This window comes from Cyprinodon tularosa, unplaced genomic scaffold (genome assembly GCF_016077235.1).
Source record: "Cyprinodon tularosa strain WSP-4 unplaced genomic scaffold, ASM1607723v1 ctg134, whole genome shotgun sequence".
Lineage (NCBI taxonomy): Eukaryota > Metazoa > Chordata > Actinopteri > Cyprinodontiformes > Cyprinodontidae > Cyprinodon > Cyprinodon tularosa.
In genome coordinates this window covers 1,656,130-1,718,832 of record NW_024038158.1, presented here as the reverse complement: position 1 = coordinate 1,718,832, position 62,703 = coordinate 1,656,130, and the positions used below count along the sequence as shown (strand labels likewise).

At 38.2% G+C, this 62,703-nt stretch overlaps 2 protein-coding genes, 1 long non-coding RNA gene and 1 other non-coding gene across 4 annotated transcripts; 1 reads left to right on the top strand and 3 right to left on the bottom strand.

Annotated features, from left to right (window-relative positions):
• Positions 1–46: 46 nt before the first annotated feature.
• LOC119778487 lies at positions 47–735 on the bottom strand. Its single transcript, XR_005280070.1, has 3 exons — positions 535–735; positions 210–417; positions 47–129 (listed from the first exon to the last, which is right to left on the bottom strand). It is a non-coding gene; the product is annotated as an uncharacterized LOC119778487 (long non-coding RNA).
• A 12,553-nt stretch (positions 736–13,288) lies between these two features.
• trnal-caa lies at positions 13,289–13,398 on the bottom strand. The gene is made up of 2 exons: positions 13,361–13,398; positions 13,289–13,334 (listed from the first exon to the last, which is right to left on the bottom strand). It is a non-coding gene; the product is annotated as a tRNA-Leu (tRNA).
• Positions 13,399–13,620: 222 nt separating this feature from the next.
• Positions 13,621–24,343, top strand: dhrs12 (dehydrogenase/reductase (SDR family) member 12). Its single transcript, XM_038277761.1, has 10 exons — positions 13,621–13,779; positions 15,523–15,656; positions 15,890–15,972; positions 20,032–20,124; positions 20,213–20,294; positions 20,369–20,430; positions 20,508–20,612; positions 20,707–20,797; positions 20,984–21,121; positions 24,178–24,343. Exons 1-10 carry the CDS (start codon positions 13,724–13,726, stop codon positions 24,288–24,290), a joined length of 957 nt encoding a protein of 318 aa, XP_038133689.1. The 5' UTR covers positions 13,621–13,723; the 3' UTR covers positions 24,291–24,343.
• Positions 24,344–27,563: 3,220 nt separating this feature from the next.
• wdfy2 (WD repeat and FYVE domain containing 2) lies at positions 27,564–59,558 on the bottom strand. The gene is made up of 12 exons (XM_038277760.1): positions 59,215–59,558; positions 51,552–51,619; positions 47,886–47,959; positions 45,784–45,838; positions 44,659–44,809; positions 42,711–42,823; positions 39,570–39,696; positions 39,339–39,444; positions 36,254–36,355; positions 31,053–31,183; positions 30,853–30,961; positions 27,564–28,170 (listed from the first exon to the last, which is right to left on the bottom strand). Exons 1-12 carry the CDS (start codon positions 59,349–59,351, stop codon positions 28,141–28,143), a joined length of 1,203 nt encoding a protein of 400 aa, XP_038133688.1. The 5' UTR covers positions 59,352–59,558; the 3' UTR covers positions 27,564–28,140.
• Positions 59,559–62,703: the final 3,145 nt, after the last annotated feature.

Here is a 62,703-nt window from a genome sequence, read left to right as displayed (position 1 = left end):
TTAAATTTAAAAATTTTTAATTTTTTAAATTATAAATGTTTTTTACCTGATCCGCCAGGATTTCCAGCTTCTTCTGGAGGAACTCTGGGATTGTCACCTCGGGATCCTCCTCCTGCTGCTCCGGAATGCCTGCAAAGACAAAGTTGTCTCTCATGCTTCGCGACTGAATGTCCTGAATGGATTCTTTCATCTTCTTATTTTCACCATACAGCTGGATCATCCCCTCGGTGAGCTTCATGACTTCCCCTCTCAGCGCTTTGTTCGTGGCGGTAATAGAGACTAGATGCCCCTGGCTGTATTCCTCCGACTCTCTCAGGGCTTGAACCTCTTTATGTAGGACTTCTAACAAGGCGAGACAGGCGTCCAGGCTGGTTACCTTTTGGTTGATGGATTTCTGGACGTCGCTGTAGCTCCTGTCTGGAGACACAGTAGAAGAAGCACTGGTTGAGCTAGAACAGGAGCGTTTGGTTGAAGGTGTGTTTGTGGATGTGGGGTTTCTAGGCTTCCCCATTACGATGTTGTTGAAACACTCACCCAGCTAGCTCTACAGGTTCGTCAAGGTCTCCTTGTCCAGCTTGTTTCCTCGTAAAATACGAGACAATTGTTAATGTTTAAACCTTACTTTGTTTAATTTTCAATTATTGGCTTGTACTTACCTCAGTGGATTTGATACAAACTACGTGTATGCCACCATTTTACTTACGCACAGCTCTCCTGAGATCTCAGCCGCTCTTTCCCCAACTGAATTACAAGCATATTTGGTTTAACACATTTGTTTCCATGTCTTATGATGCTAACATGACAAAATTATTTAAGAGTATCTAAATATGATATGCTTAAATGGATGAATAAGATGCACTATGATTATTTTATGTTCAGTGTATTCACATGATATACAAAGAACATTTCAATACTGTTATTCTAAACACAGAACTATGTTACCTTTTTGGAGGCCAAATTACTCACCCCTTTTTGATGGTGGAAACAGCTAGTTGATTGATGAGCAACAGGGCACTTTCCAAACACCATTCAAAGGATGAATGACTTTTACCCTATTTTCACGACTATAAGGCGCACTTAAACGTCTTTTTTTTCCCCTCAAAATGTGCGGTGCGCCCTTTGGTGCGGTGCGCCTTATGTGTGTTGTAACTGCGACTTTTGAGACCACCTCATTGAGGAGATGATGAAAGAGTGGCTGAATGTAAGGAGACCAGGTGTTTTTTTTCCACTCATCACCATCGCTGGTAATCTGTGACTCAATGCCTGCCCATCTCACAGCTGATGTGAAAAACATGGTGAAACAAATTAAGCTGTGCTCGCTGTTATTCAACCGCTCGACATTGGTGTGAACCGGACCCAGCAGGTGCAGCAGAAGCAGCGTGTTTACATGCAAAGTCAATGGTTGACGCGCGTATAGGCGCAGCAAAAGGTCCCGCAGCGCGTTTTGAGCAGCAGGCGCAGCGCGTCGGGAGCGTTTAAGCATCTGCCAACGCGCTGCTGCTGCTCGAGATGGAAAAATTGAAGTTTTGCTGCTGGACGCGCCGCATCAACCAATCAGAGAAGCTGATCTGGGAGCTGACAGCGAGACAGACACATCGCTCTGATGACATATGATATTAAGGCAAATGAAAAAGGCTGGATGGATGAGGAGATGATGAAAGCGTGGCTGAGGCAGGTGTATGTGAGGAGACCAGGTGGTTTTTTCCACGCATCACCATTGCTGTTAATCTGTGACTGCGTGCGTGCCCATCTCACAGCCGATGTGAAAAAAAAGGTGAATCAAATGAACGCTGTTATCCCGGGGGGTCTGACAAAGGATCTTCAACCACTCGACGTCGGTGTGAACCGGCCGTTCAAAGTAAGGCTGCGAGCGGCGTGGGAGCGATGGATGACAGACGGAGACCACAGTTTCACGATAAGTGGAAGGCAGCGCCGGGCAAATTACGCCACCGTTAGCGGATGGATTGTTGATGCTTGGACTAACGTGTCTGCTGGCGCTGTTGTTCAAGCTTTTGCAAAAGCCAGCATTATTTCTGAGGAGCCGCCCGGCACGGAAAGTGACTCTGACAGCGAAGAAGGGGAAATTGGCATTTCTGATTTAGCGCAGCTGTTTAATTCAGAAACAGAGGATGATGACTTTGAAGGGTTTGATTAATACTTTGTAATAAATACATGAATAAAGCACAATCATACTCAGTTTTGCTCCCGCTCTATTTTTCTACCTGAAAACTTACTTTAACAGCAGCCTCTGGGCCGGGTCTCCTCCGGGTCGGCTGGCAGGTGTTTTTTCATCTAAATAATCTAAATCTTGCAGCTATATTTGCTGTGATCAGTGGGAATAAAGTAGTTTTAATATGTTTTTAAGTGAGAAAGTCCACCTGAAAACTTAACAATTGCCGTCAGTTCATCCAGATTATTATCCTGCCTATACTATTTCTGTCGGAGGTGCTCAGACCCCCACATACCAGCGGTACACCGACAGTAGAAATCCCTTCAACAGCAGCCTCTGGGCCGAGTAGCCTCCGGGTTCACCGCAGTGGCTGGCAGGTGTTTTTCATCTAAATAATTTAAACTGCAGGCACCAGGATACCGGCAATAAAAGCAAACATATTCCGTCGGCAGGTTTCAAGATTTTAAGTTAATTTAGGAGTGATCACAGCCCTGTCATCTGCGATGTGTCTGTCTCACAGCCAGCTCCCAGGTTTGATTAATACTTTGTAATAAATACATGAATAAAGCACAGTCATACTCAGTTTTGCCCCCGCTGTATTTTTAAATACGCAGTAGAGCTATTTAAAGGTAGTAGAGGACATGTACCTGTATATAAAAAACGCGCCCTATAGTCCGGTGCGCCTTATGTGTGTGTTAAATATAGAAATGGCACACATAACTGAGACTGCGTCTTTTAGTACGGTGCGCCTTATGGTCGTGAAAATACGGGTAGTTTGGTTTGCAGGTCCTTTACGTCCCTTTTTAATAACACTTGATCTCAATCCTCTCGCAGATACTCTCCTCGAGCTCTATGAAGCTCATAACAGAGCAGAGCAGGACGGAAGGAATGGCGGAGGCTGTTGGCCTTGCTTTACGCAGGTTTATCCACTGCAGATGGAGACTGAGGAGGAGGTTTTGCAGGCAGATTTAAACTCTGCAGATGGAGACTTAGGTGGAGGTTTTGCAGGCAGGTTTAAACTCTGCAGATGGAGGCTGATGAGGAGGTTTTGCAGACACGTTCTCAGGTTTCTGTTATGTTTTTCTTTTCAGTATTCAGTCTTGCTTTTCTCCTTGTTTTATAGTCCTAGTAATTTAACATTGTGGTATTTCCAGTCTTCCAGGTTTCTCTTTTGTTGCTCTCTCCTGCCCTCTTATGTTCTCCTTCTTCCCTAGCTCTTTCCCTCTTGTTCTGAGCACACCTGCTCCCAGTTTCCTCATTAGCCCCTCTTTGTCTCAGTCTCCTTTAAAAGCCCTCTCTCTTCAGTTCCCCTTTGCTGGGTCCTCGTCAAACACTGCCAAACTTTGTCAAACTTCCTCCAACTCCGTCTCCCTGAGTCTTCCTCGTTGTGACAGTGATTCCCCTGATGTCTCCACGGTTTCTGGTTCGTTTTGACTAGTTTTTTATGTTTGATTCTTTTGGATTTTTGGACTCCTGATTTCATGCTTGTTTGGACTTCGTTTTCATTATTGTATTTTTGGATAACCTGCCTTTGTTTTCAGTTTCCCTTTTTAATTAAATCAATGAAATTCACCTCTGCCTTCCTGCCTCTGCTTTTGGGTCAACACTCTATAACCAAATCCTGACACAGGTTTAGACTCTGCAGATGGAGACTGAGGAGGAGGTTTTGCTGGGAGTTTTAAAAGCTGCAGATGGAGACTGAGGGGGAAGTTTTTTTGAAAGATTTAAACTCTGCAGATGGAGGCTGAGGTGGATGTCTTCCTGGCAGGTTTAAAATCTGCAGATGGGGATGGAGGTTTTGATGGCAGGTTAACTGCAGATGGAGACTGAGGTGGAAGTTTTGCAGGCAGGTTTAAACTCTGCAGATGGAGACTTAGGTGGAGGTTTTGCAGGCAGGTTTAAACTCTGCAGATGGAGACTGATGAGGAGGTTTTTCAGGCAGGTTTAAACTCTGCAGATGGAGACTGATGAGGAGGTTTTGGGGGGTAAACTTAAGGTTCGGAGATGGAGACTGAGGTTGAGGTCAACTCAGCAGTTTCTTTTTTACTTTAATCCATAACCGATTTTGATTGATCCAAAGAGGTTTGATTTAAGTGATCAAGCTTTAGGCTGAACTTTTAGAGAATTATATAAAAATGTGTTGGTTTCATTGTCAGTATTGTCAGTCAGGTTTTGAGTTTTTGTCTTGGAACTTTGTTTTTTTTTTTACTCATCCAAGATGTAAAGAGGAGGATATTTCCCACAGCCATAGGTGATGTTTTCATTAATCAGTCCATTTTGGCTGGCTAACGATGTAATAGAGGGCTTGTTCATCCTTTCCCAGAGCTTTTGCTTGATACCTCGCCCTAAGTTGAGACTGTAAGGTCGCCTTCGACCATTTTTGTACCTGTGAAAAGCAGACATTTATAAAATGACAACAGATCGGCATGGGTTTAACAATTTTAAAATCTTTAAAACTAAGTGTTGAGGTCCCAACTTCCAACATCAATATAAATTCACCTCAGCATGTCATCAACCACTTCATGGTAAATCTGCTGGTACTCCTCTACTGTGTAGGTGTGAATCATCAAGGGCTCATTGTCCTGCACAGCAGCAGTGGACGACTGGTTGAGGATTGGCATATGACAGACTGCTGGGAGGTCTGCAGGGTGGATGGTGGCCCCAGGCTTAGAGATCAGCCTTTCAACCTGAGTGGTGCATTGAGCAGGAGCTGAGGTCACAACAAGAGGTTGGTTGGGATGAGCTGCCATTGAACGCCTCCTCTTCTGGGGAGGCGTGGCAGAGTCAGGAGAACGATGGCGTTTTCTAGATACTTTAGGGGCCTGGAGAAGATAAGAAAGTTTGGAGTAGAACCTACTTGGAAGTTCATTTCACAAAAACCAAACAGCAAATATTTACTGTTATATAAAATTTATCAGTAGCAGTTTTTAGTGTGTGTTTAAAGATGAGAAAAAGATTTTACCTGCTCATCTTGGCAGCATGGACATTCTCTCTTAGTCCTGCCCGCTGAAGCTCTCACTGCTCTCTGATTACCATAAAGATTGACAGGAAGACCACATGATAAAACAGGCATTAGACTGAGGCTGTGATTATATTTAGACCAAAAGAGATTTTGTGATATTATTGCGATACACCTTGCGAGTCTGTCTCGCAAGGTGTTGCATAGATGCTATCCAGGGGGAAACAATCTAAGTTATTATTATGCACTCCATATACAAAGATAGAGCTCTAAGGTTAATACAAGAGGTTGAAACTCTTATTTTGAAATTAGGAATGAAGTGGTTTTTGAGTTGCCATGGTGCATTGATGGAGTCAGTTAATTAAAACTGGTCGGCTGACAACTCTATTGCATTATGAGGAAACAAGTCACAAAACTCTTAGATCATTCTTTTGGCAGCTCTACAGGCAAACAGTAGAAACAAGCAAGAAAAAAACTTTTAAGCAATGCAAGAATTTATTATGTAACACTATTGATTCAAATGGTGCTGAAGATGGCATCTAATTTTTGATTTAAAGCAATGATAAACTAAAGAGCTAACACCAAAGTTTGTTTTTCTTTACATTATCCTGACAACATTTAATATTTTCCTGCTCAAAATCTAAGATTATCAAGGTTAACTTGGATTATTTCTTTACAAAACCCAGATTACATAAAAATACCTTCAACATTACATCACATTAAAATCTATTTTCCTTTTTCCTTTCAATATTTAAAATCGCAAGACAAGTTTTCATTAGATGTTTTGGTGCTTCTACCATCTTTCTGTTTTCTTGGTTTTAGAGACAAGATGAAAACAGCAACAGGCTGGTGTAATCTCAATTACAAAAAAAATGCTGCACAGTTTGATAAAAATAAAATAAAAATAAAGCATGTTACTGACCACCTTTAAAATGTAATGAAATAATCTGCTTTTAAACACACCAACTATCAAAGTGAAGCAGCAAACACTTTAAAACTGTTTATTGGCATTTTAATTTGTAATAATTTTACTTATGTTATAAAAAATAAAAATAGTTACCGTATCTTCACGATCAAAAGGCGCACCGTACTAAAAGGCGCAGTCTCAGTTATGTGTGCCATTACTGTATTTAACACACACATAAGGCGCACCAGACTATAGGGCGCGGGTTTTATATACAGGTACATATCCTCTACTACGTTTAAATACCTCTACTGTGTATTTAAAACTAGAGCGGGAGCAAAACTAAGTACGTTTGTGCTTTATTCATGTATTTATTACAAAGTATTAATCAAACCCATCAAAGTCATCATCCTCTGTTTCTGAATTAAACAGCTGCGCTAAATCAGACATGCCAATTTCCCCTTCTTCGCTGTCAGAGTCACTTTCCGTGCCGCGCGGCTCCTTGGAAATAATGCCGGCTTTTGCGAAAGCTCGAACAACAATGCCAGCAGACACGTTAGCCCAAGCATCTACAATCCATCCGCAAACTGTGGCATAACTTGCCCGGTGCTGCCTTCCACTTTTCGTGAAACTGTGGTCTCCGTCGTTCATCCACCGCTCCCACGCCGCTCGCAGCCTTACTTTGAACGGCCGGTTCACACCGATGTCGAGCAGTTGAAGTTCCTTTGTCAGACCTCCCGGAATAACAGCGAGCACAGCGTTCATTTTGTCACCTTGTTTTTCACATCGGCTGTGAGATGGGCACGCATGGAGTCACAGATTAACAGCGATGGTGATGCGTGGAAAAAACCACCTGGTCTCCTTACATCAGACATGTTCACAAGTCATTTTTTGCAAGTCCAAGTCAAGTCTCAAGTCTAGAGTAGGCCTGTTGCAATATTAAATTAATCACACAATAAATTCTAATCACATGATTAATAAAAATTATGTAACGGCCCAGAGTAGAAATCTAAATCCTGTCCCGTCCCACTCCTGGTGAAATTACTCCCACTCCCATCCCGCTCCCATTCAGAATGACTCCCGCTCCTGCTTCACTCCCATTCTTTTTTTTTTTTTTTTTGAGCGCAGGTGTAAAACTCCGAGCGGAAGCACTGTTGGTTTTTGGGTCATGTAGATTTTTTGACTCGCATTATGGTGTACGCTTCAAGAAAAAAAACTACAAAATGGCGGCGCCGCGCCAGTACTGGATTTTTTTTCTTTCTATTTTATTTTATTTTTTGGCATCGATCCTATTTTTTTTTTGTAGTTATTATTGGTTTGCTCCCGCTTCCGTCTGCTCCCGTTAATGTTTAATCCTGTACCGTCCCAATCACGTGATCATTACTAATACTGACTCCCATCCCACGGGAATCCCATGGGAATCCCGTGACCCGTGGGATTCCCGAAAAAATGTCAGTCTCTAGTTTTCATCTCCTTGACTGAGACGGTATAGCTTAAAGGTCACTATTATATCTATGGAATGATCATTATCTTGAACTGGTAAGTGAAAAATACATGCTTATATGTCACGTAGCATTGCGTCAGTGACGTCAGTGCTACATGACTGACAGCCCCTCTGCCGTTTTTTTTTTTTTTTAACCTCTACTGTGTGCGGGTAAGGCGAGCGGCGATTGTTAGTAAAACAAAAAACACTTAAGAAATAAAATATTGTTCACAAGTCGGAAATCGCCAGTCTCGGTCGAGTCTGAAGTCCTTCAAATGCATGTCTAAGTCGAGTCAGAAGTCATTAAATATGTGACTTATGTGCGACTCGAGTACGAGTCACAAACTCGAGTCCCCACCTCTGCCTTACATACACCTCCCTCAGCCACTCTTTCTTCATCTCCTCATCCATCCAGCCCTTTTATTTGCCTTAATAACGACTCCAGCTGGAAAAGTCTCTTTAGGCAAAGTCTTTCACTTAAAAATCACCATAGGCGGCAGTTTCTGTCCTTTTGCGTGGCAGCCAAGCACAACAGTAAACGACGCCTTTTCATACCCCATTGTGTGTATCGCTACCGTGCTGTTCCCCTTCTTCTCCACCGTGTGATTCACCAGGATGTCGAAAGTGAGCTGCACCTCGTCCATGTTGGTGATGTGGCTTGGCTGGATGCGTTTGTCGGTGATGTGTTTGCTGCAGTAGGAGTGGAAGCTCGCCAGCTTTTCATTATAATCCGCCAGACGTTGCTGCGCTACTGTAGTCCTGGTCCAGATGGAAAAATGGCACCGTTTCATAAAACGAAAGCACCACGACGGACCTCCTTGAAAATGTTCAATTTTCCTTTCTTCCGCTAGCGTTACTGCTTTTAGTCGAACAGTGACCGTCGAAACGCTCGCCCCACTCGTTCTTTGCTCGATGATCCGCCGCTCGAGTCTTTCCTCCAAACCGGGCCACCTCGCCTTAAGTCCGCAGAAACTCAGCTGCGTCTTCTTCACCTGTCGGAGTTCGTTTTCCATCTTCCTCCACTTGCAAACCATCGATTCATTAATCTTGAATTCTCTCGCGGCTGCTCGATTTCCATGTTCCTCTGCGTAGCTGATAGCCTTCAGTTAGCCTTCCGCAGTAACGACACACATAAGGGGCCGCACTATAGGGCGAGCCACACATTTTGAGGGGAATAAAAGACGTTTATATGCGTCATAGTGTAATAGTGTAATAGTGTAAGCTGCTTATTTCAGCAGCATTACAAAAACAAATGCTAAAATTATGCTTCATATGAAAAAATTGCGACTATTTTACTTTTTAACAAGTTAACTTTACAATTCTCTATTTCTTTATCATGTAGCTCTTACTTTAGACATGTTTCTTTAATAGTATTTAGTTTAACCATCAGCAAACTTAAAAGTTTCTAGAACTTTCTCCAATAAATCACACAGAAAACAATGCAGAGTTTTAGAAAACTCAGTTCTCACATCTTTCATGTTCAAAGCTTCAAATTCAATGTTGGTCAGTTTCTTGGAGACTTTAAATCTTCTTAGAGATGAAGAAGTCGTCAAAAAAGGTGCATTCGCTGAGTGAGGTCTGAGAAAATGCCATAATTTTCCGTTGGTTGTTCTTTGTTTTTTAATGAAACCATAGCAACCATGGAATTCTGTGCATGTTTTAAATTGTGTGTTCCAGTATGTTAGCATATTTAGAAAAAAGGCTAATAGCCTGTTAGCACTGTTAGCACCTTAAACTCACTATGCAAGGAAGATCAATGCATAGTTTGACTTGGTCTAGAAACCCAAAAGGACACGTTACGTGGTGTTTGGTTCACATTAAGGAAATTCTGAAATTCTTGATTTGTCTTTAAACCTGCCAAATGCAGCCTTATATTTCCGATTAAGCTTCAGACTTCCAGCTTTTTAAAAGAAGTGTTGGGATCTGGAGATTCTCCACCTTCTCCAGCAGAGTGCGCTGTGGATCCTCCTGGGCTGGAGCCCTCCAACACAGCTGACGTTCATCAGCTCATCAGGAGACCGGCCTTTATAAGCAGCTGCCAGACCTTCCTTCGATGCCGCAGTGTTAGCCAAGTTTGGTTAGCGAACCTGAGCCTCTGAATTTACTAATCGTTATCTTCTTAGAGAAACCTAATTCTAATTGCCTCTGTCTTCTCGCTCCTAGGAAACCAGTCTCTCGAGAGAAGCTCTGGATGAGCTTAACCTGTGCCTGCCTGCCTGCCCTAGAGAGCCAAACCTGAAGACCTCACTCTGGAATCCACTAGCTGCTCTTTGGGAAAGAGCTAATCACTCAAACCAAGGTCTTTTCACTGGAGGTCAGAAGCTAGATGCTGCAGCTGCTCAAGCACTCTGCTGAACCAACAGTCTCTGGACCCAACCGGTTCCCTCTCTCTGAACTAGCCTGGACCTCTTCAAGGTATCCACTGAAATATCTGATAACCCATTTTACTCATCTGCAAACCAAGCTAACCAACTATCCGTCTCTGCAGACGCCAGAGAATCCTGCCCGGACCAGAACCTGAATCTTGTTTTTGTCTTTTGTGTGAAACTTCAATAAACTCTGTTAAATCTTCTTACCAAGTCTCCAGTGGTGTTCTGCATGTGGGTTTATCTCTAAACCGATCATGACAAGAAGCAGGTTTAAAGTTGTAGGGAAGTCATTAAAATTTCAAATCATTCTGGCTTAAACGTGTATATAAATGTACTCTTCATCAGACAATATTGTCCCAAAAGTTCGAAAATTTCTATTTAAGAAAAAAATCCTGTCTTAGAATCGGTGGTGTTTTTTTTTCCTTTTATTTTATGCATGCCAGTTAGTTATACATCAGCTTCTTCACCTAAATTCAACCAATCATTTATCAACAGACATCTGTCAATAAAGTTTTTTTGTACATGGCATCTTAATTCATAGCTAATATACGCAACGCACTGGTGTAACTTTCTGATGGACTGGTGTGGACATGTCCCCACCATATTTGAAATGGGTGGGGACAGTCCCCCACCAATAATTTGTACATTTGTGTTCGGCTCATTTATCTAGCCAACAAGAGTAACCTCAGGATGCGCCCGGCTGTGTTTGTTCTTAGAGTTTTCAGTCAGCTTTTCTGTCTCGCTATTCCGCTGCTCCTTAGTCCCGCCTACTGATATGACATCATTGGATCCTATGTCCATGGCTCCACATCTGTCGCTCTATGATAGAACATGATTGGCGGTCGCTATTCACCGCGTCATCACTACAGTAGCTACGTGATTGGAGGAGAGACGACACACAGTAGCACTCATTGACATTAACCAGACTTAGACTTCCTGTATTGTCATTGCACAAAGACACAGGAGGTGAATCTTGACAACGAAATGTTGATTATTTGGCTACCAGTGTAACAGAGCTAAAACCTTATTCCTGCGCAATAAATATGTTTCCTATAACTAAGAGCTAGATATATACAGGGTAAAATAAATATATATATATACATATATATTGCACTGAGTTATTACTTCAGATTTTACTTCGAATAAAAAGTAGAAGACGGGTTGGTTTAAAAAAAAGATGCCACCAAAAAAGTCGTCAGACATACGGAGCTTTTTCAACAAAAAAAACCAACTGAGTGCAAGTAGCCGTGAAAATTAGTATTGTAATGCGATACGTTTGACAAAAGCTGGTGTGGAGTCGGGCACCACTCGAGAGAATTTGGAAATGCGACAGTTGGAACAGCCGTTTCCCTATGACTTTAAACTTTGCAGGAAAAGGACGCCAGGGCGGCAGAAGCTTGGTTTGGTGTAGAAGGCTTACAGCCGTACATGTTTGAGCCCTTGCCTCGCAACGCTGCCAGTTCTGTTAGCTCTACGCCTGCTGTAGACACAGACGTCCATCTCACTGAACACTGGGACGCAACTCAATGGGAAAGGAAATGATTCTGATTTCTTATTTCAACCGTTGCATATATTAGCTGTGACATATGAAACAAGATGCTATGATCGAAGAAATTTGATTGACAGATGAACGTTGGCGTTATTTGATTGGCCGAATTTAGGTGTTCAGGCTGACATATAACTAACTGGCCTGCATAAGATAACGAAAAAAAAGCACAGATTTTTAGACAGGATTGTTTTTGGGACAATATTGTCTGATAAAGAGTACATTTATATACATGTTTAAGCCAGAATGATTTGACATATAAATATGACTTCCCTACGACTTTAATACCTTTTAGCTGTTTACCTTTTTATTGTATTTATACACTTTAACCAAAATACCTTTCCAACAATCCCAGCTGGGCTTCTTTTTAACAGATAGCTTAACTAGCTTCATTTTTAACTCCGTTTAGCTTAACGGCTCATGCATTGTATGGCAATTACACTTAGCTTATCTTCAGATTTGAACTTCCACTTAATGCTTTTTTAAATAGTAAGTAAACCCATATTTATCTCTGCCAACGGCATATCAACATTATAGGGAATTATAGGCTCATCTCCAAGCTGCCTCTGTTGTCAAAAATGTTTCAGTTGGCCCATGTGTGTTTCTTGCAATTTTCTTTGTATTTGATTCTTTAATTCAATGTACGTTGTTATACATTAAGCTTGTTAACCCATTTAAGGTTTTCTGTTTTTCATTGTTTTGTTACTCTATCTACAGCACTTTTTTTTTTAGCTTTGGTTGTTGTTAAAGTGCTTTATAAATAAAGTTAATAAGATTTTATTTTGTTTTTTAATTTTTTTAATGAAACAACATAACTATTGAAACAGTGAACATTATTACACATACAAGCATTTATAAATATTAGTGATAGGTTAATTAGGCAACTTGAAGTATTTAGACACATTGCCAAACTGTGTTGACGCTGTCTCACAGAATACTGACACCTGCTGGACATTTAAAGACACTACAGGCAGCTTATTTGAAAGATTAAACTGAATTGATTTGATGAGCTAGTACAATGGTGTAATTTAAGTTTTTGTAGGTTATATTGTATTATTTCATATTTGTGTTTAAATTGAAAATATTTTTGATATTTTTAGATACAGCCAATAAATAATGTAGACATATCTCCTTGAACCCCAGATGGCCGCTCACACTGATCCTGGTTCTGCTGGAGGTTTCTTCCTGTTAAAAGGGAGTTTTTCCTCTCCATTGTCGCTACAAGCATGCTTAGTGTGAGGGATTGCATTAGTCAATGAGTCGATGCAATCAACTGGATTTTCCTTAGAAAACGTTGAATCAATTTCACAGTATGATCTGGTGAACTGTAAAGTGCCTTGAGATGATGTGTTGTGAATTGGCGCTATAGAATTGAACTGAATTGAACATATATAATGTTTGAATTTAGGGGGAAATGTGAATAAGGATGCTTGTGGACTAGGATTTTAAATCATTTTTAAAACAGTAAGTACAGTAAAATGAGTAAATAAACTAAGGATCAATTTGAAAATTAACTTTTATTCAGATAAGTTGAGCGATAACTGAGAGGGAAAGTATGACACGAGAAAATAAAAATAAAAATGCAAAGGCTGAAACGTTCCTGTTCCTTTTAGTCTGCTCCAAAATTCTTGATTTCAATAATAAACCGCAAAAGATGCAATATTTTTTTAGCAGATGCATCATGTTGACAGATATGCTTTTAAACAGTTCAGTGCGTCAGTCAGAAACAACTCAGTGCTTTGCTCTATGGGCTCGGTGTTAATAAATATGTAGGTGATTAAATTAAATTTGAGTTTCTTTATTCGTCTTCGTCAACATTTCTTGGTTGTAGAAAGTATCGAGTTATAAAAAAAAGTCTGTCAGAAGAGGGATTCGAACCCACGCCTCCATTCGGAGACCAGAAGTCCCGTTTACCAGGAAGGTTATTACCTTGAGTCTGGCGGCTTAGACCACTCGGCCATCCTGACAACTGCCGTTAATGACTGAAGTTGATGTATAAGTACTCGATACCACATTCGGTGCATCTACTTTGTCAGTTTGTTTATGTTTGTATAATTTTCCTTACATCACATTATTTCATTTATTATAAATATTTGGAACCAGAAAATCAAAGGTTCTACTAGACGCTACATAAAACAGTTACAAAACGCATTTCCGGTAGAAAGACACGTGACAGCCATCCAACCAACCCAGGTTCCAGTCATTCTTACGAAAGAGAGCAGCTAAACACACCTTCTGCTTAATAATACTCTGGATTGACTTTAAACAAGCTTCTGCTGCCGGTGCAAGAACATGTCTTTTTATAGGAATGCTGTTTGGTTTGTGAAAGGAGTACAGGAGTATACGAAGTAAGTGCGTTTTTTATTAATAATGCTCACTAGGCTTGTAATGTAAATGTTTTTCGCGACATTTACACAACGATTCTTTTGTAATGTTGGCATATAATAGCGAAGGTTAAATCACATGTTCCTATGGATTCTATAAGCACCCATTTGAACAATATGTAACAGGGGCGCGGTAGTGTTCATTGCAGTTTGGTCAAAAGGTTACGGCTTTATATCGTTACGCTTCCATGTTAAAAGAAAAACAATGAGCCGTTTTAAATGGGAAGATAAAAACGGCAAACATCCGTTCTTTTCTTTTTAATATTATCTGCCCTTTCATTGAAGTTCGCTGTAAACGATCAGAAGCAGGGGCGTTCCTAAGACCTGCAAGTATAGGGGGCCTTTACCCTAACCTCTGAGGCTAGGGTTAAAATATGTGGAAAGGTAGGATTTAAAATAAACAAATAAGTGTTTAACTAGGGTGACCAGGTTTGGGTTTCTGAATAGGAGGAGACTTTTTTTTTGTTATGGGGCGGGGTGACAGCTGGGCCACTGAATGGACAGGACCGCTGACCGAACCCGACCTGGTGACCGTCACACACTTATTTACCACCATACGTTGTGAAATGAATAGAAAATAGAGTCACGACATTGACAAGGTTAGAAATAATGATTTGTAATTGAAATAAGAAGGACCTGTGAGGCGTTTCTCAAACTAGAGACACTAATGTACTTATCTTCTTGCTCAGTTGTGCAACACGGCATCCCACTTCTTTTTCTACTCTGGTTAGAGCCTATTTGTGATGTCCTCTGAAGGGAGTAGTACACACCATTGTAAGAAATCTTCATTTTCTTAGCAATTTCTCACATGGAATAGCCTTCATTTTGTAAGAACAAGAATAGACTGACGAGTTTCAGATGAAAGTTTTCTTTTTCTGGCCATTTTGAGCGTTTAATTGACCCCACAAATGTGACGCTCCAGAAACTCAATCTGCTCAAAGGAAGGTCAGGTTTGTAGCTTCTGTAACGAGCTAAACTGTTCTCAGATGTGTGAACATGATTGCACAAGGGTTTTCTAATCATCAATTAGCCTTCTGAGCCAATGAGCAAACACACTGTACCATTAGAACACTGGAGTGATAGTTGCTGGAAATGGGCCTCTATACACCTATGTAGATATTGCACCAAAAACCAGACATTTGCAGCTAGAATAGTCATTTACCACATTAGCAATGTATAGAGTGTATTTCTTTAAAGTTAAGACTAGTTTAAAGTTATCTTCATTGAAAAGTACAGTGCTTTTCCTTCAAAAAATTAGGACATTTCAATGTGACCCCAAACTTTTGAACGGTAGTGTACAAAGGCTCGAAATGGGAAAAAATGAGTGTGCCCCATCAGGCTAGAGTAGTAGAACAATTTGAGTTGGTGGGTCACATGACCTGGAAGCTATTGAAGAAATGTCACATTTTTTTTCTTATATTAAATCGTTAAAAATGAACAAAGGCTTAAAATGGAATAAAAATAAGTGTATTGAATGAAACGACCAAAAAGGCAAATATGTAATAATGATGATGATGATGGTGATGGGGAAAAAACAACCAGCCTCCATTAAACTTTTTACAACATTTTTAGAGTAGAAGAAAACCCTCAGCTCCCAGATGATTAGGTCACAACGATATACATAATCCAGATAACACAGCGGATGATTGTACGTCTGTCCGTTTGCATCTACATTTATCTCTCTTCTTTTTCTCTGATTCTTAACAGAAGCGGCTATGAAGCTGCAGCAAAGCATTTCGCTCCGGGTGACCTGGATGTAAACCTGAGCGGCAGGTCGTTTATGGTCACAGGTGCCAACAGCGGGATAGGAAAAGCTGTGGCGCAAGAAATTGCAAAAAGAGGTGAGTTTTTCTAAGAGTTTTCAGAATAAAAGTTCTCTCAACATAATTGTTCCACATTTTACTGATCAATAACGGATTAAGTGCTAGCAACACTCTCTGGTGGCACTGTGAAAAGTCGAATCCAGTGATGCACACAGTGTGACGTCGCCTCTGCTCTTCTTAGAACATCAACAAAAAAAGTCTGAAAACTTTAGTGATTTTTATATTTTTTTAAATCTGAATTGATCCTGCAGGAGGAACTGTTCACATGGTTTGTCGAAACAAGGGGCGAGCAGAAGCAGCCAAAGATGAGATCATGTCGCAGAGTAAGAATGAGGTAGGTTTGGTGTTGTTTTTCTCCCGATCTAAACAACCAAAGCTTTTCATCCTCAGAAAAAAAAAATGCTCAAGTGCAACCTGAGGTGTTTCTGTTCATTTGTAACCAAAATATTCTCTATCAGAGCACCTCTGAACCCAACCATATGTTCCTTTAGGCACTCGCCTCTTTGGCCTTTTGTAAAACTTGTCATACTAGTTGCTGCTAGCGGTTTTAAAAAAGAAATAAAACTTTATTTGAACATGAAGTTTGCATAGGTTCTCATTCTCTTTTAGCTTTGATTAAAAGGGAATGAGAACATTGTAAAATTGACTAAGTTTGATGCATTTTTTCTGGATTTAATGTGACAGAAAAAGAGTCTGCACAAATCTAATAGGATGGAAAAGATGCATGATGTTTATAAATTACAAAAAAAAAATTACAATCCACTGGACTTTGTTTCCAAGTTTGAAAACATTTTGCTTTCCATCTAGAAAGATTTTTCAATTAACAAAAAAAAAAAGAATTAGCATTGAGTTTGAGGGTTCATAGAGTGTTTTAGTGGACCAAAACAAAGACTTGTTTTGGCTTAGAAAACATGCAGATTGAACCAGGAGTCATTAAGTTTTTTTTAGCCTGTATTACCTGATTCTGGTCTATCAGGGTTCCCACGGGTCCTTAAAAAGTCTTAAAAGGCATTGAATTCTTCAAAATAAAACTAAGGCCTTAATTGGTATTAAAATGTATTAAATCAGCCTTTTGTAGGTCTTAATTTTTTAAAACATCACAAATAGGATTATTTTCATTATGATTTATTTTTGTAATCTAAATAAAACATTAAAATGTAACTTTTTTTTTATTATTTAAAAAAAATAACGGCTCGCTATTATTGGTTCCTTTCCGATAACGGAACCAATAAAAGTGTTGTTGTGGCCGGGACATTTGGGAGATGCACCATTTACTTTTTGTCTGGAAAATATGAGCAAATGTAAATTGTCTCCAGCCAAGAGTTTTCTCCATGGCTAAAACCAGGGAACATACATGAGGCTCAGTGGATTTTGTGCAAGAAGCGATTCAAGCTCGGAACGATGGGAATTAAGGCAGGGGAGTCGCACATGCGAAGCACGAAATAGAAAGCATCAAAATCGAGTTACAGAGAAACAGCCGGTATTTCTCAGTTTTGTTCTGCAACCCTTCCATTTATCACCAAATCAAACATACTAAGAAAACGATACAAAGAAAAATAGTTGCAAAAAACACTTAGCACTGGTTATGTTGTGGCTTTAAAACTGATTTGTTTTGTTCCCTGCTAAAACAAAGTTTGTGAATTCAGGTAAATAATTGTTGTTTTTAGCTTTCTTTCTGTATGGGAAGCTTTTCAAAATTTGAAACATCAGTGCAGTGGTTTATGTTAAAATAAACCTTTGGGTAAAGTTGTCGCAAGCGGGTTTTTCTTGTGTTTCTTTTGAATTTGGTCTTAAATTTTTATTTCAAGTGGCATTAAAAGGTCTTAAAAAGTCTTGAATTTAACTTGCCTTATGCTGTAGGAACCCTGTCTATGTCTCTGAAAAGGGGGTCGTTAGGGGGAATTGGCCTGGCTGAACAGGCGAGGTGCTCTGTCACCCTGTATGGGGATGCGGGTTTCGACGATGGCGGGAAGGAATCCACTCCATCGCGGCATTGCGTCATGGTTTTAAGGTGTTTAGCCCACATGCAGACACAGATGGGGGGGGGGAACAGGAGCAGTTTAAGATGTTTATTGACAACACAACAAATAACATAACATAATAAAGAGCAGACTAGATTCAGAACGTCACCGTTCAGGGTTCTGCGGGAGGAAAGAGGAAACTGATTAAGTCTAAGAATAAGCAAAAGTACCTGCGTAGTTGTTGCTCTGCTTACTGCTGGATACGGATAACCTATCCGGGGAGGGTCAGTGGAGGAATGGGTTCTGTAAATCACAGCTTTCTGATGGGAGGAGGTGGCTGAGCGACAGACGGGATTTAGGCGGGGGCCCGAGCAGCACCGCAGCGGAGGCAGGTTTGAGGAGCAGCTGAAGGAACCAGCGTGAATCCAGGGAAGGGATCTCTTATCCGACTAGGTGGGGGGATTCAGTGACCAGTCCTCTGAGCAAGGAGATGGGCGGATGAGCGATCCAGAGCTTAACGAACTGAAGAGGCAGGAGACAGGTTAGAATCAGGAATCCAAAACATCAGGTTACAGAGATCTTACAATGTCAAATTTATTTATATAGCACTTTAAAAACGGGTATAAAACTGCACCAAAGTGCTTTACAGGAAAGGCAACAACACCAATTAACAAAACAAATTGTGAAACACTGCTTCAAATAAAAGCTGAAGAATAAAAATAAGTTTTAAGAAGCAATTTAAAATGATCCAGACTGTGGGCAGATTTAATTTGAAGAGGTAAATCAGGCATTCCCCAAACTCGGTCCTCGAGGGCCCCTGTCCTGCAGGTTTTAGAGGTTTCCCTGCTTTAGCACAGCTGATTATAATGAAAGCAGTAGAGCAAAAGCCTGTTAATCAACTATAAATTAAAATCAGCTGTGCTGTAGCAGAGAAACATCTAAAACCTGCAGGACAGCGGGCCTCGAGGACCGAGTTTGGGGATGCCTGAGGTAAATGGTTCCACAGAATTGGAGCAACAACAGAGAAGGCCTGATCTCCTTATCTCTTAAGTCGAGTCCGAGGAACTGTCAGTAATAGTTGATTATTTGAACGTAGACTTCTCGACACAGACTGGAATTTTAAAAGGTCTCTAAGATAAGGAGGAGCTAATCCATTTAATACTTTATAAGTTAATAAAATAATCTTAAAATCTATTCAGTAAAAGACAGGCAGCCAATGTAAAGAGGCCAGTTTAGGCCTTATACGGTCACGCTTCCTGGTTCCTGTAAGAACATTTAAACTTTTTGTAAAAAAAAAAATATTTTTTCCCCTACATTTTGAAACCAATACTAACAAAGTATTTCAAGATAATAATTTAATATGTCGGTTCTTTGCTTTTGTCCATAACAAACCACTAATTGTTTAAATTACTTAATTCAGAATTTTTTGGGTTATCCATCAGTCCTGAACTTTGCTGAATCAAGCCACAAAACTACTGTAAATAGCAGTTTCAGCTGACGCTCTTATAAGTGGCGTAGTAGCACAGGCACACTCAGTAGGGTTAAACAAGCGCACCCTTTCCGAGGCTGTCGTTCTATTGGCTGGAAAGGTTGCTAGGCGACGATCCAACTGCAATCAGCGAGAGAGCAGAAAAAATCCGCAAGCAGAGCCTACAGGTTTGCGAGCGTAACTGAGACCCGAGCAGAGCGCGGTTTATGCGCGAAGAGGAGGCAAGCGAGAGGAGAAAATATCTGTGCAAGAAGCATTAAATCTGAGAGAAGAAACAAAGATTTGAGAGAGAAGAGAAAATATTTGAGAGAGAGCGCATGTTTTGAGTGTGAGCATTATAAGTTTTGAGTGCAAGAAGATGAAATTCTTTTCTCAAATTGAAATTATGTGCTCTTGCATTATGGCAGGATAATTCTCCCATACTTGCTCTTCTGCTTTGGGCAATGCGTCTGTGGAGAGGTTATTTGGTTTCTCCAAATAAATTTCTGACATTGTAGTTTAGGTGGATATTATCCAAACTTCTGCAAAACTCTTCTCTCTTTACTGTCTTCTTCTTTTGTGATCTTCAACTAAAGTTGTAGTAGAAGCCTTCACAGGACGCCTTGGTCCCGTCTGAAAAAAGAATAAAAAACAAGAAGACACTTTTTACTATTTAGGGGTTTTATAATTGCAGTTGGTTTGATTTTATTTAGTTTTTCAACAGTAAATGAGTGAAGAGAAATGAATAACAATGGACTCTAAAGAAAACAAGTTCTTTTGCTATTTTGGAGTTTGTTGTTTCAATATGAATAAAAAATTTTTTCAATACTTATGAAAGACATCAATTACTTTTCAATTTTAATTTCTGGCCTCTATATTAAGAATTAAACTATAGTAATAATGAAATACTCTGGATGAAATGTAAAGCACCAAAACCTGCATTCTGTTTCTCTTGTTTTCTAAGAACGTTCACATCCACATCGTGGACATGTCGAGCGCACGGCAGGTGTGGGCGTTTGCACAGAGCTTCTCTGAAAACAACCAGCTGCATGTGCTGGTAGGTGTCTGCAAATATTTGACATTCCCTTCCCAGAGTCTTCCCCAGAATCTTAGCTTTTATCCTTTTTCTGTGTGCTTTCTTTTAGATCAACAATGCAGGCTGCATGGTTAACCAGAGGGAGTTAACAGAGGAGGGACTGGAGAAGAACTTTGCCACCAACACGTTGGGTAGGTAAAAAAAAAACAATGCATTTTCAGAAATGTTAAGATAATATATTTAAAGATCCTTTTTAATCTATTAGGTACCTACATCCTCACCACTGCACTGATACCTGCACTGAAGAAGGTGGAAGATCCCAGAGTGGTGGGTTCAGTTTCAACGAGACAAAAGTGAACAGAAGGAGAACATTTTAAAAATGGATGCCGCTGTCTTCTTCTCAGATCACCGTGTCGTCAGGCGGCATGCTGACCCAGAAGCTCAACATGTCTGACCTGCAGTTTGAGAAAGGCAGCTTCGACGGCACCATGGCTTACGCTCAGAATAAGGTACGACGGGCTGACTTACAACAGCTGTACGAACAGATTGAGATCCAGATGTCAGAGGAAACCCTTTTCCTGAGCGTTTCTTCCTGGGTTCCAGAGACAACAGGTGATCCTCACAGAGCGGTGGGCGTCTCAGCACAAAGAGATTCACTTCTCCTCAATGCACCCTGGCTGGGCCGACACACCAGGTAAACGCATCAGGGAGATCACATCCCCTGATGCAGATTTCTTATTTAAAACCTTTTTTTAAGTTTGCATAAAACATTTTAGATCATTTGAACTTGCAATATAAAAAAATCTATGTTTTAGTTTTTTAATATATCAGACATTCCTCAGTCTGCTTGTTACAGATGTTTTTATGTTTTCTCTTGCAGCCGTGCAGTCATCCATGCCTTCATTTCATGCCAAGATGCAGTCCAAGCTGAGGACGGAGGCCATGGGGGCAGACACGGTGGTGTGGCTCGCCGTATCAGCGGCTGCCATTAAGCAACCTAGTGGGCTGTTCTTTCAAGGTGAGAAACATCTTAGTAAATCAGTTTTAGTTGATGCTGGTGAAGATTCTCAATCATCAAGGTCATAGTCATTCCTAAAAAAGTTAAAAAATCTATCCACTAGACTTGGTTTCCAAGTTTGAAGAAATTTAGCTTCTGATCCAGGAATCTTTTTCAATTCAAAATGTCAGATTTAGCGTTGAGTTCGAAGCTTTTCATAGTAGCCAAAAAACTAGTTTCGGCTTAGAAAACATACAAACTGAACTAGAAGAACGGGTATGCCCCGTTTTGGGTTGTTTGTTAGCCTGCAAAATGGTCTGTGCCTCTGGGTATTGCAGGCTAACAAAGAACCCAAAACGAAATAGAGGCGTTTAAAGTTAAATGGTTATTATGACTCATGAGGAAGATAAAACATCCTTATTTAGAGCTCTTCTATCCATTTCTTCATTTTTCACCATTTTCAAATTCATTTATTTCTATATCATGTTATATATCTTAAGCCTCCCTGGTTAGGTCTATTTCTGGGGTTCTGGAAAGGAGGATCCGCCGGATAGTCGAATCTCGGATTCAGGAGGAACAGTGTGGTTTTCGTCCTTGCCGTGGAAGCTCTACATCCTCAGCAGGATCCTGGAGGGTGTATGAGAGTTTGCCCAACCAGTCTACATGTGTTTTGTGGATCTGGAGAAGGCATTCGACCGTGTCCCTATGGAGGGGTCCTGTGGGGGTTACTCCGAGAGTATGGAGTACCAGGCCCTTTAATAGGGGCTGTTAGGTCTCTGTATGACCGGTGTCAGAGCTTGGTCTGCATTGCCGGCAGTAAGTCAGACTCGTTTCCAGTGAGGGTTGAACTCCGCCAAGGTTTCCCTTTGGCACCAATTCGGTTCATAACTTCTATGGACAGAATTTCTAGGTGCAGCCAAGGTGTTGAGGGGATCTGTTTTGGTGGCCTTAGGATTGCGTCTGTTATACACAGATGATGTGGTTCTATTGGCTTCATCAGGGCGTAATCTACAGCTCTAACTGGATCGGCCAGGATGAGGATCAGTGCCTCCAAATTCGAGACCATGGTCTTGAGCCGGAAAAGGGTAGAGTGCCTTCTCCAGGTTGGGGAGGATGTAGTGATCCTAGTGGAGGAGTTTAAGTATCTTGGGGTCTTGTTCACGAATGTGGGGAAGATGGAGCGGGAGGTCGATAGGCGGATTGGTGCGGCGTCTGTTGTGAAGCATGCACTGTACCGGTCTGTTGTGGTGAAGAGAGAGATGAGGCAAAAAGCAAAGCTCTCGTTTTACCAATCGATCTACGTTTCTACTCACATCTATGGTCATGAGATTTGGCTCATGACCGAAAGAATGAGATCAAGCGGCTGAAATGAGTTTTCTCCGTAGTGTGTCTGGGCTCTCCCTCAGAGATGCGGTGAGGAGCTCAGTCATCCGGGGAGGACTTGAAGTAGAGCCGCTGCTCCTCCACATCGAGAGGAATCAGTTGAGGAGGCTCGGGCATCTGGTTAGGATGCCTTCTTGATGTCTCCCTGGTGAGGTGTTCCAGGCACGTCCCACTGGGAGGAGGCCCAGGGGGAGACCCAGGACACGCTGAAGGGACTATGTTTTTCGGCTGTTTTTTTATATATGTGTGCATGGATGTATACATATTAAACAGGGTTTGATGTTAAGGATTTTTAACACTTGCCCTTTGGGCAAGTGACTTTCACATTTCATTTGCCCAGAAACAATTTTTACTTGCCCAGTATAATGTTTGATAAATACAGTTCCTTATATTCATTTTGTATATATATATCAATGAAACATGTTTGTTTTTTAAATGTTTTTTGTAATTCTGTATTTTTTAAGTTTCCAGGTTCCTGGTGTGTATATGCATGCGTCAGATAATGAACTCAAGCCTACATTACCATGTTAACATGCTTTTCAATCCTTCTTGCACATTCTTTTCAAACTAAACTTTGCTTTAAACTGTTGTGTGCTTGGAAAAATATAAATTGTAATGTTAAAAATCTAAAAAAAACTTGACAGGTTTAAAACTTAAGATAAATCACAAGATAGAAGTCAATGTCACAAATAAATAACTTTTATTTTAGAGTCAAGGTATGTTTATACAAGATAATACTATTAATATCATGTGACTTTTATAGAGAATCATTATACAGTTCTTTTATTCAGGGTTTCCACAGTCTTACATAATTTCAGAAATTCCTGACTTTTAACTGACTCAGGATTAGTTTTCCCTGACAAAATAAATGCAGCAACAAGACAATAATAATAACATAACAGCTCACCAATTTAACATGTTTAGCTCTATAACATTTAAATGCACCTCTCCAATGTCTAAGAGAAAAAGAATTAATGAAAATTTTAATGTATGACCTGCATCACTGTACAGAAAACTGCCATATGATAGCGCTTTCTATCTTGTTTGTCATTTTGGTAACTACATCAAAAATCAAGCCATCTGGCGGAAAATCAGCCGGTTTTTTCCAATCACACGCCTTTTTTAAATCACGTGAGAATGTGTACACAGCAACAAAAATGGCGCTGGCAACGCTTCTGGGTTGTTTTCATTGAAAGTCTGTGATTTTTAAGTCATTTTGAGTGATAAATTTACACTGCTGTATTGCACACTGCTCTATTTGCACTACCTTGTACATTTTACTTTTTATACTTTTTATATATATATTTTTTTATTATTTATCCATATTTTTATCCTAAGTGTATATATTAGTATATTTTTTGCATGCCTTATACCCCAGTGCTTTTAGAGATTTTTATAATTTTATTTACCTATTTCATATTATATGTTTCATGTTGCACGATTGTACCATAAAAAATTCCTAGTTGTGAACTCCTTCACTAACAATGGCAATAAACCCGATTCTGATTCTGAAATGATAATTTTTTTGCAATCATTGCACTTGTCCAGCGGGCAACTGCAATGAAATTTGTACACATATGGAATTTTATGTATATATATATATATATAGTACTGGGAACACTTAGTGACGCAGTACTAATCATTGTGGTTCCTGCAATCAGCTTCCTGGCTGTGACACATTTCTGCTTTTTCAGATCGCAAGCCGGTGGCGACCCACCTCCCCCTGGCCTACTCCCGCGGCTCCCCACAGGACGAGGAGCAGCTTTTGACAGCATTGGAGGAATTCGCCCAAAAGTTCAAGCCTTAATGAATAAAAAACTCCCCTGCTTTTTCAAATAAAAGCACTCCAAAAACGCTAAACTGTTTACAAAATCATACTTTCACTTACTAATTAAACATGTTGGACTTAAACAGCAGAGTCAAAGATTCTAATATGTCATTAAGGTTAAATACAGAAAGTATTTTCTGGATTTATTACCTTTTTTAAGGTTTTATGAAGCTTTTTTAAGATATACTGGAAAGAAGGTTTTGTTGCACATTAATTTAATCAAGCTAATGAACAATATATTCTCTGTAATGTGTACACATATACTGATTTTTTTTTTTTTTTTTTGTAAAATAAAATATTCAATTTCATTAAACTGATACATTTTCTGTTTTTTAGGTTTTAACACCTTTAACTTTAAAAGGTCATGGTGACAGATTTAGCATTAAGTAATAAACAGAGAATTCACAGTGACAAATCCAAATTTGAAAATTGTTATAAATATAAAACAGTCTTAGTCCTGTTAGTTTGGCCCCTAAAATTTCCCTTAAGAGGTAATTCAGTCTGCAGGAGAGGAAAGATGGAGATTATGGAAAATCTTTTTACTCTCCAGATAGTATAGGTTAACCAGGCTGTCCTGTCCAGATAACCTGACTAATGCTATATTTTGCTTCTTTACCATAGCGCTCCTTTAAAACCTGTTGGTATTAAATACCAGACATGATTCTCTTTGGGGGAAAAAAAAAAAAAAACACCTTACGCTTTGGGGCTCGTAAATTCTTTTTAAGATGTCTATAGATAAAACACAAACTGGTTGGCAACTCAAAAACAAAACGTATATGTATAAAAATCTCCAACCTTTAACTTTGAGCAAACGTGTCTTATTTGGACTGGTAAACAGCAGCAGCGCAGCTATTAGCATCCGTGCTGTCCATACCTTGAGCGTTAGTTTTATACCAATAGGGCAGCATCAAGACTTCTCATTTAACAATTTACATCTTTATCCAAATGGACGTACACACACACACATATATATATATACACATATATGTATATATATATATACACACATATATGTATGTATATATATATATATGTATATATATATATATATATATGTTCAGGTTTAAAAAAATCTATTTCATTATATTGAATTTTTTTTTTAAAGCTACAGTGTGTAACTTTTAGCGACATCTAGCGGTCAGACTGCAGCAACATGAACATCTCCCCCCCACCGCTTCTCCCCCCCAACAGTACGGCGAGCGTTACGGGACAAAATGTCTTCCAGGACGTCCGCATCACCTACCTTCTCAAGTGATGAGGTTTGTTTACATAGATAATTTTACAGATAGTATTTCATTAGTCTGTGTAGGGTATAGATTTCATGTAGACTTAAGATAATAAATATACTCGTTATTTTTTCTACATCGTTGTGACGTTTTGGCGATCTCGCAATCCCTAGTTTGTTGGCTCTGCGCTGCCGTAGCGCAAAGATGTCTGCCTCCATGGCTGCGAGACCCGCTCCTATGTAATTATAAATAACGAATTCTAAGGCAACGCAAATATTAAGGTAAAGAGGCTGAGCTCGTAGATGATGATAAATAACATAGTTATGTATAATATATTACATTTCTGACTGTATATCCCTGTAATTATTACACACTGTAGCTTTAAATGAGTTTTAAACAACCAGTTTTTCCTTTTTTTGTTTTTTGACGCTTGTCTAGCGCCCTCTGGTGGCCTCCAATGTGAAATCCACAGTTTTACTGAAGGTGGCCAAGAGAAAATAACTAAACAGAAGGAGACTGCTCTTTATTATCATGGTTAACACACCTTATACCCTTTCTTTACAGCATTATTATCAATAATCTTTGGAAAGTATTTCAGCTGAGAATTACACATACAGCATTGAAGCACATTTAATACAATATAGGTGGAAAAATGTTTTCTTTTGCTCCTTGATTCCAGTGCATTAAGATTAAGTCTAACTCACAAAAAGTAAAAAATAAAAACACGTTAGCTTTAGCAAAGATTTCTGCTCTGGTGCTTCTGAAATGCCACATTATTAGCGGTGTTATGTACTTCTGTAAGTGTTCCACATATGAAATAAACAATAAATAATCACATGAAACTGCTGGAAAAACACAAAGTTATTAATCTGACACTCAGTTAGCAGCCTGCATGGTTTTAATCACTGATTACACAGCATGACACATTGTGAGCCTGATGAGCGACCTGTGATGTCACTAAATAACCATTTAAACTGGCTTCATATGAGGAACGGAACAGATTCTCTAAACCTATCCATTTATTTTAAAAAAAATTCTGAAAAAGGTTATGCTACACTAATGCAGTACAAACAAATAAGGTCTTGATTAGCTGCACTTTAACACTAAATTTCAAAATCAGAAAGAAGTTGAATCTGAGAGTGGAATTTTTTAGATTAAATCGTGTTACAACAGAATTTAAATACTGTGTTCAGGATGAACCAGTCTCATAAAAAAAAATAAAAAAAAAACACAACAAAAAAAGAGTTTCCCAGAATGCATCTGGCTAATTATCCAAAACATGATTTAGCTTCCACTTGGGAAAAAAAAAAGATCAAAACCAAAATAAAAATGCTGCCTGCTTTATTAATAATGAGGCTGATAAACTAATTGACTTTGAGTAGTGAGGGACCCATAATTGGTGCTGGGTCCTTATATTGGCAAAATGGCTTGCTACCCAGGGTGGCATGATGTGAGGGCAGCAGAAGAGTCTGGAAAAAGAAAAAAAAAAAGTCCATATATCAGGGGAGTGGACATCCGCTGTGGTAAGCACAGTGCTGTTCGGGATTAACTCCTGCAATAGGATGCAGAATCTCATTCTCAAAATTAACAGACTTTTTCTATTTGTTGCTTTTTATAAATCTGGACTGAATTTAATCACAAATACTAAACTTCAACTGGATCATTAAACCCAACTAGGGGAACTAAAAGGCAGAATTACTGCTACAAACTCAGTGTTGAGTAGTGAGAGAAATTATTCATAATCCAGTTTGTTTAACTTAAAGAAAAACACGCCAGCAGATTATAGGAGCTAGTCTGAGTTTCATCGTTTATGTTTGGGAAACCAAAAGTCTGTGATATAATACTAAAAATAATAAAAAGGAATGTTTAACATTTACAAGAGTAAAAGTAATAAAAATGGCTGTAAACAGTAGGAGGCTCCACTTAGAGAAGACTTTGATTATGAATGATCAGGCACCTGGTTTTGTCCTCCATGAATACACTCAATAATAATGCAATATTAACTAAACCTCATGCTTTAGTTATGTTTTGCTTTTTTTTTTTTTTTTTTTTTTTTTTTTTACATTTGGATATTTTTCCTAAATAAATGATGTAACAGAAATAAAACCATATTTTGCCACTAGGGGGCGACATTTCACAGGCTTGAACTCCTGCTGACAGTATTCTTATTTTGTCAATAATAAAATAAAATAAAAACTTGGTGTGAAAAATAGGCAGGTCCCTCATTTCATGTTAGTGGGTTAAGAGTCCAATGAGGTTCTTATGCACAAAACAAATCTGAAGTTTAGTCGCTCCAGTCTTCAATAGCAGGGAATTACAGAATATATCACATTTTTTACAGTCAAAAGTCCCAGAAGTATCCCAGAGTACAGAGTATGGGTACTCTAGACCACAAAATCCACCATCCAGTCTGTAACCGTGTGTTCAGCCTGTACTGGTCCCAAGCTTCATGGACTTGCAGTGTCAAAACCGTGAATGCAAAATATAAACCAGTGTTAAATATGATCCAGGTGAAATGGACGCTGTTCCCTCTCCTTCATGAAAACGCCACCGCTGTTGTGACACCGTCGCAGTTTGCAGAAATGCTGCTTGTCCACGGAAACTCAGGACACCACAGGAGTCATGTCCCATATCTGCAGAAAAACACAAAAATACCTTTGATTGAATGAAGATGACCGTCATTAGACATGAATCAATTAGAGGGAAGCTAAAGCCTCCGATCAGAAACATCCTTCTGACAGGAGGGATTTCTAAAAGTCCTGAGAGAAACGGGTGACTCTTAAAATGGCCGCCACAGCTTAACTCTGAATGAATCAGAATCAGGTATAAACACTGTCTACAGTTGACCTGGAAAGATGGAGCAAGGGAAACATTGACATTTGATTTATTTATTTTTTTTACTTTTCTATTATATCTAACACGACTGAACCAAAATGAAGCAAGAATTGAATAAAAAGCTTGAATTTCTCCATGATTCTCTGTCATCCTGCTTCAAATAATAGATACAGGCTACAACCCATGCATTAAACCTCAGTAATCACTACATAGTTTTCCTTTAGCAAGGAGAGATTCAATAAACCTGCAAAGCTTCAGTTGAGATTTCAAATAAAACTTGCTGCTTTCCTGATAAAAGCAAATTTTGTAGAATTGTTCTCATGGTTTGAAACCAGGCAGAGGTTCAGGAAGTTTAACTTAAGCCTGAGAAATGTCTGTAAATGTTTGGGATTTTATTCTTTCCGCCACCTGAACGAAGCTGTTACCACCAGATCGAAAGGAAACAAGCTAAGATGTCTGAGAAGAAATTAGGACTCAGCAAGGCTTAATCTGATCTTAAAGTGATGTTTGGACAGCTGTGTCTATGAAGTCAGTTTAAAACCTGTAAATTGGACTTAAATTTACTGATGCCTCTAATATCTTTTGGGAAAAAAGAAAATTTAGATGAAAAAAATTGAGCAATTTGATCACAATGGTGAGAAGTTGGTAAAAAAAAAAAAAACTTTTAAAGATAAAAGGCTTCCCCAGGCTGCACCTACTGCCAAGCAGAGTTAAGCATCTGGATGTGGGGATATGGGGAGCGGTGGCCTAGTGGTTAGGGCATAGAGCACGGGGAACCAATTAAAAATCAGCAGGTCCGAATAAAGAAAATCGACCAGTAAAATTCCAGAGACATTTTTAATTATTAATTATAATCTGTTACTTTAAAGAGAATTTAACACTGAAATAAAATGAGGTGTTTATGTATCAATGTTACACATTGAATAAAAAAAAAAAAAAAGAAAATTTTTTCCATTTTAAAATCTAAAGCGTTTTTTTTTTTAAGTAGAGAACAACAATCTTTCAGTTTGGTATATAGACAATTTCCTAATTCACATATTTTATAAAACACCTGAAATGATCGTTTGTTTTTGTTTTATTTCTTTTAATTTTCTGGCTTAATGAGTAGTGGGTTTTTAGCCTGTCCTGCAAGGCTTTTAAACCTTGCAGGTCTCCATTCAAACCTGGGTTTGAATGGAGAAAAAGCCATTCTAAAGCTCATATCAAGGAGCTCATTTTGAGCCTGGATCCATGTTTATTTTTATGTTCATGGTGGAGAATCCTGCTTGACAGCAATAGGTTGAGCCAAATAATACTCAAAATGTGCAGGGTCATCTTTAAGCACGCCATTTCACTTTTCTTTCACCAGTTCACCACAGTTCTTCCAGCAGTCCACACTTTCTCTGCTTTCTTTCTCTCATTGCCTTCTCCTTCTTTCCCATCGCCCGGCTTGTCACAGGTTTGCCTGCTGTGTCTAAAAGTAGCAGCAGCAGCAACCCAGACTGACAGCAGCTCATTGGCTAACATTTGTACCTGGTCCCAGGCGCTCCGGAGGGCTTAACCATAATAACAGGAGAAGCTGCGCAGTTAGACACTGTCGTCAGACAACATGCGGTCATTTATAAATGTTTTAAATCAGGTTGGCCAGCAGGTGAGTCTGGATCCGGACCGCGATCTGCTAATCTGTGACCTCTGGCACGGAGCTTGGAATCCTGAGGTTGTGAGTTTGAAATCCACTCCCACAGAGCGCCACTCTGGCCCTCTGAGCAAGACCCTTAACCCCCAATTGCTCCTTGGGCGTCTGACGATGGCAGCCTACTGCTCCCCAAAGGGGATGAGTTAAATGCAAAGGTTAATTTCTCCAATGTGAGATCAATTAAATTTAATTATTGTTATTTTCTGTCACTGGCTCTTTGCACACATTAGATTATAATAAAAAGAGGCTTGAAGACTTTTTTATTTAAGCAAGCCTATTCTGCCTCCACATGATTTTTAGGATGTTGATTTTTATCTTTGATTTTATTTGCACTGTGTAGCACTTTGAGATTTTTGTTAATGAAAAGTGCGGTACAAATTGGATTGATTATTATTATTATTATTAATATAAACTATTACAATAAAGGGGAAAAAATCCAAAATTCTTTAGCTTAAATTCAAAGGAAGATTTGGATGATTGACACTTAGACACAGGAGGTTTTTCTAACAGGATGATGATTCCAATCAGTACTTATTTAAGAATGGATGAAATTTTCTGTATTATGGTAAACAGCAGTGAACTTTACGAGCATAATAAGGCATTCTACAAAAATATGACTAATAGTGTAGAATTAGTTGATGGGTTTACAAAGAAAATAGTTTGAGGACGTTTTTTTTTTGCCTCAACTTCGTTAGTTTTGTTTTGTCTTCGTTTTGAAGCATCATCCTCGAAGTATTTCTGGGAATCTGTCGCCTCCTTGTGTCAGAACCAAAAATTACAATAGAGAAAATCCCCCTCTGCTGACCTTGATGACCTTGTCGGTGCCAGAGGTGAGCAGGTTTCCTGTGGTGGGCTCATATTGCATGTAAACAATGTTGTGCTTGCTGTCGTGGAAGGTGGCTGTGGGCGCTCGGCTGAAACACAAACGGAGAAGGAGAGGCTTTGTCAGCGTGAGACGCATGAGGAGACGGTACAGAGCACCAGCACTGGCTGATTGGGACTCACTCCTCGTCTGTGATGGACTCATAGCAGCTGTCACACACGCGGACCTCAAACTCGAAGCCCATGAGGGGGATGGTGGAGCGCTTGGACGAACATTTGCCGCACACCGCCTGGCCGCACTTCCTGCAGTGATGCTGAGGAATACAAGAAAACTTAAATATATAAAAAATACAACTCTCTCTTAGATGTGCAATATGTTATAAGTTCTGTCAGGCTAATAGGCAGCGTATATCTCCCTGTGTTAAAACACACACCCCACTGATAAGGTCAGACAGGAAGAGTCCAAACACCTCTCATTAAAATGAACATGGCAGAGCTGATTATAAAAGATGCAAAGTTTATGCAAAATGATTCTGATACTGACGACTGCAGCAGAGGAGAGTGCAGAATGTAGGAGAAACGCACAGTCGACTGATTTTCCTTTCATTCAACACAGTGTTTGTCAGTATCATAAAAACTCTTGTTATAAAGGTTTCTGTGATTTAGGAAATTATATTCTGGATAATTCCTTTTAAAAAAAACAAATATGTTGGAGGAGAAAATGTAAAAAAAAAAAAGATAAAAAGCAGCAGCAAAGTCGTTTTATAATCATTAAAGCATAGTTTGATTCAGTTTCACAATTAGAAACATTACAGGTATAAAGGACGATCTTTTATTTCCGGGTGGATCATCTAAATAATGGTCCTCCTAACTGTCAATCATTCTGTTGATATGATTACGTAAGGCCGTCCTCGTCCCCAGTTAGTTATCTTTTTCTACACATGAACTACGGTTTCAGACAGTCATTGAAGCTCACCTTTCTCACCGCAGTTCTTGGAAAACTGACATAAGAGAAAACATATCTACAAAGTGTATGAGAACAAAAGAAAGGCCTCAGAAGAGGCAGATATATCCCAGAATGCTTTTCGTGGACAGCTCTCCTCACAAAGCATTATGGGATTTGCTGTCACCATAGGCTGTCGCCTATATATAGGCACCGTTCAGCAGAGATGGGAAGTAACGAAGTACAAATACTTCGTTACTGTACTCAAGTAGATTTTTCTGATATATTTACTTACTTATTTTTATGGCGACTTTTTACTTCTACTCCTTACATTTTTACAAAAATATCTGTACTTTCTACTCCTTACATTTTTACAAAAATATCTGTACTTTCTACTCCTTACATTTTAAAAAATTGGCTCATTACTTTAGTTTTGAATCATTTCAATGGAGTTACCGTTATTATTTTTCACATCATCAATACAAAATTCAATCTAATTGGATGGGAATCTACGTTGCATTTGACGCACCACTACAAGATGAATCGACAGATTCGGCGGTATTCATTCGCGGCAAATCATTGCAGCTTGGTGGCGGTGGCGTTAGCATAGTAGCATGGACGACGAGATGATTGAAAATGAACACAACGGAGATCTAGTCCTATTGGCAGACATCCATTTAAAATGTAGGCAACGGCATGAAAAAAGTGGTTTCTACTTTTACTTTTATACTTTAAGTAAATTTACAAGCCTTTACTTCGTTACTTTTACTTGAGTAAAGAAGTTTAATCAGTACTTCCACTTTTACCAGAGTATTTTTTAACACAAGTATCTGTACTTTTACGAGGAAAGTGAGTACTTTTGCCATCTCTGCCGTTCAGTGGAGGAGGAGTTAAGTGACCAACGGGGAGCATAAAGCAGTGATCATCTGTCCAAATGGTCGCTTTACTGAGTTTCCTATAAAGTCCACTTTATAATCCCGGCTGCATGTGGACACAGTAAGTTGTTATTAGCTATGAGAACACGCAAACAGGACGTGCACGAGGAGAAATCGGCTCAATATTATTATTTTTTTAAGTGGATAGGGCGGGTCTTTTAAAAAATCCTCCACAATACCTTTAAAGTGTTCAAAATGCTAAAGGTCATATAGAGAGCTTAAGACAAGAGGATGAAAGGGAAGAAAATTATATGAAGTCAGAATTCTGAAGAAAGAACAAACACATAATAAATACTCATACAAGCACTTTTTGAATTAAAACACTTACCTAAACTACTCTGCATGGATGTTTTCAACGTATTTGCATGCAAATGTCATAACAGGACCCTTTTATATCAAAACCATGACTGCAAGCTCCTAATCTGCCCTTGCTCGCTTTCTATTTGCCTGTATATTCTCTCACTTTGATTGTGGAACCTGCCAGAAAAAAAAGCAACCACCTTTGATTGGCTGCTTTTCCAGAAGTCCCACCTCTTGGTGCTTGGTTCCAGGTACTCAGAGATTCACTTCCATACAGAAAGCCTACATTTATACCTTCAGGTAACACAGACTACATGTCAGACTTAATAATACTACTTCATCGATAGTTTCAAGGTGTTGCTTTATTGTATATCTCGTACCATGTCTTTCGGTTGTGCTGTTCTTTTTTCATCTCGTTACAGGTGATGAAGCAGACTGAAAATGTTTTGTCATTGTCTCCTTTCTATCTCCTCTTTTATCTTTTCTCTTTTTTTTCCTTTTTCTTCTTATGTTTTTCTGCTCTATTAACATTACACTGTTCATATAAACTGTAAAACTCCCTGCATAATTATAATTAAGCAATTTATATGCATGAAACAAGTGGAGCAATATGGCAATTGCCATACTGCTCCACTTGTGAAAGTAAAATCTGTTGGGCTCCTTTTGGCATCAAGACAATTATTCTTATTGCCACATTGCCAGACAGGACACTGTTTAAAAGAAAAAAAAAAAAAAGAAGTCCCACCTCTAGAAATTGGAGGCCTGTTTTGCATCTGCATGCATAAGACGTAGAAAATCCACATGAAGAGTAGTTTACGTGCAAATGCTTTAAATAAAACTGCTCATATCAGTATTTATTATGTCACTGATTTTAAGGATTGACTAAGAGGGGGCAACTTCAGTTTTTTACTATTTAATTTATGCCAAAAATAATTTTTTTTTTTATTCAACTGAGGGCCAAAACTTATAGTTTGGTTTTCATCGGATGACTAAACACATTCTCCTTCAAACTTTGCAGAGATTTATTTAATTTATTAAAGGAATAGTACACCCAAAACATGATTAGCCTTCATTTTCTACTCACCCCCATGCTGAACAACACTCTGGAGTACTTTTTTGATATCTCAAATGCACCTGGAGATCTGGGAGGCTTCTTGCTGTCTGCTGACATTCAAATAATGGAGGTCTACGGTGACCGAGGCAGAAAGGTCCATAAAAGTCCACAAAAAACGTGTCAATATTCCTCCATACTGCTCGTCCAATGTAATCCAAGTGTCCTGAGTGGGTAGCGTCCAGAATTTACTCGAAACGAAGTCATTTAGAATGTTTTTAGAGCATAAACAGTAGTGTATAGGATTTCCTGAAAGCGCGCACATGCGCGCTCACAACGCCACGGAAGCCGGCAGACCAAACCAGCGCATTCAGCTCGGCAAAGAACTCATGCTCTTCCTCAACACTGAAGTCCTCAGACATTTTTCTTTCGTTGTTTCTTTCTTTGCACAGGTAAACAGCACATTTCTTCTTCTACGCTTGCATTATTGGCAGAGCAGACGCTGAATGCGCACTTTCATCTGGTTTGGTCTGCCAAACCAGGTGTGCGCTTTCAGGAAATCCTATACACTACTGTTTATGCTCTAAAAACATTCTAAATGACTTCGTTTCGAGTAAATTATGGATGCTACCCACTCAGGACACTTGGAATACATTGGAACGAGCAGTATGGAGGAATATTGACACGTTTTTTGTGGACTTTTATGGACCTTTCTGTCTCGGGCACCATAGACCTCCATTATTTGAATGTCAGCAGACAGCAAGAAGCCTCCCAGATCTCCAGATGCATTTGAGATATCAAAAAAGTACTCCAGAGTGTTGTTCAGCATGGGGGTGAGTAAAAAATGAAGGCTAATCATGTTTTGGGTGTACTATTCCTTTAAGCAAGTGAAAACATAGCTGACCAGCAAAAGATTGAAGATAAAATAATATATAAAAACCTTTTTCTTAAAAAATTACTTTATAAGAACTTGTGCATCTTTCTTAAACAGAAGATTTAACCTCTGACCTCTGAACAGTAAAGCTGTGATTTCTGCTACACTGAAAGTTCAAGAAAGATGAATAAAGCTGGTTTGTTCAGTTGCATAATACCAATGCACACAAATGATTGACACAGATTTCCTCCAAAATTGGAGAAAAATAAAACATTTGTGTCCTAAATATTTAGGTTCAGGGTTTGTTTACAGCTTTCTGCACTCAGATTGAGCACACAGTGAGTCTAATGATGCTGGGAATGAACTCAGCAAGGTGAAATGGTGAGGCAGAATAAGCCAGATGCAAGTTCAGATCATTCACACTAATGCAGCTGGTTTGGAAATGTAATGCATGTTTATTTTGGGGATTTTGGAGATGATTGCAAACAAAATATTAATGACAATTATGATATAAAATCCAGACCTTTAGGAGGAAGTTTGTCATTATTTTAGCAACCACACTGCAAAAACAATCCAGAAATAAGTAAAAAATGGCTTAAATTAAGTATATTTAGCCTTAATTTGAGCAGGTAAATAAGATGATTTGCCAATGGAATGAGTATTTTCACTCTTAAAATAAGATAGTTAGATAATATTTACTTGAAATAAGACGATAAAATAGTTTTTTCTTATTTTAAAAGGAAATTGTCTTGTTCCATTGGCAAAGTGTCTTACTTATCTCCTCAAATCAAGGAAAAACACACTTATTTTAAGAAAAAATAACTTATTGAGATTTATATTTTTTGCAGTGCATTTGTGCTCAAATCAAATCCAGAATAAATGATTGATTAGCTGTGATCAATCAAACCACCAGACCAATTAGAGAACAATGGTTTGGTTGGGTATGGTTCAATTTATTTAGCCATTTTCTTGCTGATACACTCTACAAACACCATCGTCATTTTCTTGGTAGTTCAGCTGCATGTGGAAAAACACTTAGAAGAATGAATCACAATATGGAGGCTTTTCTGAGAATACGGCAATAAAACAGCCACAGGAAGTTCGCTCTCTATCAGAACAGAAGAAGAAAAAGATTCAAGGAAAGTTTTGCTGGAATAATTGGAGGAGCCTTTTCAGGCTTTCCAAAACTGGCTGAGCAGAGAAAGTTGGCATCCCAATCCTTCTTTCTGTTCTATGACGTCCTAAAAAAGTGTTAGTTAAGGTTGGAGGTGGAGGACGTACCTGTCGGAGGCCGATCTTCTTACTGTCCCACATCTGCTTGAAGTTCCAGAAGAAAGGCTGCTCACACTTCTGACAGGAGTCGCTGTCCAGCCATTCTGGAGTCTGTGCACATGAACAATCCAAAAATATAGCTACTATTAGAATGAATAACATTAAAATAACAGTTAGTGGAAAACACAGCATAAGAAATGCAAAGAAAAGTTTGTTCCTGGTCAGAATGGGTTATTTCTGCCGCAAAGCTTTCCTTCATTGGACATTTTTTAACTTTGTAACCATGGCTTATTGCTAAGAAATAATTTATTTCATTCTATTTCAATATTTTACTAAGATTTATCTGTTTTCCAGAGTAAATAATAGAATTTTGTTGCCATAAAAACGTATAAGGCAAATCAGATTAAGCCAAATCTGACAACAGACGAAACTTTGTATCCATCCTCCTCTATTAGGTTCATTTCCATTTTAGTGTAAACAATTTTAGATAACAATAATAATGCATGCATAAATAAACTAACATAAAATGAACTTTCATAGTTGTTGCTGCAATATGTGCTTGAAGAATTGCTTCCGCATAGAGCTGCTTTGAACGGACGAACAATCCCTTAGATTTTGGTGATAATCCAGATCAGAATCTGGATACAGGGATTTTCTTTTTAATAGTCTTCAACATTGTGAGATAGGGATATTTTGCGGAACGAGCAGTTCCCCTCTAAAGCAGAGGCAGTAGTGACTATTGAGCGATCGGACTCAAAGAGTCTATAATGGAGGTCTTTAACAGGGGGGACCGCTGGAGGTACTGCATGGGGGTCGCAAAAGTTTTGGTTGATTTGACCTTTTTTATATTCTCCCCTGCAGTTTTTTTCCCCACTAATTGAAATGTCTTTAAATAAACATTAAAATGAATTCAACACACTGTAATAAACAGATAAATGGAGGCAGAAGATGTCTTTCAGTCATCAATGCACGCATTCAGCGACACACAGGAGCTCTTTCAAGCTGGGCACCGTTTCATTCACAACACCTGTCCCATCAACCAGGAATCAGAATCAGGAATACTTTAATAATCCCAGGGGGAAATTACTTTCGTTACATGACTCCATCTGTAATAGAGTGACTATAGGACCAGCTTGATATAACATAATTTCACACAATATATATAATTAGGGGAGCCCTGCTCCATCTCGCCATCAGTTTGGGGGTCTTTGGCCTGGAAAACGTTGAAGACCCCTGGTCTTTAGGTATTTTACTGAAGACAAAAACACAAGTAAAGGGAACACTGTTTTTTTTTCTAAGCAGGATCAACTGAAAACGTATGAATGGATCAAACCAAAGGTGCTCCTGATACCAAGGAACAATTGATTTACATATAGTAATGATCCAGATCATGTGTGAGTTTTAGCTATAGGTGGAAGTCACAGTCCGGGGCAACATTTGCTGCTTGGCGGAGGTCTGCTCTCTCAGAGGGCTTTTCTACAGTAGTTTATCATTGCAGTTGTAGAGAGAGTTAAAACAGCTGAGGATTTTTTTCTCTTCAGTAGCAGGAAGTCTGGGAAAAATCACTGTCAAAAACTTTCTTCAGAGACGTCCATCCAGAGAAAACCCCTCCCTAGTAACTCCTGTCTCCCCAAAGCTACAATTCAGCTTAGGTTCTGGGTTGTTTTTTAATGTGCCTCTGTGATGGCTGCATGTGCAATCACACAACAAATGGTCTGGTAATTCTTTCATTAAATCTTCTATTTTACTGTACTGCATTTCATGTTTTTCTACTTTGATTTGGCATTGGTTAACTATTTGGGTGCACACGTTTAGTTGACTCATTTTGTCATTTCTTGCTTGTTTGGTTTCTGTACATTAATATATTTTTCATTTGAGTTGCCAGTTCCTGGGAGGCTGTCATGAGTGAAGCCAGTAAAGGAAAGGAGGCCCCAGCTGCAAAGTATCTCCTCATTGACATGGAGGCCTAGTTGGACTCTTCCACTTACTTTTAGAAGGGGTGTAGAAAGGGTTTAGGTCTCTGTATTTGGTTTTGTTTTCTATAATAACATTTGGAAAGTAAATATTTAAGTCCTCTTCCTCATAGGTTGCTGATTGAGTATGGTGCTGATTAGTTTGGTCTTTTGTTGTAGTTTTCTTTAGGAAAATATATTTTATGTTTCCCTCTTAATTCAAAATGGTCTGATCAACCAGTGTGTGTATATATATATATATATATATATATATATATATATATATATATATATATATATATATATATATATGTTTCCCTTGTGTGTCAGTTAGGTAGGTCTTTTTCCTGTGTCAGGTTTGGATTATGCTGATTTTTGTCATTTGTTTTCCTTGATGGGTCCAGTCTTGTTTGAACTTTTGAACTTTATTTTTGCTAAATAAATTTGTTACCATTTTTCCATCAATGACTTCCCTGTGCTTCTCTGATTTTTCGGCTCGGTCCCTCACAGCCTCCCAAAGTTTCACGTGACTATTGTTTTTAAAGTTTTTGCACTCAGCCACTGCGTCTGTTTTTCTTTGCTTTAGGTCTTCATGCTATAATTGCAGGAGTCTGACCACACAGTGGATCTGTGTTTATCCCCCAAACATGAGAGCGACGCTGAGCCAATTGTGTCAAGTGACTCTCATAAACAAGACAAATCAGCAAAAACACTGAACTTTGCTTTAACCTTTAAAACACACAATGTGCCAGTTCGGCCTCAATATGGATAAAAAACAGAAACTTCTGATTATATAATCTAGATTTAGATTCAGTTAGAAAAAAGATATTGCATTAGTTTAATTGTTTTTCTCTCCTCTACTTTTCCCTGTCAGTGCTTCCCTGCAGGACAGGATTTTGTTTTAGAGCGGTGCTGAGAGTTTAGGCCAAACATTTAGGAAAAAATGTCGGTCTAATAAATAAAAAGCTATATTGTGTAACAAGCATATGGAGACTGAAAGTCATGGATCCAGAGCAAGCACCGATGGTTGAACTGATCTTTATTTGCTTCTCTGCAGCACAGCTTTGCATTTTCTCTACTCTTTGGAACAAATTATAGATTTGTGCACTGAGTCGACTTCGATCTCAGTGATTACACGTTACCTCTTGTCGAGTCACGTCCATGTTCCAGATGACGATGCTGCCGTCTGAGCTGCAGGAGATGAGCTGGCGGGTGTGTGAGGCATAGCACAGGCCCTGGACTTTGTCACTGAGGACGGATCACACGTACGCTTAAAAACAACCCATTCAATGTACGCTAACGACGAGCAAATATCCGTGAAACCGAATTAAACCCTGCTTCCAATCAGAGCTCAAAGCTCATTGGTTTCCTACTTGTGTCCCTGCAGTTCGATGGCGGTGCCTTTCCTCCCTCCGATGTCCCACATGATGATGGAGTGGTCCGAGCTGCCCGAAAAAAGCACCCGCTGAACTGGGTCCCAGCACAGCGCCGTCACATTACCTGGTGGAGAGAGATGGGAACACGATGCAATAAACCCTCTCAGTTAAAACCAACGCTTCTCATCTACAGACTCTTAACTTCATCAGAAAAAGGAATTGCTTGTTTTATCTAAAAAAAATGAAACCTGGAATTGTGCTGCGGATGCAATGATTTGGGAGGATGAGTCCCTGAGCTGGAGGTGATATACGGATCTGATCCTCAAACTAAATTATGAAATCTAAATAAAGATGGTGGTGATTCAGTTAAGTTGTACATTTTGTGAAAATGTGTGTTTCTTTTCCTTATTATCTTTCAAAATTAATGATTGTAACAATTATACAATATTCAGTGATATGATCAAATTTAAAAAGAAAAAAACATTTACTTAAATTACTTTATAAAAAAAGTCAAACATCTGTACTGCTGCTGTAAACTGCTAGAATTCTTCAAAGATTAAAGTATAAAACTTAGGAGATGCACATCTGGATACCTTTGTAACATAACCACTATGTTATTTTCTCTTTTTTGTATAAAGTACATTAAAGTGTACCCTTAACAAACTGTCTTGTAAAACAGTTATGTCATTGGTAATATTATTTCAAATCTCCACTGGTTAAAAAATGATGATGGGAATTAATATGCTGGGTTATTTTGATGAGGAGAAATTTTTTTAATAAAAAGGGGCGTGTGCGTTTGTCCCGGCGCCGCAGATCACCCATGTAGGAAACTGATCAGAGTTTGCACCCAGAGGACGCCGCCCGGTGCAGTGAGACGTCGCCCATGGGAAAGAAAGACGCTTCGGTGAGATCTGGACTTTGTTTTTTGGGGGATTTTTGGTGGTACCACTCTTTTTTCTAATCTTTTTTTTGGGGGGGTTGTTGTTTCGGATTTTTCGTTTTTGGAAAGGACTTTGGACTTAAACGCTTCCAGGATTTTACTTTGGGTTCGGAGCATATGGAACTCCTGTTTGGACATTATTATTAAAAATTAAAAGAATGGACAGCTTTGGACTTTCAGTTATTAGGATTGTTTTTGTTTGTTTTTTGCAGATATAAATAGAGATTTTGAGTTTACTTATAAATTGGTTGTGAAGGTTTTTGGGTTATTGATCATTTATACTGAAATATTATTGAATGAAACTTTGGATTCTTGGTAGTAGTACGATTTTTTTATTATTATTTTTAATAAATCTTTGTTTGCTAACAAAATCAACATAATCCTACTAAGTGGTTGGATTTTTTTTATTTTGTCTCAGATTAATATTGTATCACTTATTGCCTGTTTTCCTGTGAAAAAATATTTGTGAGTTCTGCTTTTAATCAAGCTGAATTTTACACCTTGGTGAGTCTAAACAAAATGACGTTTTCCAGATGCAGACTCACCATCAGGTGGGTAGTATCTAGTTGCATTTACTTGAGTAACTTTTTCAACAAAGGATATTTTAGGGGTAAATGTAATGCACTTTTTACTTTTAATTGAGAAATAACATTATTAGGAAGCATCAACACTTTTACCTGAATAAAAGCCTCTAGCAACTCTTTCCACTGTAATATCAGTAAGTAAAGAATAGGTTCATTTTAGCCAAAAAAGCACCAATTTCAACAATTTCTGTTGAAGTGAGACTTCTAGTTTGCACACAAGCTTGGTTCTTTTAGTTAATTTTTATCTGCTGAGTCTATTGAGCCCTATAGAGGTCAAGTATTGTTACTGGGAGTATTTTGCACTCTTTTAACATACATAATCTGGCTTAAAGAATCAGCTCACTTCAAATCAATTAATTTGGGTGTTCCAACAAAGTCTGCATGTCTGTAACCTCATTATTATAAAATAACTTGGAGATAAATTAGACCAGAGGCTGCAGTTCTGAAGCAGAACCTGATTTGTTGATCGACTGCTAAAAAATTGAGGGTTTATCTACGATTTGGCCTCAAAGTTCATGTAGATTTAAAAGAAGATAGACAAAATATTTGCCAATACAGTGTATATACACACCAAGTTTGCATTGTTTAAAAAGTTTCATGTTAACGGAAAAAAAAAAGATTTAGAAAAGTATCTTATTAGTCTGGATTTATTCAATTAGGTTAATTTTGGCCATTTTTTTTGTATTTTAGTTTGAAAAATACCAGAAATCGCACCGAACTTCATACTTTTATCTTTCAGATTACATCATCTTTATATATAAAACCAACATTATGATAAGGCAGTCAGTACTACAACATTCTTACTACATATATTTCTATTCCGACTTGAGTAATACACTGGATGTCATTAAAGTAGTTTTACAAAACTTAAAAACCTTTTTCAATCTATCCGTTTTTAGCGGGATCCTAAATACAGAGGAAGAAGCTGCATTAAGACTGAAAACAGTCTGCAGGGGTCAGTTTTTGCAACAATACAGAGGCTGTGTCATCCCTAAAAGCTTCCTGGAAATGTTAACTATAACTTCATTAATCAGTTATGACCCTGAGCTAAATCTGGATGATCAATCAGACACTTGGGTGATAAAAATATGTACATTTTCACACTAGCTGCCATGGAGCCTTATCTTTGTCACATTTTTTTATTGTACCATCAGGCTTTAATCAGCATGAGATAAGAACTGTGTGCTGAACGTATCAGTGGGCTGTCCTTCCTGCTGATGAGTTAAATAAAACCCTCTCTGCTCTGTGGCAGGAAGCATTTCTAACCAGGAAATAACTTCATGTGCAGCAAACCTGCTTTGGATTGATTTAATTGGAAAACAACAGAATTTCTCATGAAAATTTGCCCTCATAGATTCCATTTAACCACTTTATCTATTGGGGGAAGTAGACCTCTTTAATTAGACTGAGAGGAACTTGTTATCATGCAAGGCGTGACTGCATTTATGCAGGTGTTTCTTCTAAATATGCAATTTACAAGAAAATGTTAAGATTAAAACAAAACTCACTCTTTGCAATAAGAGAACTCTACTTTTTTTCCTTAATTACAATAATAACTATGAATATTTATCTTTCAACAACAAATAGAAACACATACAGTGTGTGTGAGTGTACCTGTGTGTCCTTTAAAGGTGGTAACCAGGCTGCAGCTGTCCTGCTCCAGCTTCAGGATAGTCACCTGACCAGACTGGTCCCCTACAAAGGCATGCCTGGTCTCTACGTCGAACCTGTTTTAAGGTTAAGTTATAAAATAAGGGAATAATGTAGTGAACTAAACCTGTTGTTTCAATGCAACAAAAGAACTCAATGTCTTACAAAAAAGTTGCATAAACCCCTGAATGCAACGCTGAAATTATGTCAAAAGGGTAGACTGTTAGGCTACGTTCACACTGCAGCGTTAAGTGACCCAAATCTGATTTTTTGGCCCATATGTGACCTGGATCTGATCTTTTCATGGCAGTCTGAACAACACAAATCTGATTTTTTCCAATGCGACCCAGGCCACTTGGCTATGTGGTCCTGAATCTGATCTTTTCAAATGCGAGCTGTGTCTGAACGGCCAGGTCGCGTTCATCCAACCTGAACGCCATTAAAACCCGACAAAGGTCACTATTCTGCATCTTCATATGAAGAAGCGTCACGAAAAACAACAACCATGGCGGACGACGATACGGAGAGCAGTATTTATGTTTAACCATCTTGAAAAGATTGTTTTTATGGTTGGGAAAGATCGCTAGATGCGCTCCGACACTACCATCCATGTTTACTTCCGTAAACACAGAGCAGGCAGGCCTGTGATGTCATTACGTTCTCTACTGTGCATGTGGGACACTTGCGTTGTATGACTGCAGTTCACACAGCAGATCACATACAAGTCGCATATATTTGGAAATGTGAACGGCAACGCAAAAAAAATTGGATTTCACAAAATAATCGGAATTAAGCATCAAGGCCTGCAGTGTGAACGTAGCCTTTGTGATTGTTTGTGCTTAAATTAAGAGTCGGCTATTAACTCTGTTTGAACTGATACTGGACATATATTGGTTGTTTTTTTGTATTTCAATGAGCTTCTCTTTAAATTCATACTATCTTTTTATAGAACAATAACACCCTTTTTGTAGTACACTCCAGTGTTTGCCTGGCCAAAATAACAGCATATGGCCAATTAGATCACTGTGCCAGTGTGTGCCTAAGCCCCGCCTGTTGTACAGGCTGTACGTGCCCAAAAAGATTATGTATTGTTTTTCATTTAGGCATATGTGGTTTAAAACAAAAATAAGCTTTGGCGTCTGAGATTCTGATTCCTTCCCTTCAGCTGCTAACAAAAGAACTGGGATATAGATAAATAAAAATCTAACTGCTGCTAAATGGATCCCTAGAAAAGAGCAACATGTCTGCAGAAAGGCAGAATAAATATCAAACAGGAAAATCTTCCTGCAAAAAATTTCAGCCCTAAAGAAAGTTCAACCAAAATTCTTTTAACCAAAAACAACCAATCTATTCTTAGAATATATCGAATATATCTACTGACTGCTATGGACATGCCTCATTTCTAAAACCATTATTCTGTTTGTAGAAGTAAGAAACCTTACGCCATTCAGATCTCTATAGTGAAAATGCCCCCTACTTCCATTAGTTGTGCACTTCTTAGTGAGCTCTATGCAGCTAAACATGCTGTTAGCCAGCTGAGGCAGGAGATGATCATTGATGACCTGGTGGCAGGTTCATTTGTATGGATCAGTGTTTCTGCTCAGCATTCACAGCCTTTCATCTGCCCATTACAGAAACCAACTCAGACCGTTTCCTTGACAGCAGCATGACTGATTCCTATTGTTAGTCTTTCCCATTAACACAAACTCACTAGAAGCTAATCTCTACAAACGGCCCGTTTGTTCACCCCAGGCTTAGATTAGAGCAGTCTTTATACAATTATAGACAGTTATTTTTACAAATATTCTGAAAACTCTGGATCTAGCAGGGAGCTCTGAATGTTTGTTGAGCTGCCTCTGAGGGGAAATGAATGAAACATCAGTAGAAGGGGAGGGAGGGTGTTGGAGGATACTGTAGTCCTGAGACCCAGGCCGCAGTGCGATACGTCCCCAGCTGCTGGCCGCTTTCCGAGCAGTGCCAGGTGAAGTTCCTGTCCTGGCCGGTGCTCAACAGCCACTCCATCTCCAACACAAACAGCACCACCACCACTCTGCCCTGGTGAGCTGCACACAGAGAAAACAGACCATTATCGATCAGTGGTGCTACTGGCTCTTCGTTTAGAGTGAATTAAAACCAGGAAGGAATCGTGAGCACAGAAAGAAAGCAATAAGAAACTTAATATCCGATCAAAAAATGAACTAAAACCAGATTATTCAGTTCAAAACAGGAAACGTTACGTTTAACGGTTTATCAGGGATCGAATAAAATACAAAAATGTTAATTTCTCTTCAGATTTTGTAATGTTAAAATGAGAAACTTCGATGTTTAATTGGATTTTGACGTAACAAAGCAACATAGAGTGGAGCAGAACTGTGATTTTGAAAGAAAAAAGTGATTTACTCTGCGGTACCCTTAAAGAAACCTTCAATAATTTGGCAATGAAAGTCCTCAGGTGTGTCATTTTATTTTAGTATAACACTCATTATTTGGGTCCTGCCAAGATAAAAAAAAAACAACTTACAATTAGAAGCGTTAGATAATTAATCTTCTTTTGAGACTTATTTTCTCATTTAAGTGTTTAAAATACTTAGTTCTAGATTTAAAATCAATGAATCTTGTCTATTGAAATAATCTTGCTACTTGGAAAGATTTTTTTTTTCCAGAGCTGTTCAGTGACTCTGATGTTTGTTAGAAAACCTGGTCAAAATCCGGATCCAGATCCAATAGAAACTTGCAAACCGATAGACTGACAGGTTCCACCATATCTGACCGCAGCCACCAGACTTGCAGCTGGTTCTGCAAACTATTTACTCAGTAGAAGTAATTAGAAATGCTGATGTTTGTTTCTGCGTAAAAATAAAATAAAACTGAAAGCCATATTTTTTATTTTAAATCAATATAATTACAAACCAGCTAACTTGTCATAGATAATGCTGATAAAATACATTGAAGTTTGCGGTTGCTTTGTGGCAAAATATGGAAAGGTTCACAAAATGACAAAATAGCTGATTTTGTTCTGCAGAACATCCTGTCTCACCTTGATATGTGAGCGCTGGGCTCATCTTGTTGTAGTCCTCTGATAGAATAAACTCCTAAAATAAAAAATAGAGAATCCAATGACATAAATACAGGAAAAAAAAAACATATTATGGGATGAAAAGTAAACCCTGTTTTTAAAAATGTGACTGAAAAAACAAATGGAAAAACTACAAGAACAGAAAGATGAGTTGTGAAAAAAGCTTCCTCTTTGGCAAATATCTACATAGAAACATTTGTGGGAGCATTTAGGTTTCATGCTTTGGGATTAAAATCTGAAATGCCACAGTCTGTTCAGATCTCTGTGGACTTATCTCAAATTAAAACAAACTAGAAAAGCATTCAGAGAGAGCAGACCTCCACCAACCAGCGAATTTTGCCCCAAAATGTAAATTTCCCTTATAGCTAACAAACTAACAACTTTCCATTTTCTTGTGTTTTTTTCTTCAGTAAAATACCTCCGGACTTTTTGACTCCGATGCTGAGGCTGTCAATAGTCAGTGCTGCCACCCTCTGGTTTAGAGGGGAACTACTTGTTCCTCCAAATGTCCCTATTTCATAATCTTGGAGAATCTTTTTAAAGTTGTAGGGAAACGGCCGTTCCAACCGTTGCATTTCCGAATTCTCCCGAGTGGTGCACGACTTTACACGAGTGAATAAAGTGAATGTGATTGGTCATTTATCAAGACGGCAGGGTTGTTGTGGTGGAAGGTTTACAAGCAAGTTTGATTGTGGCCGGTGTCTCGGAAGGTAAAGTAAATTATTCTCATTTCTTATTTCAACCGTTGCGTATATTAGCTGCAACATGTGAATCAAGATGACCGTTGATATATGATTGGCCGAATTTAGGTGTTCAGGCTGACGGCATAACTAACCGGCCTTGCATAAGATAACGGAAAAAAACAGAGATTTTAAGAAAGTTTTTTTTTTTTTTATTGAAATTTTCTAAATTTTGGGACAATATCGTCTGATAAAGAGTACATTTATATACATGTATAAGCCAGAATGATTTGACATTTAAATGTGATTTCCCTACGATAATCCCTGAATTCAGATCATGATCTGGATCATGACCAAAATTTAATAGATTGTTCATTGGCACGAAAATCCATCCATAACTTTTCAAGTTGTTCTATACAGACAAACAGACAAGCTCTCCTAAAACATAACCTCCTTAGTGACGGTAACTACAAGGAGCTAAAAATGGAAAAAATTTAACTTCTAAACTAGTTTTTCATTTAAGATTTATTTATCCCTAAAAAAACACCTCAATGACACACATCACAAATCCAGACATCACACTGTAAACATCATACCTGCACTACATGGTGAATCTTCAAAATAGAACTCAACTCAGTGTTTCTACTGCATTTTGCACCATATATATTCATTTATTTTTGCACTGCTCTGAACCATGTCTCTCCTACATCGTTTACATTTCGAACACTGCTGCACTTTATAAATGCATTTTACTGCTAAGCTGCTCATTATATATATATATATATATATATATATATATATATATATATATATATATATATATATATATATATATATATATGAGTTTAGGTGGTAAATACTTTGTCTTATCTGCTTATGAAATCCATTACAGAAAGAGCAGAGGTAGGTTGCAATGCCCAGAGCAGCTCCACAGCTATATGCAGGATTTTCTTTTCCTTTCAGGAAACACATTGTGGTTGAGCTGTCAGCATATATGACCTAGAAATACCATCCTCACATTAATGAACCACTACAATCTCATCAGCGAAGATTTGTGCATACTTAGAATAGTCTAGGAAACGCTAAGCTCCACCTTGCATAACATGGAGGACACTGAGTTCTTGATTCCCAGAGGACCTGAAGAGACCATTTACATGCTGGTTGCTCTTTAACGCAGCGACACAACCATGGTCTAATATGAAGGGAGGACCGTAGTGCAGTTCATTCAATAACAACTTCAATAGCAAAATCTTTTTCATAAACATCTGAAAGAAAGAAAAGAGCAATGACTTATATCCCTTAGGTGATTACTGCCTAATAAGATGAAAAGCAGCTGACAACAGAGGAAGGAAAGGTTATTAGAGGGTTTTCAGTCGCACTTACACAGATACTTCCTGTATCCATCCCTACAGACAACCTCCTGGTCTCTGGGTTAAAGGACATACAGGAACATGAGGCTGAGGAAAACATGGAAAAGAAAGCATGTTAATAGCCAAATACATGCAAAACAGCCCGTCAAAAGGTGAGAGAAGTTCCAGCTGCAGAGTTGAAAGTCCTAATGCTAAAGAGAGCTTCCTGGCTGTAAAACCAATCTTTTATTTAGCATTCAGCTGATTTCAACAGCACTGTTTGCCTTGAGTTTCACTAATAAATGTGGGTCATGTGATGTTAAGTAAGCAAAGTTCGTCTGACGAATGGAACGGGTCACAGACAGACCAAAAAAAGCAATTTACAGCACATTTGCAAAACTCCTCAGCTTTACTCACAGGACAAACTCAGTAAAACCTTCTGTGGCAGTGGCCACAGAAGGTTTTACAATGCCACAATGAAAACACAGCAGGCATTTTATTTTTCTCTTAGTATTAGAAGCAATCTGAAATGGCTAAAATAACACCTCAACATTTTTTAGCTGAAAAACATAAATAATAATAATAAAAAAAAAACAATGCCTACACTGCAAAAAACTACCTAAAAATGAGTAAACATGCCTTAAATTAAATGTATTTACCCTTAAGTTGAGCAGGTAAATAAGATGATTTGCCAATGGAATGAGTATTTTTACTCTTAAAATAAGATGGTTAGATAATATGCACTTGTAATAAGGCTATATAATTGTTTTTTTCTTATTTTAAATGTAAATTGTTTTGTTCCATTGGCAAAGTGTCTCACTTACCTCCTTAATTCAAGAGAAAAAATGCAATTATTTTAAGAAAAAAAACGCTTATTGAGATTTGAATTTTTTTCAGTGTATAAAGTCGATTTGCCTTTTTCTTTCATTTAGACTAAAAAATCTGGACATAAATCTAATTTTTTTTAACTTTCACTACTAGCTTCACATTTATTTATATATAATACATCCTAATAAGATTAAAAACCCTACATAGATTAATCAGAAGGTTCTGGAATCCTGCTTTAGATCAAATATAGCACCAACTCTTAAAGCTACAGTGTGTAATTTTCAGCGACATCTAGCGGTCAGACTGCAGACTGCAGCAACATGAACATCTCCCCCCCACCGCTTCTCCCCCCCAACAGTACGGCGAGCGTTACGGGACAAAATGTCTTCCACGACGTCCGCATCACCTACCTTCTCAAGTGATGAGGTTTGTTTACATAGATAATTTTAATACTGTCATCTATTGTTCAGTACCGTCTCAGTTCATCTCTCTCAACTTGCCGTAGTTACTTTCGGGCGTAATGGGCGATCTCGCAATCACTAGTTTGTTGGCTCTACGCTGCCGTAGCGCAAAGATGTCTGCCTCCATGGCTGCGAGACCCGCTCCTATGTAATTATAAATAACGAATTATAAGGCAACGCAAATATTAAGGTTAAGAGGCTGAGCTCGTAGATGATGATAAATAACATAGTTATGTATAATATATTACATTTCTGACTGTATATCCCTGTAATTATTACACACTGTAGCTTTAATACGATTGCAAATAATGACTGAAGTCTACATTTATTGCTTAATCATTGTGGATTTGATGGTCTGATGTTGCAATTTCCTGGTTAAGATGGCTGTTGTTTAAAAAAATAACTTCTAATCAGTGCCCTGTAAAAGTATTCCTAGCTTATGATAATTTTCTGATGTTGCAGCGATTTCATGTATCAGATTACATATGTGAGCTTTTGGATAAAAAAACAAATCGACAAAATCTGCACACGTACCTTGAACATTTTCACATGTTACACCCGTGAAGCTTAAGGTATATAGTATGTTGCATATTGTGTAGCTATATATTGATTTGGTGAAAAATAATCATTTTTTTCAAATTTTCATGCTCTTTTTTAATTCCATCTAAGTCCAAGTAAATATGGATAAGCTCTCCTACTGCTGGAGAAAACCATCTCCACAGCCTCATGCTGCCACCACCATGCCTCGCAGAGGGGATGATGTGGTCAGGGTAGTTTTCAATATATGTGACGGTTTTGTCTGATCAGAAAACATTCTTCTGCATGTTTTCTCTTCTTATTTCTTTCTTTAAAGTCTTCATTAAAGGTTCGATTTGTAGAGTGTAGGAAATATTTAAGAAGGCTTAAGGTACGGTCCAGTCTGACCGGTGAATCTCCACAGCTCCTCCAGGGTAACTGGGCTAATAGCGGCCTCTCTGATGAGATCGCTTCTTTTTCAGGTCAGTCCTATAAGGTTTAAAGGGGTCATAGTTCTTCCATTTTTACTGGAAGGATGAAATGACGCTCTGTAGGATGAGGGAAGCTTGAGATATTTCTTTATATCTCACCTCTTCTTTAAATTTCTCCGGAATTTTTCCCTGTCCTCTCTTCCATTTTCTTTTCTTGTTTTGTTCCCTAACGTTACATTCATCCCAACATCTAATCACAAACAGGTACTCATTTAACTGATTAGGTGCTGGATTGTATTTAGAAGTATACATAAAAGGATGGCTGAACAAAAAATTATAAAAAATATGAACAAAAAATGATTAAATACCAAAAACTCCAAGATTCTGTGTGTGATATTGTTTCCGTATAAAGAAATAAAGTCAGTTTCCTTAAAACGGACTTTCTTTGACCTATTAAAGCAACATTGAGGAACTTTTGACTTTGTCTGCTATCAAATTCCAAAACATGGAGGGAGACTGTTTAATTTTGGGAGGATGCAAAGTTTCCTGTTGCTTTAAGTGACAGAAGTCTAGCACTCCTAGTAGCTAAATGTTATACATTACTGCTTTAAAACAAGGGTTTTAGAAGCTATTTTCACCCTTATAGACACCGTGTGTAATAATTACAGGGATTTACTGACATAAATGTTATACATTATCTAGTCAGCAGCCTGACCATTAGATGCTACTGAAAATAACACATAGGTTTAAATTACGACAAATAAATCAAGTATAGCTCTACTTTTATAAAGTCTAAATGCAATCTTGTGATAACTGTGTAATAATAAGGCGTAAAACAGATTCTAATAAACAAAAAAACATTTTTTTTTATCTTGCTCCTTATTTCCCATATAAACACTGCACAGCACCATGAAAATCCTTTTAAAAACCTAAGAAACACGTTGATTTATTCTATCAACATATTAAAATCCTTTAAATCCAGGATATTTCACATGAATCAGTTAATCCAAGATAGTTTTAGCTGGCTTATAGCAAATAAATACATACAGATTGCATGTTTTATAACAAATAGAGCTCTTTATTAACAGGGAATATCTTAATGTTATTAATGTTGGTTCATTTTTCCCCCAAAGCGTCATCAGATTTTGAATCTGTTCTGTAAATGTGAGCTGTTTCGTTTCATTTATCCCTATTTCAGTCAACTGCTAAAAATGCTTCACATTTGCAACCTCTGCTATTGTCAGAGACAGATCTTGCTGATTGTGGCCTTCGGTTTCCTTCAGTTACTCAGCTGCAGGAAAACAAAGCCAAACTGTCACAAATGTGTAGCGCTGCTACTATACAGACAATCTGATAACTTAAAAAATGTTATGTAGTTTTCATAACAATCACTAAAAGAGAAACAATCTGCATTAAAATGACACAAAAACTATTGCAAACATATTTAAAGACAGGAAGACTTACATTGCATGGTGTGGTAAACACTTGGCCAGTACTGACCGCTGTCTCTCTTCAACCAAACCCGAATTGTTCTGTAAAGACACAACAAACCGATCATTAAATCTAAGGTGAGGTAAATCATTAATTGACTTTTTTCTAAACAGGCAGGGTTTAAAAAGTTTGACCAGATTGCTCTACAGTTCTGCAGGAAATTAACTTTAGTTTCACATCTCCTGTTTCTGAGAAAAGGGGAAAAATAAATGGACTTAAGCAGGCTCGCAGTGGGAATCTGTGATACCGGGCATTTCAGCATGCAGTTAAATCATACGGGCCTCAACACTTACTCTCTGGCCGAAGCACCTACCTGTGACACTAAATAACTCAAGGAGCTCAAGAAGTAATACAATGTTAACTACCTAAATGATCCATGCAGTATATATAGCCCTTCCTCATCATGCACATCCTTATGACGGTTGGCATATGGTGTAATGTTCTATTTCTTCAAACTGTAAAATCATTGCAACAAACTAAATTATAATAAAACTAAAATGCTTTCTCTAAACCAAACTAAAATGTTCCTCTTATATTTGGCGAATTTATGTTTGAATATTTTGAAAAAATATGTTGCGGTGCATGATGGGGTTTTGCATCTAAAGGCTAACGTTTCCCGTCTTAGGTGCATTGTTGCCAGGTTGCGATGTTTGCCAATCTAGCAGTTTAGGATTAACCTGACTCCGCCAGATGGATTTGCTGGATTTGCTGGATTTGCTCCGCATATCCATCTGGATACCTTCCGTTGAAGTAATTTTGGGAAGGGGCGAAAATACTGGTTAGCTGATTGGCCTATGTTGGTGATAGACGGGCCACGCTAACGCTAGTTTCATCGGCTGAAGCCGCCATGTTCTTTAGACTGAACTGTCGCACTTCTTGTTGCATCACCTCAACCAGCCTCAAAGTCAACGCTGATTGGACGTTCGTTTGGTGAACTGCTCCAAATTTTCTTTAACGGAAAGTAGCCAGACGGATTTGCGAGTGAAACCTTGAAAGCTCGCAAGATCAGGATGGTCTCACGAGGCTAGTTTAGGATGGCCCTCTAGGGGTAAAATATTCTTTTTTTTTAGATTCATGGTCTAAGAGATCAATAGACTTTGGTTCAAATTGGGTGAAACGGCAGTTAATGAAAATTTTTTGAGCTGGAAAACGTGAGTCAGTGACATCTGGCAACCTTGCTGATGACACTGTCGCGTCCCTGTTAATAACCAAAGCCATTAAAACCGCATTATGGAAGTAGTGGTGATCGTTGTCGTGTAATGATGGAAGATAGATCGGTTAATCGGTTTGACTGTGCTTCTACTTTTTTGTAGTAATTTTTTTTTTTTTTGTGGGGGGGGGGGGGGGGGGGGGGGGGGTCGCACAGATTTCCAGCAAGATGAATGAGAGAGTGGAGTTAGATATCCTGTGTGAACGACCGATCCTCGATCAGAGCTCATCAGGAAAAATATGGCGGTTTGAAGGTTCATCTCCAATTATTATTTTATGAATCATTGAAGCCAATTTTCTTCCAGAAACAGACAGATACATTAGTCAGTTGATATTTTAGGCAGAGATTTGTGTTTTTAACTTGTATCAGAATTTGTCAATATAGGAACACATTCACAGATTTGTTTGTGTTGTGCCTTTAGATCAGGTCAAGCCCGAGACTGTAACCTCTGAACCGTTTTTTTTCCATATCACACTCACTGCAGTGAGTATAGAGACGCTCCTACTATGCAGGGTGAGCAGATCCTGACCTGTGCAGATTTCTTTTTTCTGTGTCTGTGCCCCACAAATCGAGAGTGTGGTTGTTTTCACACCTGATAGTCCCGTAGACTCAGATTATTTGGTGACCAAAGTTTCAACATTTTTACTATTTTCATCTAGTGTGGTTTGCATTCAGGAGGCACTTTGTCAAACAGAAAAACCTTTTTGCCCACTGCTGAACCCCCTCGCATGCGGTGGCTCTGTGGAAACCACTGTAACCACTGCTTAAAGATGGTTGGTTAATAACACTAAACTACTTCCTTGTCCATGAAAATGCACTGAAAAAAATTATGCCTCCTCTTTTGGTGTTTATTTAACCATATTCAATTACTTTAACTCAGTTATTTTATGTTCTATCGGCTAACATGAAACAATAGTTTTAAAGTAAATAAATATTATTAAGTAAATGCCTAAAAGAGTTGCATTAATTTTTTTCAGCGTGTTAACATCATGGAAGGGCAACAGATTTCAGCAATGTTATTGCTATACAGTCCTTTGGCTAGTTTGCCAGATGATCATCTTTCAACAATGGGCTCAGAATTAAAGAAAAAAAAAGCAGACAACCGCAGACCCTGTTTTTTTTCTATACTCAAGGTGAGTATGAAGGCTACAAAAGAGGCGACGAAGTGCAAGAAGCGGCAGATTTGATTCGATTGATGTCCAGCAGGGTATTCTTTAAAAATGTATAACTTCATTTGTATTATTACGTAAATACAGTACAATTACAGCTTTTGGAGTGGTCTCTAGTCTGCTTGGCTTTCACATCTCTAGTTGCATCGCGCCAGAATTCATTTCAACTGAGCCAAGATGTATAGTTTGTATTTATTGGACCATGAGTCCGGAATAAAGTTTATCTATCTATCTATCTATCTATCTATCTATCTATCTATCTATCTATCTATCTATCTATCTATCTATCTATCTATCTATCTATCTATCTATCTATCTATCTATCTATCTATCTATCTATCTATCTATCTATCTATAGTTTTTGAGGCGGACCAGAGCTCGCTTTTTTGGTCCGCATCAGAGTTTGATGGCGTATTCATACCTTTTCTACCCAAACAAACTACAGTTTCATTAGAGTGGACTTGTGTGAATACATCCTATGTCCTGCAGTTCTTGCGAAATTCCTGCAAAAAGTACTGTTACCATGGCGGCGCTTCAAGGCAGCGGCCAAGAGCAGCTCCTCTCGACAATTTCACAAAATATGCTGCTTAAAAGATACAAACTAGACATCAAACCCGCATCTATGATTACCAACGCCTGCTGGAGCTACCGTAACAAAATGTTTTCAATACTGACATTTTGGACTGTTTAAAAAGCTGCGTAGTGCTACGGACGATAGACGACGCATCGTCTGTTGCTTCAACCACGTCAGGCTCTTTGACCCAGGGGGCTACCACCCTCACAGCATCGTCATCGTCATCATCGTCCTCTTCCTCCCCTGAGCCCGGAGAAGCGAGTGCTTGAGGAGCTGGAGGCAGTAGTAGCAGCTCAACAACAACTTCTGCTTACCTTATCAAGGCTGCACTTCACAAAAATGAAATTGTCTAGAGAGGTGTTTTAAACTAAATTTCTTTTTGTCAACATTTGTGTATACAAAATGACAAAATAAATCTGTCTAAGTCTAATTTGACTGGGTCAGATTAAAAAAAGTAAATAAAAGACGGGAGAGTGAGAAGGTGCTGTTTCCTGTACTGTTCATTTTGATTTGTTTTTGTGAGGCTCAAAGAGGATCACTATTTTACTTCTTTATACCCGAGTCAGCCCAGCCTGTAAAATACGTGCTGTGTGATTCCAAAATTGATTTTCTTTTAGATTGGAAGCAAAATCCTGTTCAATGTGTTCAGCGCTTAAGCAGACACTGCCGCTCCATCCATTAGCTATCCACGTTCAATTATTCTTTATTTTAAGGTTAAATTGATTGTTCAAAATGAGTTAACATTGCGTCACTTTTATCATGTCAATCGACAAAGGAAAAGCTTGAAAATTAAAAACTATCAAAACAGAAACATTGGCAGTAAAAATCATGGATCGGTTACACTGGAATAAAAAAACGTATTGGTCGATCCTTCCTTTTGCATTTCTCGAGGACGCCCAAAAATCTTGTTCAGTATCAAGTCCTTCCAGATATAAAGGTTTTAACCGCTGGTTGTCTTCCAGGGACTATTTTCCAGTCATTCCACATGGGTTACCATTGGTTCAGCCAATAACGTCCTTAGACCTTGAGCAGCCTCTTTAAGGTGAGTAAGTTGTGTTACTCCAACAGGTTGCTGGCTGGTCCCCATCCAGCAAGCACTGCTCTAGAGATATTGTGCAAGTCTAACTGCCAGCCCACAATGCCTGGATGTTGTTTAACCAGTTCTTTACATTTGGAAACCACCTAGGATGAATAACTTTATCGTCCAATCACCGTTTACACTACAAGACATAACAAAGCCAGCAAACTCATCTACTTTTCTAATGAGACTCGCATTAAAATTGGTTTTGACTGAAACTGAAACAATTATCTAAAGTAAATTCCCAATTTACTCTTCCTAAAAAAACATTTGTGCTGTGTTTATAACTTGGATATATACATAAATACCAAATTTAGTTTCTAATTGCTTTCTTTCTCACATTATTTGAAGCATTTTTACACATTTACACTTGCCGAACACCACAGAATGTCCAAATCTGGGTTGGTCTCTGGGTGGTCGGGATCAGGTTTGGATGTTCCGACTAAATTCTGTTCCTCTGAAGAAATAAGTTGGGTCTTTTGATGGAATACCACTGGTGCTACTTCTTGTTTAGCTACCTTTTTGTTCTCCCTACAATCGACGTTGAGCAATGTCAACAATGTTGTTACGTTGAACAAAGGCTCAGAAACAAAAGCAGACTCAGACTATTTTCCTATAGAGGCCTTGTGTGGATTTGCTTTGTTCCAATCTATTCTGTTAGTTGGGGATATTTAAGAGAGCCGCAGGTTAGTTTATGTGAAACTTTTTTAAAATATGAAAAAATTTTAAACGGATATTTTTTCTATGTTGGAATGCCTTATAAAGCTGTTATTCATGCCTCACCTTATCTTGATTTGCAGCCTTATTCACAGCTATTTGCAACACAAAAGTCTTTGATATCAGTGCTTAAATGGAAAAAAAAAAAACTACTAAATGCTAATGTTCAAATCCCCTTTCGGTCTCCGGGGATTCATTTTATGGATTTGGTTGCATTTTATAATATGACGTTGGATAATGATCAAGTAACTGTTGGGGTGCACTTCTGTAATTGACTTTAAACATGTTACAGAAGACTCTGGCATTGATAAACATGTTGACATTTGCAGAGACGTTTTCAAATAAAGGTTTTTGTGACATTACTACATTCTGATTTTTGTTGGTTGTTTTTTTTTATGTTCATATTGACTTGAAATTAGGATTAATATTGCGTCATTGGTAGCACAAGTATTGACAAGTGTGTGAAAAAAAGTTACCCTCTAAAAAGAGAAAATATATATATCTAAGAATCTAATCATAACAGGAAAGGTTGTGTAGGAAGAAGAGGAAATAGTCAAACCAACAGTTCAAAAAGAAAAAAAAAACACCCACACACTTAAACTTGCAAAAATGAAATGTTGTCAAAGAACTTCATAGAACAGACAGAAAAAAATGAATGGACCCCGAAAAACATGTTTGATGTGAAAATGAGGCCTTTTTCTATAAGGCTCCGAGAGCTATGCAGGATGAGGATTAAGAGCTTATGTGTTTCTGACATACTATCAAAATCATAATGTGGAGTGTTTTTCTTCAATTTCTGTAGATTTTTCCTTAAAATAAAGGGTACAAATGCAGAAAAGCATTGTCCTCTGTAGAGAAGGATAGCTGCAGACTTGTAAGCACACATGGCAGCATGACATCTAAAAAAATGCACATCAGGCCTCTTTTTTCCAAACTGAAAACTGTTTGCTTCAGTATTTCAACTGGATAATGATCCTAAGTCTATAGCAGAATAGACAGAAAAGGTTCAGCAGACACAAAATGACATCATCAGAGCAAAGTCCTACAGGACACCTGGGGTAAAATGAAGACAGCATAACAGATGACCCAGGAGGATCTACAGAGAATATATAAAAGCAATGGTCAAAGATCCCTCCATGTTGTTAAATGTTAAAAATCTGCTGTCCTTTTTTTTTTTAATAAAACGGTGCATTACAATGTGTTGACAGCATTCCTATGGAGTTATTTTTACAGTTTAAGTCTTGCGAAACAAATGCATTGAAACTAGATTTCAGGGTGCGATCGTGCAACTGTAATAACTGTGTAATATTTGCAGTGGGTACATTTTGCTTTGGTGTTGTTTCAAATTCACCAGAAGACATTGAGTGATTAATAGCTTTTTGAATGAGCAGTTCTAGAAAAGGGCAGATAGTCCTGACCCTATTAGGGTCCCTTTTCTGAAAACATACACTGCAAAAAGTTTTTCTTGCAACGTGTTTTCCCTTGATTTAAGGTAAGTTGCAGATGGAATAAAATCATTTATTTATTTTAAATGTATAGAATTTAATTTCATTAGAGCAAAAATACTCATCCCATTGGTAATCATTTTATCTACACTGATATTATAAATATTTATTTATTTTAGATCACTTTTTACAGTGTAACACCAAATCATTTTCTACTGATGATATAAATTAACAGTAGAGAGTAAAACTGATTTGTCCGTGAGACTAATTTCAAATTTTGCCTTTAAATTTTACTATAAATGTTTTAGGATTTTTAAGATACAGTCAGCTTCGACTGTAATAAGATGGTATCACAGAATTCATCTGTTAGATCAGGGGTCTGCAGCCTTGGCTTTGTGGAGGATTTTCGCAAATCTTTTAAAAGACTCGCCCTCTCCACGCGCATGCATTTTCACATAACTCCTCCACCGCCCGGTGCCTACGCCATCTTTGTTATTAGTCACCGCTGTCATATAGCGACAGCCTATGGCAAGAGCAGGCTGCTGTGACATCAAATCCTGTATTACTTTGCAAGGAGAACTCTCTGTGCAAAGCAATCTGGGATATATCTGCATCTTCTGATGCCTTTCTTTTCTTCTCATGCACTTCGTAGACAGTAGTTTTTCTCTTACGAGCCTCAGCTATTTTCAAAGAACCGTGGTAAGAAAGGACTACTTATTTAAATGATCCACAAGGGTCTATACCTTTAACACACTAAACAATTGCCCTAGATCAGTGGTGTTCAACAGGGGTCCGCAGGTTCACAGAGGTACTGCATGGAGTCCCCTGCAATTCTTTCCACTTGTTGAAATGTCTTTGAAATCGACATTAAGATGAATTCAACACACAGTAAATGGATAAATGGAGGCAGAAGATGTCTTTCAGTCATCAATGCACACATTCAGCGACACAAAGGAGCTCTTTGAAACTGGGCACCGTTTCATTCACAACACCTGTCCCATCAATGAGGAATCAGAAATACTTTAATAATCCCAGGGGAAAATTACTTTCCTTACATTACTCCATATTTAATAGAGTGACTATAGGAACATTTAATATAACAATTTCATAAGATATATATAATTAGGGGGTCCCCGCTCCATCGCCATCGGTTTGGGGTCCTTGGCCTGGAAGCATTGAAGACCCCTGCCCTAGAATTTATTTTTGTTTTTATTTTTTTAATTTCTTTTACATCTTTATGTTCTGTTCCCCCATGAAAAAAAAAAACACTGCCCCCATACTGGCCCCCCTGGCATATCTAATCTAGAACCGCCCCTGGCTTTATGCCGGTTAAAAATCATTGAACAGATTCTTTATGGACACGCTTAAAAACAGGAAATGTTTAAAATAATGGTACACTAACTGCAATCCATGTTACAGATGGTTAGGTAGAGAGAGACCTACCTGTCCTCAGATACGCTGATCACACCGTCTTCTTTGGGGATGATCGCCGCCGCGGTAACAACCTCCTGGAAAGCCTCGATTTTACTCAGCAAGCACGGCTTCCTAGCCTTTGGACGAGGCTGGATTTCCGCCGCCATGGTGGAGAGAAGTGGGACCTCCGCCTCCTTCCTGTCTCAGGGACACATAACCCGCGGTAGCCCCGTAGCAGAGCCTCGGTGAAGCAGCTACTACATGTAGCTGTCAGGCAGAACCGACAGTGTTGTGACTTCGCTGAAAGGTACGGTCATGTCAGCTGACAACACAAGCACATACGCCCACCGTACGGAAGGTCACACACACCCCTCATTTCCTGTCTACAAAATAAAACTTCCGCTTCAGTCTACCGGTTGAAATTTCAAAATAAAGACTCGATTAAAACCAAACATGCATATTTCCCTTAGCAAAAAGTAGCTTATTCAAGTATACTAAAAGTGCACTAATTTCATACTTAAAATCAGGCAGTGCATTTAAGAGTTTACTTATTCTAAACTATATTTCATGTACTTAATAGTGAAGTGTACTTGACTATACTATTGTTTACTTTATTGTTTACTAATATACTTTAAGTATACTTTAGTAAACTTAAAAATGACCCAATTTAGTTCGAAGAAGTATTACTTTAGTAATACTTCAAGTACACTAAAAGTACATTGTTCGGTATACTTTCTAAACTAATACTTATACTTAAAGCTAGTGTGTAACTTTTAGCGACATCTAGCGGTCAGACTGCAGACTGCAGTATCATGAACGTCTCCCCCCCACCGCTTCTCCCCCCCAACAGTACGGCGAGCGTTACGGGACAAAATGTCTTCCACGACGTCCGCATCACCTACCTTCTCAAGTGATGAGGTTTGTTTACATAGATAATTTTACAGATAGTATTTCATTTGTCTGTGTAGGGTATAGATTTCATGTAGACTTAAGATAATAAATATACCCATTATTTTTTCTACATCGTTGTGACGTTTTGGCGATCTCGCAATCGCTAGTTTGTTGGCTCTGCGCTGCCGTAGCGCAAAGATGTCTGCCTCCATGGCTGCGAGACCCGCTCCTATGTAATTATAAATAACGAATTCTAAGGCAACGCAAATATTAAGGTTAAGAGGCTGAGCTCGTAGATGATGATAAATAACATAGTTATGTATAATATATTACATTTCTGACTGTATATCCCTGTAATTATTACACACTGTAGCTTTAAGTATTCTTAATAGAATTTACTTCAAGTATACTACTTTTTGCTAAGGGATTGTATCTTTATATTTTCTCCACCGCTTTTTACCCTTTAAAATGTCAGCCAAGATTGTGATAAATTATATTTACTGAGATGGTACTTGTGAAAATTTAGAGATCCATTGTAGTTTGGGTGCAACCATCCCTCCCCTTTCTGAAAAAAAAACATTTTTGACCCAAACTATTTAGACTACAAGCTATTAAAGTCGTTACTTTGCTCTACCACCAGTAAAAAATTAGTAAATCTATTTTCACTTGTTCAATTAAACACAGTTTATCTCATAGAATACTTTTATAACATACGTGTAACTCAGAGTAAAAGATATAAGGTAAAAATCGTTATATCATCAGAGAAAATAACAATACAACTTGTTAAAAGCAAAAATAAGAGATAATAATATTAGACACTAGATATTACAACATAAAATGAATGATTTTAAGAATATTTTGTCTTAACAACTTGTTCAAACCTACCTAGATGTAACCTGTACGGGAGAGGATTAGGGCCACTGAAAAAATAAAAAAAGTGAACTGATTTTTAAATATTATTTCAATTTATTATGGGAAAATAGTCAGAATTTCTACTTTTTTCTCAGCATTCTGACTTTTTTTCAGAATTCTGACTTTTTTTCTCAGAATTCTGACTTTTATCTTAGAATTCCTACTCTTTTCTCCTCATTCTGACTTTAATCTAAGAATTCTGACTTTAATCTCAGAATTCTGACATTTTTTCTCAGCTTTCTGACTTTAATCTCAGAATTCTGACCTTAATCTCAGAATTCATATCACGTGACAATATTAAACTGAATTTTTTTTTTCTTTAAATCAGTTCACTTTTTTAAAATTTTTTCAGTGGCCCTAATCTTCTCCCGTAAACCTGTGATTCAGTGGCTGAAGATTTCTTTTTCCATTAGGTGTGTCATTAGTTTCCAGCAGGGGGCAGGCTTTATTCTGATAGGAAATGCTTCTTTTTTTTTCAGAACTAATTTCATGCATCCACCTTAATTGGTTGACTGAATAGATGCAACATTTATTCAGGTTGTACAGTTTTCTCATGTGTTTGTAATGGAAAACCCTCAAAGGCAGCACTGATCTTTATGTCCAAGTAACAAAATAATTGTTCCACACCTAACATTTGATTAAACACAAAACTAAAATCACAATAATTAGAGTAAACTGAACTTTGATTTTAATGCATCTTTGACAAAGAATATTAGAGATGTCCGCAGAATAAAAATCTGAAGAGTTAAAAAAAAGAATAGCTTGTGATGTAGGTGCATGTGATATACATAATGTGTCTTTTTTTAGTCATAACCATTCCTGCCAAATCTCTATGGGTTTGTACTGAATTTAGCATTTAGCGCTGTGTGCTCTTTAAGTGTGTTTGTTTAGGTTGAGGAGAAAATACCCTGATTCAAACTTCTCCATCTCTGTTACGATGTCTGATAAGCTGAATTTTGGAAGTAGATTTACTGACATCTGACTTCCAATCCTAGCCTAAATTACTTCTTTTTTTTTTCTCTTGTTCTTTTATTTGTAAATTGCATTCATATAATGAACCCTCCAAGTAGCAATCCCAAAGATTACATAATTTTATTAATTGCATTTTTTATTTTTGGCTTATGATGTTGAAACTTAACCTGTTTGTGTTCTGTCAAATATTGCATTACCTCTCTATTTTTAATCAAAAACTGATCATTGATAACACACTTATTAGCATTGAGCAAATCAATGTTTCTCTTCTGTTAGATTTTTATATAAATGCAAACATTCAGGATTACATTAAAATGTATCAATCAAAAGCAATATTGCCAAACTGGTGATTTTGAAAAATATGTTATATTTCATAATAACATATACTGTGATATTGAGTAATACTACATTAATATATTAAATAATATTTGAACAAAAAATACTGAGACACACTGAAAAAGATTATGCAACCATTTTTAGCATTTACTTAATCATATTTAATTACTTTAACAACAATTGTTTCCTGGTAGCAGGGTAGGACATAAAACAATTGTGTTAAAGTAACTAAATATGATTAAATGCCAAAAACAGTTGTTTTATTTTTTTCAGTGTATGCATGATGATGGAAGATGTTAGGCGAAAGATTTTTTGCATTATGCATTTTCCTTTATGCTGTAATGTTGCTCATACAGAGTTGGCAAGATTTTCTACCCAACCTAAATCATTTTGGGACAAAATGTGGAG

Excerpts from the sequence above, each read along its gene's own strand:
- dhrs12 (XM_038277761.1), top strand. The coding sequence starts at position 13,724 with ATGTCTTTTTATAGGAATGCTGTTTGGTTTGTGAAAGGAGTACAGGAG. Across the intron at positions 20,431-20,507 it reads AGGTGGAAGATCCCAGAGTG|ATCACCGTGTCGTCAGGCGG; the intron begins GTGGGTTCAGTT and ends TCTTCTTCTCAG. Across the intron at positions 21,122-24,177 it reads TAGTGGGCTGTTCTTTCAAG|ATCGCAAGCCGGTGGCGACC; the intron begins GTGAGAAACATC and ends CTGCTTTTTCAG.
- wdfy2 (XM_038277760.1), bottom strand. The coding sequence starts at position 59,351 with ATGGCGGCGGAAATCCAGCCTCGTCCAAAGGCTAGGAAGCCGTGCTTG. Across the intron at positions 47,960-51,551 it reads TGTTTACCACACCATGCAAT|CCTCATGTTCCTGTATGTCC; the intron begins GTAAGTCTTCCT and ends TGTTTTCCTCAG. Across the intron at positions 31,184-36,253 it reads AGAAGATCGGCCTCCGACAG|CATCACTGCAGGAAGTGCGG; the intron begins GTACGTCCTCCA and ends TGTATTCCTCAG.